The sequence below is a fragment of the Ammospiza nelsoni genome, chromosome 1 (genome assembly GCF_027579445.1).
Source record: "Ammospiza nelsoni isolate bAmmNel1 chromosome 1, bAmmNel1.pri, whole genome shotgun sequence".
NCBI lineage: Eukaryota > Metazoa > Chordata > Aves > Passeriformes > Passerellidae > Ammospiza > Ammospiza nelsoni.
This window is the reverse complement of record NC_080633.1, coordinates 127,132,201-127,204,289: the sequence shown is the minus strand read 5'-3', so window position 1 is coordinate 127,204,289 and position 72,089 is coordinate 127,132,201. Positions and strand designations below refer to the sequence as shown.

General features: G+C 38.2%; 1 protein-coding gene across 1 annotated transcript; it reads left to right on the top strand.

Moving 5' to 3' along the window:
• The first annotated feature begins 26,098 nt into the window (after nt 1–26,098).
• Nucleotides 26,099–61,709, top strand: EMC2 (ER membrane protein complex subunit 2). Its single transcript, XM_059485532.1, has 11 exons — nt 26,099–26,173; nt 32,128–32,241; nt 32,886–32,950; nt 37,172–37,257; nt 40,026–40,083; nt 50,282–50,367; nt 50,540–50,599; nt 53,058–53,139; nt 54,281–54,391; nt 55,279–55,383; nt 61,302–61,709. Exons 1-11 carry the CDS (start codon nt 26,134–26,136, stop codon nt 61,386–61,388), a joined length of 894 nt encoding a protein of 297 aa, XP_059341515.1. The 5' UTR covers nt 26,099–26,133; the 3' UTR covers nt 61,389–61,709.
• Nucleotides 61,710–72,089: the final 10,380 nt, after the last annotated feature.

The following is a 72,089-nucleotide window of genomic DNA, read 5'->3' as shown; positions in this document are numbered from 1 at the left end:
ATCTGTTGCCATTTATGTTCTGGTAAAAGTATAATCCTTTATGAAAGACTTCATGCTCTTCCCAGCCAAAACCTCTTAATTCACACATTTGTGTCACATAATACCAATGTGTTCTTATGGTTACATGAAATCTTCAATTTTTAATGCCATTATAAAACCACAATCAATATTGCTTAATTCCAGAGCAAAGTAGAAATTCACTTTGTACACTCAGATATTTAAAAACACTAAAGGGGCCCAAGTTCTTCTACACATGGAGCATTCAAGGAGTGATGCATTTTGGTAAATTCAGGCCTTCCACCTGCAACACTTAATCCTGGGAGTAGTACTTTCCAAATATTTCTGGCTTCTATTTATTAATCCAGAATGTTCCTCCTAAAATGAAAGTATCCCGGGTATTTTATAATGTATAAGGAGGTGACAGGATTGGCGGGAAGGTCATTGCTCTGGTTATTGGCATTTCCTTGGTTTTTTCCAAAATGTTTTCATCCTTCTGGCTTTTGGAGACACAGCGCTTCCAATTAACTGAATGCCAGCCTTGAATACTGGACATGTTTCTGGAGCAGAAGTGGGCTCAGTTGGGAGCTAAGGATGATTCATGTCCACGCTGCGTCCTTCTGCAAGCCTCTATTGTGCCACACAACAACAGTTTCACCTCACTGCAGCACATCACTCAAGGCCCAGATGGAGTGTTCCCCAGTTCTGCCCAGTTCCACAAGCATTCCTTTGGAGGAGCTGGCAAGGCACTGAGATGGCCCTTTCTTCTCCATCCTGGGTCATCGGTGCCCAGGAGAGTGAAGCTTCACTAGGTCCGGATGGAAGAACAGAACAATTGATAAAGGCAGTTAGGGATGCACTAGGGATGTGCTTAGAACCTTTGCTGATGGTTTTTACAGAAAATCCAGACTCATCTTCCTGACTGTAATTAATGCAGTGATTCCTACTGAATGCTGCATTCTGTGGCTGCGCCAGAGCATATTCTTGTTCAAGCATAGCATCGTGCTCATGCTTCGCTTCCAGTTTCAAGGTTGTATTTTCATTTGAAACCAGGGGGGTTGTATAAGAAATGCTGGAATCCTTGCCAGAATCAGTCAGCTAAGAACAAGGGGTCATCAAATAAGCTTCCACTCATGTTATGTTTTAAAAAATTCAGTAGAACTGAGGACAGCCTGAGAGCACCTCAACTCATGCCCTAGAGCACATAATAGTACAAAATGTAATTGTTCAGATTATGAGAATGAAAGCCTACCGAAATCAATGCAGTACACAGAAATGTGCAACCTTGATAGAAAGACTTTCTCCCTCTGAAATAAAATATTAGTGTTGCTGTTGATATGCTTATTTTCCCCAAGCAAGCTCCATCAGGAGCTGGTATTAACTGAGCTCTACACTCAGTCTAATCAATCTATATTAAGGAAATAAAAAAAGAACTTGACTTTAGTTTTGGAAAAATTACATATTGAAAGGATTTGAATATCAGCCACAGAGTGATTTTAGATGAAGTGAAAGCTATGTTGGGAAAAGCAAATCGAGAAAATATCAAAGCTACTTAGTCAACTCCACTTGTGAAAGAGGACACTTAGTAGCATCTAAAACATTAGACTGATACCAGCAAATCCCTTGATTATTCACTGCAGCTTCCAGGACGCCAGCTGCTACTTCTGCCACTGAGTCATAGGTATGAGACTTCATTACACTTGAGTACACATGATGCCTTGCTTGGCATAGTCACAGCCATGTCATGAAAATTTAAAAAAAAAATATTCTTAGATCATTTATTGATTCACTGATATACCTTATTCATTAAAGCTCATTAACTCATGTCTTTCATGTTCTTTGTCAATTTTCCTAGTTAAAATGAACATACCAGCTTTGCAGAAATATTCAAATGAATCTTTGGTTCTGATTATAAAAGACTGTCTCTGTGGGTAGGTAATTGAAAAGTTGCTTTACTGAATAAAAGACTTAGACATTGTAAACCCTTCCCAGCAGCTCTAAAAGAGGAATTGTGCTTTTCCACCGTATTTTTCCACTCCAACCTAAAAAGATGTAGCATACATCATATTTGTAGTTTCAAAACAGCTGTCAACAATGTGTGCCAAAATCTCATCTGCCCTGGCATTTATATGGTATTTCACAAGACATACAAGTGGCAATACCAAATTAAAGGAACAAACAGTACTGCAGAAACATTTAATGGATTGAAGAGTAAAGATTAAGAGTAAACCAGACTGGTGGCACTCTTTTCTGTTTACCAATTCAACTGAAGTGCTCACATCAAGGACTGTCTTTCCCAAAAATATCTTCCTTCTCTTTTTAGAATTTTGGCATTGTTGAATATTCCTTTTCTCTTTGTTTTGGTATCAGATTATGTTTATTTCTTCAATTCCTATTTCAAAAATTATATCCTAGGTAGGATTATTTCTTCAGTCATCTACTAAATTCAGCTTCTTCCTGCCTTCCCAGAAACCACATTGATCAAAACATGAACATTGTGATGGCCTAGCTTGTTTGTTATGTATCTGAAGGAAGACATTTATCATTAATCATGTCAAGTTCTGAAACAGCCTCTCAGCTGAAGTGGAAGCAAACAAGAGAATCTACTCTAATGTAGCTTTTGCTACCGAGCAGGAGTTACTTCCAAGACAAAGAGTCAGGAGGCTACTTTGAAGGGTGTTTGTTATGTTTCTGTGTTATTCCTACATGTATATGAGCAAAATCAATCTGCATGGAAGAGTTTATTTCTATTTGGCATCTGGGTATGGCCTAGCTCCTCCAGTGCAGAGCAGATTAGCCAGACTTACCAGCCAGAGACTGCTGAAGAGCTGCACTTCTGTCATCTTGAGACAGATATTGCAGGATGAGTCCTGCTGAATACTCTGCAAATGTTGTATCATGTAAATTAAAAATGGCTTGTTAGCTTGAGGTCATGGACATGAACCAAAAATCTGATGGTGATCGTACCAGTGTTTAAAGTCCTCCAGAGAGCAGGCAGTCACACAGCTCTGTCTTGTCCTCCTGCTTCATCCTTCTTGTGTGTTGTGTGTAGTCTGCATTCAGTCTGTGGTCTGTATCCCCCTCATTGCTCCACTGGTGCCAGCCAGAATCCAGCTGGCTGGTCCACCCTTCTCCAACTCAGAGTTACATTGGTGAGTACCAGAATAAGACAGAACTCCCTCCAAGAGGCCCAGTGGCTGCCTTTCTCTAGCCAGGCATATAGGACCTGCCAAAGAATCCAATTCATATCTTGTTTTACAACCACAGAATGAAATACAAATGCCAGAGCTGATCTGTTGATAGTTTTTATTGACAAAGTCTGTAAGACATGGCACAGCTATCTCCCCTTTTCCTTCCCCTGTTGTCTCTTTGCTGTGTGCATACCATGGAGCAGAAAAAATGTGCAATACATCTTAAGGTACTGGAGCTCACCCAAATGCTCCATAAGGCAGAAACTGAGGACAGGAACGAAGATTTGGCAAAGCAAGCTTTGGAATCACCATTTGTGGAGCCAGATGCTATCACAGAGGTGCACAAACTGCCCATGGACCTGAGCAGCTCACCATGTGGGCAGCAGTGGGTCAAGTGAAGGTTTCCTAGTGAAACTCACAGGTACATGGTGCAAGGAAAATGCTGCTCTCAATGGAAAAACCAATCATGGACTTACCAGGCAGCTCATATCAAGTCTAAGAGCAGATGAAAAAGCATATTCATAGAGGAGGAATGAAGATGTCTTATATCATGGATTCCAGCACTTCTGCTAGATGTTCTTTTCTTTTGTCCAGCAATATTCTGATGACTGCCACAGCAGTCAGAATAACTCACTGACCAGTTTCCAATACTGCTTAATATGAACTTTGAAGTGGGCAGGCTGGTTTATGGCTCAGTACAGCCTAATGTGGCCAGGAAGGGCTGGTCCTTTCCCACCAAATACTTGGTTCCAGGATCCAATGCTCAGTTATAGCTGGAAATGGGGGGTGTTACTTTATGATTGCTGGTTGCACTTACTTTGAAAAAGGTGTTGTAACAAGACAAGTGTCTAAGATAGTTGTGCTGCAGTTGACGGTCTTATGGTGAGGTTTTTGAGAAGAGAGAGAGAAGGCTGTTCTCAGCCAAGATCCATGGCCAGAAAATTCCTTATTCCAAAAATTCAGGACAGGGATGAACAACAGCAGCACATGAAATTAGCATACACTTCGAAAAGTGCTTTAAAACATCTTCTTGTAATGAATTGTTTTCTCAGTTAGCCTTACTGTGAAAAATCTAGAGTTCTTTCACCTTTTTCTACCCTGACAAAAGCTTTACATGGGTTTTAAGCAGTGATAAATACTACAGTTGCCATAATCCCTTAGTCTTGACTTATTGCTATGGGGTACATTATATGCTGGCTTTCTGACATTGGTTTCCTGTCATTAGTCAACTGTCATTTCATCTGGAGGAATGGCTGAACTTCCAGATGAAAGGTAGAGACTGATAAAAAGGACGGGCCAATCATATTCTCACACTGGTGAAAACCAGGAGGAAATTCAATTCAATATGATTGCTCTACATTTACATTGGTGCCAGTTAAAGCAGAATGTAAAGCTAAATACAAATGCACTGCTGGACAGTGGTAATTTTGCACACTAATAAGAAAAAATGAAAAAATAAAAAGTCCTGTGTTACACGAGGATTCTCCATAATCAGTATTTCTGGTTTTGTATCAGCTAGTTTTTCTAATTCTTAGAAAATAATTTCTCTTTTACGTTTTACATGGTTTAGCAGAGAAAATGGCAAAAGATGACACCTGGGACATCTCCTACTTTCTTGATGTTAAGAATTTGGAAAACCTTTGGACAGGAAGTCATGAAAGATGGTGTCAGAAAAGTTTAGAATTATGGAAAAAAATGCAGGGTAGAATATTTGTCTGAACACACTCATAAATCTAATACCTTTATCCCTTTAAAATAATGGTAAGAGTCAAGGGTCTAGTTAGAAATACTTGCTTAAATACATTTCTTCCTGCCAGATACAGTGATTGTCAAATACACCGAAATGTGAGTGCTTTCTGGGAGGACACTAGGGTGATCTGAAAGACTCATTTTACTTTCCCATCTGGCACAGGGCTCCAGGGGGTTAAATGCACAGCCCTGCTGAGCCCAGATCAACCCTGTCCGTGACAGTAACAGCTTTGCTCTGATCAGCCTGTCAGTGGTTGTGGTGTCACAGTCACATTCCAACGCTGTCATCCTGCCCTGACGAGCAAACTGTTGACAGAAGTCATAGGAGAAAAGGAGTTTGAGAGGATTACATCTGATTTGACTGCAGGGACTTTTTATTTTGTTGATTTTCATCCCATTTTAAAACTTTGTGTGTTAGAGAAAAGACGTTGAAAGGCAAACAAGTAAATCAGATTTTGTGCATGAACTTTTTAGTGGAGAGACTCAAATCACTCCTGCTGGGGTTCCCTGTTACAACAGATACTGACACTGGTACTACAACAAGCCATTCCAAAGATTTCTCTAGCACAGGCATCCCAGGGAGCATGGCAGTATCTGTGCCCAGGAAGGGTTAAAATAGCCTGGCATAGCTAGGAGGGTAAATGAAAAAGAAAAGAAGATATTGCAGGCTATGGCAATAGCTGGTGAGAAACTCCTTTCCTGGAGTGTGCTGGAAGTCATGAGGCCAAAGGCCAAGTGACTTCATTCTTCTCAGAAGAGGCCATGACACACATCCTGGAATGGGACATGGAAATCTCAAAAACATCTCACATGGACAGAGGCCTCCTACAAACATCATGGTGAGCTCCAGAACATTTTTCACTTATGATTGTCATTTCAATATCCTGACATATCTTTCTGAACAATTAGGGGTTAGATATTCAGCTAATACTTGTAGGTTGCTCCAATACAACCACATAGTTTCATGCCTCTTTATACACCCTATTTAGATCATCCAACCAAGCATTTTTACCCATTTAGTGAATTCTAAATGTCAACCTGTAGAATCTCAAGTCTGCTTATTGATAACCTTGATAAACATGCACATCTTACACAAATGAGGATCCTTTCTTAGAACTGATGTTTAAAGATTAAGTTACAGAGAAACTGCACTCCATATGGGCAACACAAAATAAAACCAAGCACAGCCCAAAGTGCAATAATGTCAGAAGAGAAATAATTTGAATGAGGTGGCTTGTTACAAACTGCAGTCTATTTAGAAGAGAAGTCCAGTCCAACTTCTTTCTCCCAAGTCCTGGAAGGTTTAAAGGCTCAATTAGTTATGGTCTGCACAACACTGTGAGATTCTCTTGTAGGGCTCTGAAACAGCAACTCTTTCATCTTCTACCACAAAATCATGTATTTATGCTTGTCTGGAGCACAGAAATTATGAGCCACTGGAAAAGGTGAGAGGGACAGCTAGGATCTTGGGTATTGGTTAAGGTCAACAAGTAAAGAGTATATTATACAGTTATTTCTTTCATAACATACCTCTACTTTTAATGAAAACAGGGTAGTGTAGCAAATCACTTTCTTCAGTGGAGTTATGCCATGTTGTACTAAGAAAAGTTGATGGACCTACCTTCTTAACAAAAAGGCATATTTTCTTGTGAATTCATAATCTGCTGATTTCTAGGAACAATAAATGCATTTTCTTTTCAAAGTCTGTCAGTATGACAATTGCAGTAAACCAAAACAATTATCTAAATGTTATGGTCTCAGAATGTAATTCATATACATCTACATAAGCATTTAAAAATAAAGAAAAAACAAAACTACAAGACTCCATCATGCCTGTACAGAACTTCCGTATAATAACTTATTAGCTTTGGAAAGCATAGCAGTCTGGGCAAAGGATAAAGTTTCTGCTGGCTAAATTCCTGGGATTTTTTACAAAACTTGATAACAAAGGTATGACCTACATTTTTCTCTGTTTAATAGTCATCTAATGACTAGTCCACAGAAATCCATTTTCTGTTCTGTCAGTGCTAAGTGTGCTCATTGGTTGGTGAGAGCCCTGAAGCTGTAGCCCACAGTGTTTGAGAAGGCTCTTTTTGGAAGACAGACAGATGGGAGACAGCTCAGTAAGGTCCATGGCAAATTCTAGAGCCCCTCTGAGTCTTTTACCTGGGAACAGTTTTGTCTGGAAACTTGGAATCTGGGTGTACCACAGCGGAGAGCCTGGCACTAGCTGTGTGGGACTGGGGACTCGTTTCTCTGGCTCAAGGGCATAAGGAAATCAAACTTCCACTGGGAAAGTATTTCTTAGCTCTCGAGAGCCTGGGGGGTTGGGGATTTTTGGGGTTTTCTGGGTTTTTGGTGGTGGGTTGTTTTGTTTTTTTTGCAGTGGTGGTGGTTGGCTTTGTTTTTTTTTAAATTTATCTGTATATTATGTCACATTTTTCAGAAATGCAATTACATCTAAGGAGAATGAGCACAGTGTCTTCTTGTGTTATACAGATTTTGAAGCTGTGTGAGATTTGTAATAAAGTTGGAAAACAGTGTGAGAAAATTACCTGCAAGTACTTGCTCACCTAGAAGAAAAGTACTGTCAAGTCTGGCATAAAGCAATGTTGCAGTGTTTCCAGAAATACAAAAAGCATTTATTTTGCCTTGGTAGTGGAGCAGCAGCCTAGGAGTGAAAAGCTAAAGGGAACCCTCAGCTACTGGCAGATGTTACACTTTGATGAGTCCAGCAAGAATTTAAGGCAGCTGAGGGTTTCCCACATGGGTCCTTGCTCCCTACTGACTTGCTGTATTGAAGTCTCAATTTACTAATTTGTGAAGAAATGGCTGCAGTAGTATTTTTTCATGATTAATCAGCAGTTCCCAAAATACTTGAATATCATAGTAGAATAAAGCACTAATAGTTTAGATCAGTTTTTGATGTGGTACGAAAATCAGGATGTTAATACTTCTGTTTCAGATAAGTCTTACAGTTAAAATCAAAAGAACATGCACTACCATCCTTCCTCTTAAGACAGTCAAATGTATTCACCTCTACTTGGAGAAAAAAACCCATGAAATAACCATAAATTGCTTCAGCAAATTACAGTCTAGACTTGCTGATTTGTTTTAACAACACAAGATATCAAACCCATATGCAAGCATTATTGTAAACTGCTGTTCCTAAACGCCTGTAAACGCATTGTCCTGTGGACTAAGTATCACTGCAGCCAAATAATTACTTAGATTTAATGGGGAATTTGTAACAGGAAAGGAGTATTCACTGTGTCATTTGTAGTAGTCTGGTTTTTCTCTTCCCCTGACATCTTTAGACAGTGTGGCTGGGTCATCACTGTTGTTTGACAGCAACGCAGCTCGCAGAAGATGAGAAGGCAATTTGTGGTTACATAACACTGACACAGACAGTGAGCTGTGTACCTTCAAAAGGGAAAACGAAACAGGAGTCAGGCTGCCTTTCATTATTAATGCTTTTTGTGGTTGTCCAAGTTTATCTTTGTAACTCGTAGTATCCACAAGATGTACTCATTTCCTGCAGAACCACAGCTGTGGAACGCATGGAGGATTTACCTTTGTGGTTTCCCAGTGATTGAGCTATGCCTCCATCTAGAAGATGGGGAATGTTGCCCCGACTACAGTGGTCTTTTTTCCTTTGATAGGCTGCTGCGTTTAGCTAAGCACATGTACATCAAACACAGGGCAGTCATAAGTTCATAGCAATTTCCAATGAAAATAACATAAAATAGCAGTGAAAATAACATATGAAAACTTTGCATTTCATGGGCCAAAGATTTTTTACAAACTCTTCATTATAAAATAGATTGGTACAGCTCTTCAAGATTTTCAAAGCTCTGGGTAAAGTCTTCCAGCTGTATTGTACCTGAGACACTGTCTTCTTTTGCTGGCTACTGGTTGTATCACTGGCTAGTTAATTTTGGGAACTGAAGCTATTACATGCACAGAGTAATTGGGATACTGAATTTCTGTGGTAAATTAGTGGCCTTTAGAGTTCAAAATGAAATGAAAAAATGTCACACACACGAAATCAAGTAAATTTGTTCCCTACGAGTGAAATATTGCAAAAGTGCATTGCAAATATGGAGCAACTGCACCTGCAGACAAGACATGCCCATTCCCTGCCCTCTGCAGTGTAGAATTTGTGGGATGTGTTTATTTCCCTCTGTTCTGCATACACTGCTTTCCCAGAGTGCACAGGCAGAATGAGGCCAAGGCGATACTCTAACCAGACTGCTTCTTCTGCATACTGACCTTTTAAATGCACACTGAGTAGTCTCACATCTGACTAACTGCACTTAGCTCATACAGGAGTTTCCCCTCCCACCCTCAGGATAAGGCAACACTTTTGGGGAGAACTTTGTTCTGAATATAGCAATAAGGCACTTGCAGTCTTCTTTATACAATCACTTTTTCAAACTCACTTGGCTTTATCAAACTCAGCAGATAAATAATGTATGTCCTTCCCATTTCCTATGTGAGATTGTGAGTGAGGAGCTGCTTCTTGACAGATGTCCAGTGAGTATTTTCAGAAGTGTTTTTTCAGTCAAATGTAACCATTATAGCCGTCTAGTCAATTTAGCACTGGCATCTCAGTTTTCAAACTTCAGCCAAGTTTTCTCATAGCTATGACTAAAGAGGTTCAGTTAGAACTTCCTAACAGAACAAAAGGGCTCTTTTTCTCTGCTTAAAATTACTTCAACACAGTATTTTTTCACCTACAGAAAAGTAAAATGTGATGCCTCTCAACCAGGGAAGGAAAAAAAAAAAGAGGACATTTTAATAGTCTGAAGAGAGGAAAGTAAAATGAAAGTATGTATGGCACAAATCCTAAGAACTTTGCTTAGAATTATTACAGACATTGAGGTACAATTTCTTTTGGCATCCATGGGACATCAGGATTTGGAGCAGATCCTTTCCTGCAGAAACAAAAGGCATTTGTGTTATTGAATAAAGAAGGAAAATGAGAACAGTAAGAAGGCACTGATAGAATATGTATGCATATTAGGTTTGACCCAGATTATGAATTTCAGTTATGTTTGCTAACAACTCATAGCATTAACTATAAGTAAAACTACGAGTAGGAAATCCACACAAATTACAAACCAAGAGTTACAAATCACCTGTAGTACTGTAAGCTGTAATTTCTAAAGTAGTCAAATATTCCTTAATTTTTGCAATTATGAAAATCCCAATTGCCTTGCTTAGTAGCAGGAAGAATTGAGACATTATAACACATATTCTATCTAAACATTGCCCACCTTTAATGTAGGTTTGAACACTTCCTTGAACTTCCTTCAAATGCCTAAATATAACTTTCAATAATTTTATTAGTATATAAACTGTGCTCTATGCATAAGAATCACAACAGAACACGGTGTGACCCACAGGATCACCTAGGAAACTGCTTGTGTTGGTAAAAGACCATGTTCTCTCTTCCTAACAGAAGTATTGAATGCAAATTGTCTGAGACATAAAATGTGCACACTGTATTAATATATATATTCATGAATATATATATATATTCATGTCCACATGAATTAATATAACACTTGGGCAGTATTAGCATATTGACTCTTGCTTCTGATTTACAGGAAAAATATACTGCAGTGTGTTGCAAACTCCATCAATTTATAGAAATACAAATTAAATTGGATTGAGTAGCATCAAGTCCAGTAATTGCAGGACCAAATAAATCCCATACATTACCTTAGGATCTATTCAATACACTGGTGAACATCAACTACTTTGTGAGATCTTACTTACCAGTTTGTCATGAGATCACGAAACATTTTACCTAAATTTTCAGTAAAATGTAAAACTAGGTAAATACTCAATAAAATGAAAGATTATACCAAATCTAATGATAAATTCCCTTTAATTAGGACTTTCTATCTCACTCTGATTTTCAGAAGTAAAATATATTTTGAGCAATAACCTGAACTCCTTGTGTCAAAGTGATCCTGTGACAATACTTAATATATGGTGAGATTCACAGTAGCTACTTTTTGTCAACATTTGCAGATTTTTAATTCAGAAATAGTAGTTCATGTAGGGGAGTAAGTTCTTGTTCCTTTCCACTTAATGTCCCTGGGGTTTCAAGTAGTGATACCTTTGAGAGGAATGCTGTGGCCAAAACTTTTGATTGCTCTACTAATGCATCTCTGGTACTCACTGTAGAACTACTGTGCAGTTGAGGGGAAAACAGTAACAACTATTATTTTTAGCAGACATCTATCTGACAAGAAAAGTGCTGCTGACTAAATAATTTGTTGCACGTGCATTGGTCCAGATTCTGCTTGTCTTTTGCAATCAAAGCTCTCCTTAATGCGTCTAGGAAAACTGAGAGTGCACACACAGCAAATTCACTCCCCTAAATATTGAAGAACACATTTTCCTACTTTTTCTTCCCATTAAGCATGAGCATACTCTGAAAATAGTACTTGTAGGATCAGTCATGTAGTGAAAAAACATTTAATGAAAGTGAAAAATTTTCCTTTAGATTTATAATAGGCTCATGCAGGCAGAAAAAAATAATGAATACTCAAAAAAACCTCAATGCAGTGAAAATCCGCATTATAATCTAAAAGCAAGGATGCCATAAATCCTCTGCCATTCACAGGTCAGTATCTGAGTTCCATTCCTTTTATCTCTGCCAAATCCTTCAATGCATATTTTCTGGCAGTCTTATTGACTCTTTTAAAGGATATTCAGTGACTCCATCTAGGTTAGTAAACCAAATGTTTCCCAGGAAATTAACTGCCTCCACCGTTAAATTGCCAGGAGAGTCCCTGTGATGGCTGTGCCAAGGCTAGGTAGCAGTTTCCCAAGGAATTCCTGGATGTAGTTCAGGAGGAGGCATAGGCCAGAGACCATTGCTCTTTGGATGTGGCCACCACGTCTGACCCCATCAGACCTGACCTAGGGGTAATGCAGCTCTTTCACTCACTAGGAATTTCAGCATATGACAGTCTGAATAGCCACCTACAGCCATGGGCTTTTTTGTACTACTAGAGAAGCACATGAATTTTCAATAACCCTCTTAATTCTCACTACAAGGGATCTTTCACCAGAAATCTCTCACTCTGGCATTTGGGTCCTGAGTTTCATTCACTTGAAGCAGCTCCACTGTAGGAGCATCATGGAGACTCACCCCATAACATCCAGATGGTTGTTACTATAGGTGATCTAGCCATCAGCTCCCACTTCCATTTCTATGATGCTAGTTCTTCAAGAGATGCTGTCAATGTAAATGACACAGTGTGATTTCTTACACAAGAGAGAGGCTGTTAAAATGTATATATTCACAATTTTTTCCCCTCTTGTCTGAAGAACTAGTCTAAAGACATATGCACAGTTTCTTTGGGTTTCCACAGAAAGCAATTTCAGCACATAAGCTGTCCTCCTTCCTAGTCAAAGCTTCCCTCTGTGACTTGCTTTCAGAAGCTCCAAGATAAGCAAGTTACTGCAAGAAAGGGCTGCTGATATCAAGCTGTGTTTGAGGGAGGTCTGGAGTGCATATTGAGATTATAACTTCCCTTATTCTTTGGTCCTTTTTAGAAAAGTTACCATTAAGACAACAGACAGTTGATTACTTAGAGAAGATTTTGGATTCCCTGATAAGTCTGTATGCATAACCACTCACAATCATCTGAAGAGATTAAAATTTAAGACCTAGAAATGACTGTAGCAGAAATTAAAAAAAATTACCATATACATTTCTTTTGGTGGCCTTCAAACGTGTTAATTTTTACAGATCCTACACCAGTGTTCTGCTTACTGACCTTTCAGGGCACATTATGCATTTTTATATTTACTGCTGCCTTTTCCAAAAATAGGGGTTCTACAGAATCACAAATGAGTAATAAAAAAAGAAATGCTGAGGAATTACTAAGTTAAAAATAGATAATACAATTAATCCTTGGCTTTAAAGGAAAAATAATGCATTTTAAACTCATACTTCCAGCACAATCCCATTAAAACCTAGGTAGGTCTTGGTCATATATTTGCTTGATCTTCTCACAATGATATTAATGCAATTAATTTTTATTACTTAGGACACAAAACAAAAGTAGTGGGAGTGTGAAAATATCTGGTTAGACTGTGCCCTTGAATTTCCAAGGAAGTTGGCTGCATGCTTATGTGGTTTTGGAAAGGCATAACATTCACTTTAACAGTGTGCTACTGGCTTTTACCAAAAACTAGTGAGATGTGAAAAAAGACCAAAGAAGTGCTTGCAGATATATTTCAGCATAGAAAGTAGCTTGTTACAGAAGTTAGGAAAAACTTTCTCATGCTTACCAGCCTCTACAGAAAATGTCATAATATACATCCTTTTAAAAGTAGCTTCCAAAGAAGTATACACTAAATACATGAAATCAGCACCTCATACAATTTATTACTATTGAAACTTGGCTGTTATAAAGTGGGGCTACTGAAAGCATAGTGTGAAGAATAAAGAAGGCAGATTTGATTCTGCCTTCTTGATTTGATTCCTGGCTGTGCACACACTGTAAACAATGAAGAAGCTAGTCAGGCCACATTTGGGATGCTCATAGGATCACCTCCATAGGAGTAGAGGGGATTCATTAACTGCCCTCAGGATTTAATTCAGGAAAACTCTGTATTGGAAACTTCAGAGGACATAGAAGAAAGTATTTTCCTTTTAATAACAGGGTCTCATCATAGAACAGGCATGAAATTCAGGTTACCAGTTGTCCAGTTTCATCCTCAATCAATATGATTATCATGTTAATGTTTTTGTGGAAGCAAAGCTCTGCAACTTTTAGATTTGCATTGTCAAATATTTTATTTACATAGTGAAACATTTATTTTGATGCAAGTAGACTTCAAATTTGTCAATACCTGAGTCTTTTAATTAAGGGTAACAACAGGCAGACAACAGAAAAACAGAAAGACGGAAAGGTTGTAGTAGATCTTTTTTTTTGTGGTTGCTGTGGTGGTGAGTTTTTTACTTTTAAGACAGAGAAGACAGTAGCTGCTAGAGAAGTGGAAGAGATCTAAAAATTTGTGGAGAAAAAGGATTATCTGCACAATACAGTTGTGGCTTGATTGTAACTACTGAGCATTCAACAGAAGTTTGTGCCATATTAAGTCATATGATAGGCCCCGAGGAAGAGAATATCCAGAAATATGTCTGGAGTCCATAAGGAAGTCAAGAGAAGCATGCAGTGGAAGAGGAGAGGAAAAATCAGGTTTTTAAATATGAGCTTATGATTGATCTATGACTGTGTAAGCCATCACATGATCAAATGAAAGAAAAGGTGGAAGAAAAAGGAGATTCTGTATCAAGAAGTAGAGAAGAAATATAGTGGGGATAGTGAATGGTCACATCTTGAGTGGAAATCTTCAGGATATTTAGGAGATCATTGGAAAAAACAAAAGACACAGTGATACTCAGAAAAGCTGGAAGAGGAAAAAGTGAAACTTCAGATACAGGCTAAAAGAAGTTAGGTCTGCCCTACAGAGGAGTCCTTGTTAAAGATGAATAAATGTGCAATGGCAGATGGCAGAAAGATAGAACTGAAAGAGGAGTACAGTGTGAGTTTCAAGCCTCAGAAGAGCAGGCAAAATGATCCCTGTGGTACCACAAAATGTCCCCAACCCATTCATCAATTTTGGAGTTCCACGACAATGTTCCTGTATAGGAAATGATTGTATTGACTTAAAGAAAATATTCATAGAAATGCTGTAAATAATAATAAAAAAGCCTAGTCATGCAGCATGAAGCAACCACCACACCGCTTAGAATGTGGACCAAACGTTTGTTGGGCAGACAGACAATCAGAGAGCTGCATGACTCTGGTGAATTTTCCAAGATGTTCAGGTCAGAAGATTTGCAGCACAGTGACAAAATGGGAGACGTTTGGAAAATGCATTGTCCAAGATGATCTCCTATCCCTTAGTCAACCTGAAAAGCCCACCCATCACTCTGTTATTGAAGCACACAAATTAGAGAGCTTATGCCAATAAAAGATCATGATCTAACAGCCAATCAAGACTATCATGTCTTCTTGAAAATCCCTTCCATGTTTTTGTACAGATTTGTGATGCCTGTTTAAAAGTTTTCAGTTTCTCTGTGGTAAGTACTAGAGTCTGGCTTACAGAGAATGGGGCTTACAAACTGCAGTAAAGCAAAAGGTGGCACAAATATACTCATTATTTGTCCTTTCACCAAGGAGGTCAGTGTGTAAGTGAGCCTTAAGAGGTTCCTTAAGAGCCCTGAGGACCAGGGAGAAAGCTTATGAGCATCAGCCTGGGAGGCACTGGCAAAATATGCAACATCTGTGCTTGGAGCAGATGAGACACACAGAACCTTGGACAAGCTGAGATCTTTATTCTCTCCCACTAATAACATTCTCAATAGGGTGCAGGTGCCTCCTGTTATTTTGAGGAATTCCATCTAGCTTCCACTGCCAGGACTAAAGAAGCCAAATATGCACAAAGTGCATCCACCCAGTGCACACTATTACATCTCGTAGCAGTTGCAGAATGGTGGTGGATAATTCACTGGGAAAGCTGGAGGCAAGCAGGCATGGTTTCCAGAGTCACTCAAATGCCGATATTATAAATACTATACATATGATGATGATGATCTGCTTTACCTATTTACAACATATGAGAAACTGGAGGTAATTTTGTTTATTACCACAATAATACTGGAATACTGATGAACTTATTAGCTGATCTGAAAATCTGGAAAGGACTCCCAAAAGCAATGGAAGTCCCTGTTCAAGACACTGGAGAAATTAGGGAAGTCACACTGGAAATTTAGTGTAAAATAATTACAATTATTTTGAGCATTTTATGGTCAATAGCATTTTTATAGCACCTTTTGTTATTGAAATTCTTCACATTTTTTTCCTGCTTACTTTTCCTTCACAGAAAAGCAGGAGAAGGACAAAAAGTGTTCTACAAAAAGAAACAGCACCTGTTTTATTATATGAAATGTAACACTTCTTTCTCCTCTGCATACATACACCAAATAAATATAGCCCATATGGCACTCAGAGTATGCATGTGCTCACATTCATGCCACACATAGTTATCCTTTCAAGAAGTCACCTGCTAACTTGTGCTATTCTGCAAACTGGAAGTGCTCCTACTGCTGCAATGCTACACTGAAGAAGATGCTGATCTGTAGGACAGATGTTATCCCTGAAAAAATTCTAAATCTGGTAGTGTATAAAACATTGATTTTTCTGCTGAATTAAGTATTGATTTAATTGGAGCTTTTTCTGCCTCCAATTTTGAGATCATGGAACACTTTTTCTAAGGCTTGTATATATTGCTTGGTGGTTTGCAATATTTCAGTAATGCCTTGAGGCTTTCTGTTTCATTGCAATTGCATTTACAGCAATAAACTGTTCAACAAACACTGAGTTTTATTAAACTGGCAAAATATGTGATAAAGAAAGCTAAACAAGCCTACAGTCAGCTGTGCCAAAAATAAACAAATGCTTTCTTTTAAATGCTAAAATAACAACAAACAAAGTTCAACAAAACCAAAATGCAGAATAATTCCAAAAGTGAAGTGTATATAAAATTAAATTTCACAAGAAGAATAGTCACACTATCCAGTTGCAGTTCCACTACAGCAGAGATTCATCATTCCATGTGTAAGGAAATCCTTAGCCATTTTCTCCTATCCATGGCCACAGTGTATTGCTCCTTCAACTTAACCGAGAGACTGGAGTGCCATCCCTGAGCTGGAGGAAACAATCTTCCTTTTTGAAAGCTTTTTTAGGGTTAATTTTCACATGTCTGTATTGACTAGTTGAGAACCAGAGATCAGTTGTACCAGCACAACTGAGGATACTTGTGTTCTCAGGATGACAGCTGGACAAGGGAAGCAACTCTTCCCACACGCCTTGCTGCCTAATCTTACCTGTGGCATAAGTATGGCCCCCTAGGAATGATGCACTCTACAAGCTTTTCTCTTTGCTTTCTACTTTCCCTTCCCATCTTATATTCCATGAACAAGTGTGCAAGAAGTAGAGGAAGCCATGACCTTGCAGCTGCTGAGCTTCTTCAGCACCCATGGAATGACCCTCAGGGTTCATCTTCCAACCATCTGGAGCAGCACTGCCATATTCCTGTCGAGCAGCAGCCAACTCACCCCACACGTGCTTTCAGTGTGAAATAAAATAGTTTGTTCAGTGTTTTGTTTTCAATTGACTACATACAGTATCTCCTCATTTCTTCTGTATCCTGTCTTGAGTATAATAAAGCTACAGTTTGCATTTTATGGTTCCATCAAGACTAGAAATATCCAAGATGGGTAATGCAGAGGTGAACAGTGAAAGGCAAGTCAACTGTTGTCATATTAGAAGGCAAGTTATTGTCTTTTCAGTCAAGTAATATAGGCAGTCATAGAAACATAAGATCCATCCTCCTCACTCCTATTTTGCCTGTTCTTAGTACCCTTCACTGACAAAGACACGATAATTTGCCCAAGCAGTCTCTTACAACACCTAATTACCTTCCCCATATTTTTTTAACTAGGTGGGTTGTAATTTTCCTGCAAATGGAACATGGACATGACTGATATAAAAGGTCTCTTTCACTAGTCAGGGCTCCATAGCTTTCTTTTAAGCTGATCGTCTTGTTCAGAACATGCATATTTCAGAGGTTCCTGACATGAAAAGCATGATGGGTCTTCATGCCAGTGAAAAACTTTCTTCAAGGACACTCTTTTTCAAGTCTGGTGACTGCAGAAGATACACATAAACTGAGGAGCATGATAATTTCTTTAACTCACCCCTTAATAAAAACTGGCAAATGCCACTTCTTTACAATAGCTTTAGAAGAGAAGAACATCACCAGTGTGAAGAAAGAAGATGATCAGGAGCTTTGTGTTGAGAACTTTAACAGCCTATTCCCTAAGAGAGAGAGATCTCCTAAAAGCAGTTTCTTCTGTCTCATTTTCAGTGGCTGTAGCAAGGCTTAAGAAAGGACAGGATATACCCCTCTAGAGCTACTTCATCTAACTAAACACAGACATTGTTAATGAAGACATCTGCAGATGCGTTATTCTTTTCAATTCCCTTCACAGTTAATGGAAAAAAAGAGTTGCATTTGGCTGTGATTCAACTTATGCCTTGGACACCTTCTGTAGGATGAGATGTACCCCAAAATGCATAATTTGCTCCTCTGAGTACAAACTGAACCTGAGATAAATAGCTTGAATATAGACATCTAGACTGTATGGATTTAAAGCAAAGTGAGAGGAACCCTTCTGCTTCTGCTGCTGGCTTTTAACAGGAACAGTTTCCATGGATGGAGTAATTTTATTTGCAGGCAAAATCACAGCCTTGTTTTGATTAACTTTTTTCTGGAACTGCAGTCCATTAACACTCACTCATGCAGATTGTAATGATGTATTGTATATTATTTTTAAATCTTATATAACAGCTCTAGTGTGCAACAATGTCACGGTAATTAGAATCACAGTTTTGACTATCATGAAGCATTTTCTGCTTGTGGTTCTAAAATATAATTTCTGTCATTTGGCAGCTACACTGCCAAGAATGTAGCAAGGTGAGGGAGATGTGTAAACAATTTACTCTAGCTTCCATTCCAAATCAAAGCTAATGACACCCCAGAAGAGTCAAAATCATCTGTTTCCACTATCAATCCATGGGAAAACTTCCTCCCCTCCAAAATTTTTCTTCCAAGATCAAGCAAAGAGGGCAAAGTTGAGCCTTCCTAGTAGCAGAGGGTGCAACTTAGGCTGCACTACAAAATGCATCTGTGGAGAAACTCCCCTGGCCATCTCATGGAACAGGCTCAGAGCAGAGGTTTGCACCTGCTGAGGGATACCTCCTATTGCAGTGTCCATGTTCTACTACTGCTCTTCTTCTGTTGCTGCCCCCACAAAGAAGCCCCAAGCTGAAGAACTGAATGAAGCAAAGAGTAGGTTAGCATTGAGAGAACCAGCAAGTGTCCAAATTCAGGATTATGTAGCAGGGTAAATAGTGAAGACATTCTTGGCCCTTTAATGAATTTCATTTGATTCCCAGCTGAGCTGTTTCAATATGTGTGTTGTGCTTGTGGCTCTGGTATAGCAAAAAACCAGCTGAGGCGGCTGCTATTAATATTGATGTGCTTTACTACTGCAATGACTGTGCTCACTGCAGCTCCCCCAGACATGCCCCACTCTTTGGACTCTACTTTTCTAACCTGTGACTTGAGTATGAGAGCAACTGGTTGGACTGGTAAAACAGCAGCTAGCTGGCAGTGCGGAAGCTCGTAAAGGTTGGCCAAGCAGCCTCCAACACAGTTTGTAAGGAAAATGAGGGATTAAATTACAAATAATGAGATATATGTTGCCACTAAGTTTCTAAGAAGTCAAGGCAGGAGAAGGGCTGGAATACCTAGAAAAAGCAATGTTGAAATTTGACACCTCACAAACTTACCCAAACTGCAGCAGGACCTGGCAGTGCATGAATTGAGTAGCATGTCAAAGAAATGTGTGTGAATACTAAATAGCAATATGGTCAAAACCAGGAATAAGAACTTTCAATTTGGACAGTTAGATTATGCATAAATTGGGAGTAAATACTTTGTTTTGCTTTAGGAGTTTAGTTAAGTTACATGAACTCCCCGTATTTTAATTTTCTCATCTCTAATACTGAGTTGAGAAACATGTATACAGAATCCAGTTATTTTTCTCAGTATGAGGCGATACCTTGCTCAAGGAACAGCATGGAAATAATTTCTGCCTCTGCTGAAGCAAGAATTGATTATCTAACAGTGACAAACTGTCACCATCATTTTGCCTTGGCAAGTAGAATAACTGAGTCCTCTTTCTTTTTAGGATAAAAACACAAATCCCTTTATACATGAATAAAACATGCTATCCTACAAAGATATCATTTCCTCTCCAAATCCAGTGGTTGCCCAGACAAAATCATCTCAGAAACACCACAAAAATAATGAGATGTAGCTGAACAGAAGGAGAGAACACGAGAAAGGGAACAAAGTTAATAAATAAGGATGGGGAAAAGCACAGGAGAATTCTTTTCTGTGAGACAGACACAGGGTTCAGAAATGAGAAAAATTTTAAATGGTCAGGAGGGCGTTAAAGAAACATTCAGAGAGCAGACTTCAGTCCAGAGAGAGTACTGTAATTCTCTTAACTTCAGTACAATTTATTTCGAGTCAGTCAAAAAAGATCCCAAATGTATATGACACACTACTGCAGCTATGAGGAGATGAGTGACTGGGCTGGGAGCAGTAGAGGTGAACGCAGGACGGAACATCAGACCCTCCTCGACAGCTGCCTGCTGTGTCCCCGCCATCCCTGAAGGAAATCCATGGGACGTGCTGAGCTGTAGAGCCCCAGATCAGAGCCCCTCCTGTCCCTTCCCGGCGGGCGGCTCGGGAGCTGGCACGGCTGCTGACCCGGGAGCGAGGCGTTCTCAGGTCCCAGCGCTGCTCGTCCTTTTTTCTTGAGCAGGAGACAAGCCCTCGTCCCCGCCGCCACACAGGCATGACATTTCTTCTGCTCTGCCCTCTCTCAGAGGGGCACTGCCGCCTGCAAGCACGGAGTGTGAGCCCTGGGAGGAGCGCGGGGCCTGGCCCGGCCCGGGCGGTGGGAGAGAACTCGGCGGAGGGCGGCGGCAGCGGGGCCTGCAGCGTGCCCGGACTGCTCCGTCCCGCACCCGGCACGGCTGCGGGGATCGCTCCGTGCCAGGCCCCGCTCCGTGCCAGGCCCGGGCCCCGCTCCCTGCCAGGCCAGGGCTCCCTGCCAAGGCCTACAGCGTGCTCGGAGCGCTCCGTCCCGCACCCGGCACGGCTGCGGGGAGCGCTCCGTGCCAGGCTCCGCTCCGTGACCGGCCCCGCTCCGTGCCAAGCCTCGCTCCGTGCCCAGGCCCCGCGCCGGCCACCTCCGGGCGGGGCTGGTCCCATGCCCGGCGCACACCGGCAGGGAACGGGGGCTGCCCTGGCCTGATGTCCCCTCCTCAGCTCCCGCCTGACCCCGGCAAAGGCGTCTCCTAACTACAAATTGTTTTTTCACTTTGATATAAGGAAAAACAGCTTCCAGCACTAAATTTAAGCCTCGGCAACATATTACAATTCGAGAATTCTTACACCTCTTTAATGCCCGCAGGCACAGTTAAGACTCCGCAAAACCTCTTAAGTATGCAGAGAGGTGTCTTTAGGAAAGCTATTTCAAGCTTTTGTATCCTCAGCTAGTAAACACGAACTTACACTACAGTAGTCTGTGGAGTCAGAAACTTGGATCTGCAGTGTTCGTTCGCCTCGCTGCCCTTTTAGAATCAGTCTCAGAAGGCTCTCAGGGTAGGGTTTAGAGTATCAAGCCATAGAGGAAGTGTTGTTTGACTGGCTTAAGAATCACTAACATTGTCAATTCATCAAGTTGATTTATATTTCTTTCCCTAGCTTTCCAAAATTGTGTCCTCTTTGCCTTTTCTCACGGCACACTGAATGATGTGATTCTGACATGTTCTCCATTCGTGATTGTCAATAGCCAGGAAGATTTATAGCCTAAGTTAAAAAAAATTCCTCTGGATATGCTCTCCTCTTGTTCTTTAGCTTAGGAATCCAAAACGGGGAATTAGTTTTAAACTGACTGTAAATACTAATCCTGGATTTAAAATTCAAAATGATACCACTTTGCTATGTATGTTTCAATATATAATATTTTGTGTTGGTCAAAATTATATGAAAAAGCCTCAGATTTTTCAGGATGACTGAAAAAATTTTACTTGCCACTTTTTACTGGGGTAAAGCTGTGATAAAACCTAAAAGTATGTTAACCTGTTCTGTATATATTAATCATCATAGTAATTCTTTTAGAGCAAATGTATTAATTTAATTTTTACCTATTTTTTTCACTTTGTTAAGTTTTAAATTTGATGTAAGAAAATATCTGAAGCTCTAACATTAAGAAATGAATGCTGACTAGGATCAGACTCAAAGTCACCTACATTAAAGCACGAAGCCCTTTAATTGCATTATTCACATTTTTTTAATTCCCTATATTTTTCATCCACTTATTTAACTTCTGGGAGTGATCTTTAGCATCACTAAACAAGACAGTAATATCTTTAAAAGCTTCTCACATCAAATTAAGACTGTCCATATCTTGCATCTGAACAAGCAAATGAATCATTGATTCACACAGAGGAAAAATTCTCACTTTATTCATTCACAACATACATGGATCCTACATGTGTACATTCTTCCTTGTGTCATGGCTGTCCTGGAGTTATTTCTCTTATGTCCTACTTTCTTGGAGGATGCCACCTTTGTTACATTACTACACGAATCCCCCAACATTACTGAACTAAAATGGGTCCTAGATGTTATTTATTAGGTGGTGAGCCCAAATGTCTCTATATGCCCCATATCTCATCCACAGGATGCAGACTTCCATACTTTGCTTCCATTTGTGAGCTGCAAGTTAAACTATTCTGTGTTTCTTCCTTAGCAAGTATCACTTGTCTGAACAGCAATTCTAACTGGATTATTATTGAACTGACAGACTAATTTCACAATAAAGAGAAAGGTTTTTAATAGCGCACTTAAAAAAAAAAAAACCAAAAAATTACCTTTTTTTTTCATTTTCAGTTGTTTAAATGAAGAACTAGCTGTGGTACCTACCAAATGCAGGTGGCAAGTTTTCTGTGCTTTAAAATAATGCCCTCAAACAACCTTTGCATTTACAACTTATTATGTGAAATTGGGATCCCTACCTTCCTACTTGGTTCCCATAGAAGTGGCAGAAAATAACAGATCCAGAAAAGAGATTTCACACACTGTTCCCTTTTTAGAACATTTTAAGCTTTATTAACAAAACACTTTAAACTTTGAATTAAGTGATGAAGCTCCTTAGCATCAGAAAACAGCTTTGAAAACCACTTTTTTAGTTTCCAAGAAGGAAAAGCTTAATACCAAAACCATTTCTGTTTCCAACTATAACAATATCTGGCATAATGTGATATTGTAACAGCAATTCCCGTCTCTTGGTGAGTGTGGATGGCTGTCTGTTCCACAGTAAGAGCAGAGGTATGCAGTGCAAGGGTCAGCTTTGAGCTTGGCAGAACACAGCATTTGTGATTTTAGGCAAGTCGTTCAAGACCACGTCCAAGAAAGGCAGCAGGCAACACTTACAGTGCATAACTTCAGGGCCTGGTCTCCTCTTACAGCTCAGGTGAAGGACTGCACAACTGGGGAATTGTCTAAATCTGGCTAGGACAGAGGTCACTGAGAACAGTAACTGGACTGAGTGCCTGTGGTGTACCATTGCCTGCCTCTTGCCAAGACAAAGTCGTGCGCAGGTGCACGAGCATGGAGCACAAGCACGGAACCAAAAGTCCAAACCTCTCCCAAACGCTTCAAACACAATTTCTGAAATTTCAGCTCCTTCAGTGTTAGATGATAGCTGATGGAGCTTTTAAAAGGATAAAAATATTGGATTTATATGCCTAAAAGTTCTGTGTGTCCCACATTAGGCATTCCAGCAGCACTGAACTCTCCAAGTTAATTTCTCTTTTTACCTCAGGTACTTTAGTGTTACCCATAATGTGCAGAGCCATGTGTGTGCTAAATTCTTTTTGCATCTGGATCATAATCATTCTGTATTCACTCCTTTATACGTGGAACAAGAATATCAGTTCCCTACTCATATACTATGAGAACAAATATATAAATATTTTTGTAAAGTGTTCAGATAATACAGACACTGGCATTTTAAAATTAGATGGAAGTACAGCTATGCTGTATATATGCTTATACTTCCATCTAATTTCAGATCTAAACAATGTAGTCAGTTAGAAGATCAAAAATCACTTTAGAGGGAAGAAAAATCAGGCACTTCCCCTCTTTCTAGGCCACCATTTGAATTCTAGATGAGGCCTTTTAGCTATCCAAGTTGTGATGGGTAATTACACTGTAGATAGTATTAAGAATTACTAGTTTATTCTAGTCAGAAGAGGAACATAAATGCAGAAAGCATTCTTTCTACTAAGGTTCATTTGTTGATGGAGCTAAGGGATTGATTTTGATTTTGACTGAGAGATTTCCCATGAAAGATCTTGTCAGAATTAAATGTCAGACAATTAAGTTTCTGGTGATATTTGCTAAAACCCAGTTTCTTTAGTATACATGAAGTTAAAAATCCATTACCTTTTTTTTCCCAATATGTTCAGCACGGCTACATCTATTTCTTACCAATGATACAGTATTGAAATCAGGAGCCTTATTTACTAAGAAACACTTTATCTCCACAGCAGAAGCTGTGATGCCAGAAGGTAAATAGTGGAGAGGACACAGAGCTGGGCACAGCTGGCCCCACTCCTGTCTGCATATACCTCAGAGCTTCTGACCATGGTTGGAAATTATCCCTGTGGTGGTTCACTGCCCACGGGGTGTCTGGGGCACATGAGTGTACTGGTTTTGCACAGCCTGGTTTTTGGTAGCAGGGGGGCCAGAGGTGGCTCCTGTGGGAAGCTGCTGGAAGCTTGCTGGCCAAAACTGGGCCAGTGAGAGAGGCTGGTAACGGCTCTGTGATGACATATTTGAGAAGGAAATCACAACAAAGTCAGCTTTTTCTCCTAGTCAGAGAAAGAGAGGAGGTGAGAACATGTGAAGGAAAATGGCATGGTGACACCAAAGTCAGTGGAGAAGCAGGGGCAGGAGGTGCTCCAGGCACTGGAGCCGAGACTCCTCTGCAGGCTGTGGTGCAGACCATGGTGAAGCAGCTGTGCCCCTGCAGTATGTGGGGATCCACGGGGGATGCAGAGATCCTCCTGCAGCCCGTGGGGATCCACGGGGGATGCAGAGATCCTCCCGCAGCCCGTGGGGATCCACGGGGGATGCAGAGATCCTCCCGCAGCCCGTGGGGATCCACGGGGGATGCAGAGATTCACCCACAGCCCGTGGGGGAGGTGGCCATGCCGGAGCGGGTGGATGCCTGCAGGAGGAGGTTGTGATCCCATGGGAGACCCGGCGGAGGGAGAGAGCCCTTGCTCCCAGGCTGGAGCAGCCTGTCCTTGGAGGACTGCACCCCAGGGAAGTGACCCACACCACAGCAGTTTTGGGAGGATTGTCTGCCTATGGAAGACACTCACATTTGCAGCAGCTGTGGTGGTGGTGGTGGACCCACGCCGGAGAAGTTCACGGAGAACTGTCTCCCGTGGGAGGGACCCCACGACCTCACAGGAGTAGGATTCCTTTCCTGGGGCAGGATGAAAATCTCGGTGATGAATTGACCAAACCCCCACGCCCTGTCTCCCTGGACTGTCGGCGGGAACGAGGGAGGAGCTGAGTGGAAAAAGTTGTTTTAAGGGCTTATTTTACGTCTCGTTATCTTACTCTGATTCTGTTAGTAATAAATTTCACTTTGCAACCTTAAATTGAGCCTGTTTTCGCCTTGAAGTGTTTCTCTCTGTCCTTACCTCACTCATGAAACTGGTGGTTTTTTTCCCTCTCCGATGCCCAGCTGTGGCCGGGGAGGGTGAGCGAGCGACTCTCGTGGGTGCCTGGAGATGGGCCGGTGTCAAACCACGCACAGAGAAACCGATGGTTCGCCCTTGACGGTTCATGCGCGTCACCAGGATACCGGGGGCAGGACAAACACTGGCAGTTCTCATGCTGAACCCAAACCACACGGGGCACCTCTGCGCTCGGCGTGTGTTTAAGGTGTACAACCTCATCCCGTGCGAACTGGTCCTGGACAGTTTATAAGGACTGTACCACAGGAAATTAACCTGCAGCCCTTAGTGCCACCTGCAGTTTGGGCTCTGAGGTTTTAACGCCGGTGCCCGCGGGCGGGACAGGAACGGCGCGCCGCGGACTGCGGGTCACGCGTGGCCCCGTCACCCCGCTCCCGACGCGAGCACGGACTAACGGAGCCCAAAGAAAGGCCCGGCGAGACGGGCGCTGGCTGAAGCTCCGGCCTTTCGGGGAGTCCCCTCCAGCGGGACAAGGCTCTCTCTGCTCGCCGCGACGGTGCCGGAGGGGATGGAAGGAGGCCCGCGCGGCCCCGGCCGCGCTGCGCGGGCGCTGCGGGCGTGAGGCGGGCGCGCACCACTGCCGGGCTCTGCTCCGCCGGGCCGGCCCCGCTCCCGCCCTCCCGCCAATGACGGCCGGGGCCGTCACCGCGCTGCGTCACGGCGCGGCCGCCAAGATGGCGAAGGTGTCGGAGATGTACGACGTGACTTGGGAAGGTAACGCCGCGCAGCCGGCGGTCCCCGCCCGGGGCAGGGGCTGTGCCCGGCCCGACTGGCCCCCGGCCGTGGGGAGAGGGCGGCGCTCCTGGATCGCGGCGGGCTCGGGCCGGCGCCGGGCGGCCGTACCCAGGCCTGGGGAACAGCAGCGAGGGGCGGCGGTTCTGGCGGCCGCCCGGCTCCTCGGGCTGTGGGCAGCCCGGCCGCAAAAGAGGCGACCTGTGCTCGGCCCTTCGGTGCCCGCGGGTCCCGGACGGTGCCGCGCACCTGGCCCGGAGTGTCCCGCGCTGCCCCGTGCGCGGCGGGCCGGCCTCCCCTCGCCTCCGCTCCGCGGGGACCGGCCCCGCGTCTCCAGGCACGGTGCGGCCGCTGCGTCGCCGCTTGCCGGCCTTCTCCCCCTCGGTACAGCGCTTGCCAGCAAACGTGGTCTCTTGGCAGGGTCAGCAGTTCGCGTCATAGTTCATCTTTTGGTGAACTAAGAATTTCCAGATACTCTCGTAAAGTTCGATTATAAACATTTATGGGGCAGCTTCAAGAAAGTCTGAAGTGACACAAGTTTTTAAGAATCCCACCCTCCGGGTCTTTACAGCTTTCATGTCTGTTCGATCAAAATGGTGATTTATTTTTCATATAGCAATACTGTCTGAGCTTTATTTGACATTCTCAGTGGTTATTTTTCCATAACTGATATTAACATGTGAGCTCAAGACAACACTCAAGCCCTATCAAGAATCCTCAGTCTCCTATCAAGAATAAATGAATGGTTTAGAGTAACAGTTTTGGCCATAAAGGGGGAACCTTTTGCTATGTACTATGCACTGCAAGCATTATAGTGTAGAGAAGACAATGCAGACAGAAGTTGCGTGATCCTGGGTTTTCATTTACGTACTGCCAATCTGTGAAGAAATAATTGAGTAGTAGAACAATTCCCCAATCATTAATTAATGCTTAGTTTGATTTTATAGCTAACAGGAGGAATGTTGGGAAAACCTTGATTAACCATTCTTTTATATCTCTTGAATGAATGTATAGGACTTGTGAAGCTCAGCTTGGGTGGAGATCACATAGATCATTACTGGTATTACTGTTAGGTTTTCACAGAAGTTGCCCTAAATCACCTTGTGTTGAAAAATTTTCCAGTTTTTATTATTCTTTAGCAGATGTTGTTGCAAAATGCAGGACATAGTTGTTTGGGGGTTTTTTTGTGGGTTTTTTTTTTTTTTTTTCTGTTTGTTCTTGGGTATTGATGACAGAAAAGAGCAATGAGGTTTTTCACAGGGTGGGTAACACACATGTGGACATCTCTCTGTACATTTAGCCCTAGATTGTTTTGGCCCACAGTATTGCAGAGTGTATGCTTATACTCTAACTTGGAGGCCGGGTAGAATATTCAAGCATACTGCTTCTGGTCTTGGCTAATTCATTATTTCCTACTCTTAGAAATAATCTTCACATTTTGTTTCCAAGAATTCTGATTGACAGTTGTGGCGCTGTGCTAGGTGTAGAGTTTTGTATATGGGTGGGTTTAAATGAGAAATTTCAGAGGACCAGCTTATGAGTTTTATCATATCAACTTCTCAGTCTCTAAGTATTCATCCAGATGAAAGGCTGGTGTGTGTTGGTACAAGGGACTGACTCCACTTTGGAAGGTCCGCATTTGAAAAAGTTTTTTTTTTTCTCTATTGCAAGAGATGAAAAGTAAAGTGAAAAAGGAATCTTGCAACAGACCATGCAAGGACTCTTCTTAAAAAAGATAGCTTTTCTCTTTTCTGTGTGTGAGCTTTAACAGATCCTGGTGCAAGGTAGCTTTTCATAGGTGAAGTGATCCAGCAGTGTTGTGACCTAGTTCCTAGTACCGCAATTCTAGGAATTTTATGTAGCTCATTTTGAATCTCTTTAAAATGCCTAATTTATGTGAAACTGGGGTATGTCCTTTATATACCAGGCTTTTCTAAACAAGACATTTTATACTTATATATTGCTTAAATATGAATCTGTGATTCAAGGTTAGGAAAGAATAACATGTAACAAATGAAATTGTTTGTACCTTGCTTTGCTTTTCACTCAGGTTCTTTGAGACAGAGGTAAGAATTAAATTTTTTTAGGTACCTGCATGGTACAGGTGGTTAGGAAAGATAACTGAAAATAACTGTGTTTTCCAGTGGAAGCTGTGGTTTTTATTTTTTATTTCTTTACTTTGTTGCTGTATCTCAAGCTTTAAAGTGTGTTTGGAAATCTGTGTAGCAGGAAAACATCTTGTTTAACTTTATGGTCTTGATCGATGGACTTAGATGATTCAATACCACAGAGTGCTGTGGTATTGAAAGAGAAGTTTATATGTTGCTGTGTAACATATATTTTACAGCAAAGCTCATTTACTTGAGACAAAGATGGTATGTTGATCCTTTCTTTTTTTTTAAATACTGGTTGTAATTATTCTAGAGAAAATGGCTTATTTCCTGCTTCCTTCATAAATAAAAGAGTTAGAAACTATGTGGAGTGACAGGAAACCAAAAACTGTGGGTGTAGCCATGGAGTTGATGTAGTAGGTTTGCACATCACTTGGTACCTGGTGATGTGTAGCCTCTTACTAGGACTTTCTTAAGCTGTGTAGAACTTTGTAGAATAAACATTTATCATATTTTCAGTGATACATGAAAGATTAATTTGTCCCATGAATGGAAATATTTAAAAAAGCAAACACCTGTGTAACTTCATTTTAGCAGCAGGTTTTGGAGTACACAAGTGTAAAACTAGCACAATCTGCAAACAGGCAGCCGTTCAAGAACTATTAAAATAACAATTAACTTTCACAGAAGATGCATCTGACATATTGTCAGAATTGGACAGAACGAGCCAGGTTTACTTTTCTTAACCTTGCACAGCAGCATAATGGTGTTAAACACATCACACGCTGCTAAAGGGAAGCGGTGCCTTTCAGCTGTCACTGCTGAGCTTTTTGGGGATCTTTGAGTGCTGTCACAGCAATTCTTGTTTCAGTCAATAATTCTCTTAAGTGGTTATCAAAATGAAAAAGAGAAAGGAATGGCATATTCTTTAAACTAGCTTTCTTTTGATATAAGTTGAAAAAGTGAAGAGGTATTTTTTTTTAGATTTTTATTAGCTCTGAATGCCTCTTGCTTAAGTTCTCTGTAACATTAAATTAGTACTGCTGCTTTCTGTATTAAAAATTGCACTCCTTAAAAATTTTCATTACTATGTTAATGTGAGACTTTTTTCAAGGAACTCTTTGTCATTTTGGAAAATATCATAAAATGCTTTATAAGATGAAGTTTACCAGTGTTTGTATTCCTTGCAAATATGTGTATCTGGGAACATGTTATATACAAAAAAAAAATCCAAATTAATTTAGAAACTGAGAACTTCTGTTTTTAATGTTTGGTGGCAAACTTTCTTTCTGTGACTTAGAAACTGAATTCATATTGAGTTTGTATGGCAAGTCTCTAGGAAATAGGGAACAGCCTAGCATTTCATCTCTGTAATAATCTATGTGCAATTAACTGCTTCTGATGTGGCTTTGTTGTGTTCTGTGCTGTCTTTGCTTTCTTTTAGCTGTTCCTAATTTTCAGTTGTAATCAGAGGGTCAGATCAGTTTCCTCTGGGTTTTTTGTATGGGTTTTTGGGATTACAGCAGGCAAAGGTGAGATGCTGGGTTTTTTTTTAATTGAAGCCCTTTTGACAGCAGAGTTGCCAGGATTTGAGGCAGCATCTGCAGCACCCAGAGTGATGGCTGTGCCTCTGCCTGCACCTGCCACACGAGAGTGCACAGAGGTGGGCTGTGGGTGAAGATTTGGTGGCTGTAACAGAGATGTCAATATACAAATGAGCTCTGGAAATACAATGGCTGTGGGGTCCCCGAGTGGCTGCTGTGGTAGCAGCAATATACCAAGGTGACGTTCTGGAGTTTGCAATTTCTGTCTACCCCAAAGTGATGATTTCCTTCATTTCATCAGGTGCTTTTAGATATCAAGGACTTGAAAACTATGATCCAATTCATCAGTGAAAGTGTAGGTACTTATAGGAGGATTATTTCATATCTGGTTGCTCAGGCCAAAGGAGCTGGCACCTTCCTGGACACAAAAGTGAAATACAGGTTGTGTCCCTTGGCTTGCGTGGTTTTGGGCAAAAGCCAACATTGTCCTGAGTGCCTCCCTTCCCCAGACCTTGTAACATTTTGATTTACACGTGCCATGCGTGCCAATTTAGAAAACCCCAAATCTAAAACAAATGTATCAATTGTTCAGCACCAGCCTATAGGTGACCGGGGAAGTTTTAATTAAAACGTGGACATTTCTTTACCTTACTTGGTTTTTTCTTCCAAAATATGTAATTGTGTCTCACCAGCCTTTTATTATGTCTCCAATATTCAAGTTATTATTGTTCGACTCTTTTGATAGATTTCTTAGTAAAAAATTCATTTTTTGACAACATTGTAAAAAGACTTGTGTAGTTTTACTGCAGTTCTTAGTGTTTTGTTTCTTCTACCTTTTACATAAAATTCAGTATTTTTAAAATCAGTAAATGTTTTGTTCATCAGCTGATGTTCTATTCTTTGTCCTAGAACTTTTTTTTCCATTGCTGTAAATGTTGGACTTGTGTGATGAATGGTAGATGTACCTTCTGTTAATACATAATTCAGACACTATTCCATTTGGAATCACACTGGAATGAAGGCATTGATAATTTCCAAGTAAATGAGTGGGTGGAAATCAGACAGCTTATTTATTTTTAGGCGTTTAGCTTGTCAGCTTTTGTGAATGTTTGTGTTCACTCACATTCTTGCCGTCTAACGTTGAATTTCCAGGGACCATCATATGTCTAGAACCATTCAGCTTTGCCCATGTATATGAAATGTAACCCTGTGGTGGTTTTGGTTGAATTTCAAAACACAAAATGTAGCACAATAACAGTCTTATGAGCAATCTGAGATCACTTCAGGTAGATGGAACAACTTTTAGTGCTTAATTTTTAACTGTCATTTACATTAACTCTGTGTTTTGAAGTGCAAGAAAAACTGGCAGTGTTTAGATCTATCGCTGTATTTGTTTTTCCAGATGTTGTAAAGTTTTAGAAAAATACTAGCAACAGTTATCCTGGTACCCTCTTATTACTAAAACCACTATCTTGTAATGAAAACTATTTTCCTTAAGTTTTCTCAAAATTTGTTCTTGTGTATAGAACAGCTATACTTATATAAATGTATGTGCATATAAAATCACATTCTTAGCAATTTCCTGGTCTAGAGCATAAATAAAGCTCAGGCAAGGTAGTGTTCTCTACCTGACTTAATGAGTCTGTCTGCTCTCTTGGAGATCTTAAATGTACTCTTGAAACAAAAATCTTAATAATAAAATAAGCTGTCATTTCTACCTTGCCTAGGTAACCAGTGATATTTTTTGTACCTTTGGACACTTCCCTCGTGTAGAAAGCCTTCACATCCATGTGTACTTTTATTGAAGCTCCTTTCTCTAGGAATGTGTAGATTCCTTTCAGAGGGGAAGTTCTATTGTTTTTCCTAGAATTTCAAGTGAAAATTTATCCACCTGTAGCAGAAATGCAATTTTAGTGTTGTTTGTAGATGTGTGAAACTAATCAGGAGAAATCTCTTGTAGCCTCTCTTACCTAAAAATGGATAAACTTTATTATTTATTGGATAACTAGGTATACATTTTTTTACTTCATGTGTAACTGTCCCTTCTGAGAGACTGCTAACTTAGAATTTGAATTGATAATGTTAGAGCATGAGCACAGTTTGGGTAATAAGGTTTCAGAGATCTGTTCTCTAGTAATTTTTTAATTTTAGTAGAAGTCACTTTTGTAGCTCTGTTGCTCTTTAACCCCATTCTTCAGATGTGTGTCTTATTGATCATATGCACATTCAAATGCCATTACTATCTGAAAATCTCAGGGGTTTTTTGCCCCTTTACCCACAGATATGCGTGATAAAATGAGGAAATGGAGGGAAGAAAACTACCGAAACAGTGAACAGATAGTGGATGTTGGAGAAGAGTTAATTAATGAATATGCATCTAAACTTGGAGATGACAGTAAGTAAACAATTGCTATTTTAAAAGTTACCTTGTCTGATTCAGTTTTCGTTTTTCAGTCTGTATTTTAGTTAGCAGCCTTTATATGGTCTTCCAGTATGTGCTGATGTTGATGAAGTATATATTGCTTTCTTAGTCTAATAGGCTTCCAGAATTCCAAGTGCTTATTTCTTCCCCAAATGTGGGCTGCAGTGAAAACAGCCCTAAAAATTACATGATAGAACTGTTAGCTTGCTATATTAGTATTTAGACTGCAGTGTGAAAACTTAATTTGAAACTATTACTAAGATATTATTTGCATGATTTTCTATTCTTCAACACTGTGACAGAAATTGAAGCAAGTCCTCACAGGGATCTGTCTAGAACATGGCAGTTAGGATGTTGGGAAAAATAGAGAATTAGACCTTTCTTGCCTTTCAAGATGTCAGAAAGTACTTTGGCACTAAAAGCGCTAAATTGCTTAAGTAAGTTGTTGATTAATTCCAGCAGTTTCTTAATTTGTTCATGTTTCAGCCATGATTTTTGGGAGTAGAAGAGGAAGAATGTACAGACAGAAATTAATCCTGTTTACATTATAGGTGCTTCCTATTATCTTAAACAAACCCCAAACCAATTATCTGCACTTATTGTCTCTTTGTGTCCAGTTTGGATAATTTATGAGCAGGTGATGATTGCTGCCCTGGACTGCAGTCGAGATGATTTGGCATTGGTAAGTTTTCAAATGACTTTTCTTTCACACTGTATGTATTCATCCTGGGTGTCTCTTCCAGATAGTTTTCTGGAAGTTACAGCATATTCTGAACCCCAGAGCTTGGACTGGTAGAAAGAATATCTATCAAGAAATGCACAGCTATGAAGAAACTGCCACCACCTACGTCCTCTAAGGCATAACTTTTGTTTAGACAGATCACATCTCTTCCAATAGCCATGAAAATATTTACAGCTATTCTGGTATGGGCTAAAGGTCAAGAATAATATTGAGGTTGCCATATTTTACAGAGAGTGTTTGTTTATTGAAAACCTCTCAAATTATATTGGTTTTCTGAATGTTTTGAGGTAAAATGACCCATCTTACATATATTATATGTCATGTTGGCTACCCTGAAAGAAAATCACATATTGGAGCAGGTCTTCAAGATTAATATGAGCTGCACTGCATAGTGTGTAAGGAAAGGCTGTGTTAAATCTTAGGAAAGCCAAAAATGATTTCTGAATACTGATGGAAAGTAAGGTATAAAGAAGGTGGGCACATATATTCATAGGTGTGCAACAAAGACAAGTGTAAGACATAACCTGTAACAAAGGCAATTCCACTTACATATTATGAAAAATTTAGTGAATTCTTTATGACAAATGGCACATTGAAGCTATGGAAACTCCTTTGGAAATGCTTAAGAATATTTAGGTGTATGGCTCTGCACTCCCTTGGAAACTGGCTCTGTTTTGAGTGGGGATTTGGAGCAGGTGGCCTCCAAAAGTTCATTGCAATCCATGTTGTTTGGTGGTTGTTGGTGAAAATATTGTTAATGGATATTTGAGTCAATTTTTATGCAAATTTATTTGAATGATATAAATAAGAATTGAGATAGAATTAACTTACTTTGAACTATAACCTGTTTGTTAAATTAAAAACAAAAAAAGCCACTGAAACAAACAAACAGAACAACCCGGTCAGCTTAGCTGATCCTTGAAAGGCAAAATCAGGAAGATGCAAAAGTTTGTGTTACAGGAAAATGTTAATAATCTTTTCACTGCTCTTTCACAAAACAGTCAGAAGAAAACAGAGGCTTACCTCTGATGCCCTGAATGCCATCAAGCTTGAGCTTATTCTAAGTGAAAAGCCATTTTCAGGGCTCCAGGTCTTTCACTGCAACTACTCCTCTAGTGCCTTGTTCTCCATCAGATGACAAAATACCTCATAAAATCTTTGAGGTTTGTGTGATGTCATTTGGGTAAAACTAAATTCAAGGAGGGTGAAGATAGGCAGAGCTAGACAGGATTATCTCAACATATATATATATATATATATATATATATATATATATATATATATATGTTAAAATGGAATATGCTGGAAAATGTAGTACAAGACTTTAAACTTGTGAACCCACTGAACTTCCCTCTCTTTTGTCCCTCAGAAGAAAATACTGTTGTAGTATAGCTGTTTGTTTAAACAAAAACAAATAGACTTACTGTTTAAATAAATACATTTCTGTGTCCTGATTTATATGTAAAACAGATTTGGTCTTTATTTTCAGGGTCTTTTAAAGAAGACTTTCACAAAATTGTTGACGGAGCCAGTGTTGAAAGATCAGTTGTGAAACGTTCTTTGTTTTTACTAACCCTTGCAGGGAGTTTAAATTTCAGTGTCTGCCCTTTAAGGAATATTGCTTGAGATGAGAGAATACAACATTTGGTATGCAGCTTGGAAATGAGATTAAAAGCATAGGTGGAAACTTAGAGGATTTTATTTTTAATTTGATTGATTTATAATAAATAAGTAGTTAATTCGAACAAGTTAACATCATCTGTGGCATTTTACTAGAGCTGTACCTCCAAAGTAGACAAACAGCTTTGGCTCTTCTGTTTTTTTAGCAGTGAGAGTTTGACAGCTGGGATGCATTTTGCTTGGGGGATAGGTATTGTCTACTCCAAATGAGAAGCTGAGGTAGTTTTCAGAGTGATTTCTTTGACTTTAGTCTTTTATTTTCCTTTCCTTAATCATTACTTTGTCCTTTCTGTCCTGCACCAAAACCCCATGTGTACTGCATGCCCCTGCTGTAGCCAGCCAGTTGGTTCACACAGGTGGTTTACTGTAGTCACCTGTTGTTGGCAGCACTTGCATTACTAGTGTTTTACCTGCTGAAGTCCAGATTTATATTTCTCTGCCTTTGTCTGATGTTTAAAAAGTCAGAAAGCAAATGAAGTGCAAGTTGAAATTTCACATGCAAATTGTGTTTGCCATTGTAACTGAGAGAATTCTGAGAGAAAATCACAAGTAGATTACAGACATGGTGCAAAACCAGTCCTCAATAAAATAAATTATTATGGAGAACAAGTCCCAGTTTAAAAAGAGGACATTCAGTGCTGCTGAGTCCAGAACATTTTGAAGATAATAGCTGGTGTAGTTTATTCATATGCTTTTGGCTTTATTAGTGTTACAGTGAGTTGTTCATGACTTTCCTACAACTTTTTCTGTCACTTTATTGTGTCTGATAGCTTAATCTACAGTTTATTTTGGCCACTGGACTGCTGTGTTTAGTTGAGTAATGGTTGTGTAGTGAGATCTAATGTGAACAATTCTCATCTTGCATTACTCCTGCACTTGAGCACTACTTTCATATTGTCAGTGAGGATTTTTTAGGTGTAAAAGTCCATCTACAGATTGTGGACTTAAGTATTGTAATTGTTGGGGTTTTTTTTTTTTTGTACTTTTTTTGAGAAAAATACTACATGTGTTTATAAAAGTCACTGTCTTCCAGGGTTCACTGATCACTAGACCACAGGATGGATTTATTGTATGCAAAAGTTTTTTTTTAAAGTGTACAAGGTTGTCAGGGTTTTAAAAGCTGGAGTGAATCTACTTTTCTGGAGTTTTATGTAATTTCTTCTGTCTCTTAAGAATTTTCAGAGATTAGTTCTGTCATCATGTAACATGCTGCTAAGTACATGTAGTTTTTTATGACTAGAGCAACAGCAGTTCACCTAGATATCACTCAAAGTGCCAGTAAGCAATTTCTGTGCTAAACCTGAGCCTTTCTATGTGAAATTGCATTGTAAGGATCTTGGTTCTTTGCAAATTAAGTTGATTTTGATGCAAGTAGTCTGTTCTTGTTTGAGGCTAAGCATCACAACTTTGGTCACTGTTGCTTTTCTCTCTTCTGTTTCTTAGCATCTGGGAGAGATGAGAATATTCCTCTTGGATGTGCTTTAGCAACCTGGTTTTCTACAAAAACAAAGAGGGATCCTACTGATTGCTGCTGATTTGTACTTTGTCCTTTGACCAGTGGATTTGATGAGATGGAGCAGATTATGTGGATAGGCCTCTGTTCTTCAGAACCTTATGTCTGAAGGACAAGTTTCTAAGTTGTGTTGCATAAATAAGTGCCTGGAAGAGGATTCAGTGTGAAGCTTTTAATGTGATGCACACCACTGGTCTGTTTTGAAAGCCTGTGGACTGTCCTGCTCCCACTGTCATGAGTCAGCTGGGAACTTCACAATGCTATTTAGCCAATCCATGATGTTGTTATGAGTTAGCTTGCTGTGGGGAAGTTGTGACTCAGTCCCTCTACCAAACGTCCTCTGCTAATCCAGAAAAATCTGCCTGGGATGAATTCTTTTTATCCAGCCCAGGTGTCTCATTGATTTCAGGAGTTAAAAATTATGCCTTGTCTGCCAGCAGCCTGTACCCAAGCCAGTGGCAGATATTTTCTTTGGATTTCAAAGTTTCATTTTAAAAATAAACACAGAGCATTGTGTTAGTATAGTTTGTTCCATTGTGAAATATCCATTTATTAAAGAAGTATCACTTAAGCTCTCACTGTCTTTGGTTTTTTTTACTGTCTTGTGTTACTGTGGGGCAACTAAATAGAATTCAAGGTTTAATAGTGTCAGAGCTGTTTTAGTAGGTGATTTAGTGTAATTTTCTGGGCAAATAACTATTTCAAAGGAGGCCTGAGCATCTAATGCCCTGTATGGAAGATACTTCTTAAAATCAGTCATCTAACATACAGAATTTCAGTTTCCAGCCTTCTGTTTGTCAATGCATTTTATTGCTTGTTTCAAAAATTGGTATCTACTTTTACTCACAACTGGCATGGCAGACAGTTGAATTATGAGCGAAGGCCTTTTTTTTCTGATTTTTTTTTTCTTCTTCTAGCTTCTGTGAAGATAATTATATTCACAATAGTATTTCTGGTTCTTTGTGTAGTTTTGTCTTCAGGAACTGAGGCGGCAGTTTCCTGGAAGCCACAGAGTTAAACGATTAACTGGAATGAGATTTGAAGCCATGGAAAGGTAAAACCTGAATTTTAAAAAATGTACTTCCTCTCTGAACACATTTGCTCTTTCTTAAAAAAACATTCAGCCATTGCAGAATGGCAAAATAATGCTGGGCAGTTTCTTTATAGGAAATAACAGTGTCCATGATCATATTAAGATTTTTAGACATCTGTATTGCGGTTTTGCGGGTACTGTGCAGTGTTTCATTTTGCAATCTTCCCATCAGAGATCATAGATTAGAAGGATCTCTTACTTCACAGAGTGAACCATTATACTGCACAGTAGAACACAGCACAGTTTTTTGGCAAATTCTGTGAGGCCTGGGTTTCATCTCAGAGAGCTAGGGCAGCATGTGAAAATCAGTGCCACCGGTTTTTTTGCTTCAACTGTTCTTCTGTACTCCTGATTACTGCAGGGTGTAGCTCTTTACCCTTCTTTCCTAAATGTGGGTAAATGAACTTGAAAAGGATTAAATCTATAGAGTTTGTTACAGAAAGAGATCAAACAACAAACAGAATTGAATGGCTGAACATAAAATTCAGACTGACCTTTTTGAAATATCATTTGGAAGGGTTATAACATACTAAGTTCAACAGAAATTACTAAAATAATGAACAGATCTTGCACCTTTCCATATGAATGACCTCAGGACTTGAGGATTAACTTTATTGTATACATTTCTCCTTGGATACATCTTTGTTGTCAACATTCTGTTCTATAGCACTTGTCTTGGGTGTTAAGAATGACTTCCAGTGCATTTGAATGGTAGGAAATCTGTTCCATGCCACGTTTTGCACAAAGTTGGTGAGTTGGGAGCCTTTGGGCCATCTTGATAAAAAGGAATTGGAAGCACTGCCTAAATGCTTTTTTAAAAGATATTTACTTAGCATGTGTTCTTCATCCATTACATTCTTGCAAAATTAGCTTTGAAAATGATATTTGATATGAAACACTGATAAATGTCCATTGCTTGGATCCAGAGTGAATAAATGGACTCCATTCACAGGAGCTGTCTCAGGGCAGCCCGATGCTCTGTTTCACACTCACTTCATATAAGGTGCATATTTTTGAAGAATTTCCATTAAACTTAGCTCTCTTGTCTTCATTTTACATATGATATGAAGACAGAGCATTACAGCAGTTTTTCCCCCTTCCTGAAACCTGTTCAGAAGTACAATGGATCATAATTCTGTTCAGGCTTATGTGTCTGCATTAAAGATGTTACTGCATGGGACCTGATCTTTGTGGGAGATGAGTGCTGCACAGACATCATGTGTGGTTTCTCCAATAAAGCACTATTGAGATCAGAGTATCAAGGAGCAGAGAAAGTAACAAAACCCGAAGTTTTGTGTCCGTGGGTTTTCTCTAGAAGTCAGAGCCGAAAGAGGCTTCAGCTTGGGGTTGTTTTGAACAGGAACCCATCTGCAGGTGCTCTAAGCCTTGCCCCAGAGGAATATGTCTGTCTTCCCCGACTTAAAAAGAAAGATTTAGGCAGCAGGCATCATGTTTCACTTCAACTGAAGTGAATTTACTAAATTCTAAGTGACTTGTAGGATCTAGGGAGGATCCTGCTTTCCCCGACAGGAAAAGGAAACAGTGAAGACCATTCCTATAGACTGGGACATCCTGTAGGCACTTGTTAATAAAAAGAATAACGTTCTGGAACTTCACCATGTAAAGCTGGGATTATGGCCATCAGATTCAGTCTTCTAAACGCATTTGACAAAGCAGCAACTAAGAGAGAACACAAATACAGCATTTTACAGCACGTCTGCTCAAGTCTGCAGCAGTTGCCTTCTGCTTGTTTCTGCTTTTGTGCTTCCTTTCACAGTAGTTCCTACACCTTAGGGTAGCTGGAGTGGACAGCTGAGCTCTGGTAGCATCAGCAGTGCTTAGGGAACAGGGCAAGTCTGTAAATGAGTGTCTAAGGTGATGTCTAAGGAATGTGGAGCATCAGAAGTCCATCAGTACTATCTTTGACAAACTGCTTGTCAAACTACACATGAAGACACAATGTATGCCCTAGTTCTGTGGCAATAGCACAACAGCTGTGTAGTGAAATATGGTTTGAATTGAATTATTTCATTTATTGGGACCGTGTACATAGCTGACTGAACACACAGAGTTGTTTCCCAGAAAGTTTGAAGGTTTGAAGTGCTCATAGCACCTGAAGTAACCTGTTTCAAGCACACTTCAGATAGCAGAATTAATTTGCTTCAGATAGCAAATAATAAAAGTGGGAAATGGTGGAAAATACTTTCTGTTAAGATTTGTGTTATAATCTGTGGTAGACTCCTATAGGAGTCTTTCCAGTTTCCTGTATGCAGCTACTTACACTTTTTAAAGTCACAACAGAAGGAACTTTACATGAAGTTTCAAGTTACAGCAATGAAGTGGAATGTCATTATTTTGGATGGCTTTTCGAATTTTGGAGTTTCTGTTTCTTGGGAGATGTGAAAGGAGGAGTAGGGATGTGGTGGTTGAACCTATTCAGTAGACATGAAGAGAACAGGCAGAAGAGTGAGATGCTGGGTGTAAAATATCCAAGTTGCTCCTGAAACAGTATTTCATGAAGCAATTTCCATGTGTTTTTCTTAATTGGTGACCAAAAATACTGCTGTTTATACTAAGCACTCTCAAAATAATTTTCTATAAATACAGTTTGCTTAGCATATGTATATTATATTTGAGTACAAAAAAATGCAGGAGGGTTATTAGCTATTGCAGGGAGAGTCAGAAGTTCTGTATTAGCAGAAATAAATGTCAATGATTTCTTTGTACAGGTATGATGATGCTATCCAGTTATACGACAGAATTTTACAGGAAGATTCAACTAATACAGTAAGTTTAAAAGATAATTCTAAACTGCACTGATGCGTTGTTTGAAATTGTGACTATATTTTATGTTTCAATGTGGAAAAATGTATCTGTATTGCTGTATTTGTTTCCTTTAGTTTTATGTTAAAATAACCAATGTCACCATTTCATAATGGGAAGATGTGATCTATTACTTTCTTAAACACTGATTTTAGGAGACAGATTATAATTAGTGATCTTTCCAGAAGTCTTAGTGGTGTTTAGAGCTGGGCCTTTCAACTCTTTCATTTCCCAGAATGTAGAGTATTTAAAATACTAATATAGTCTGTCACGTCTTCTGTGCTTCTGTGCATAATCTTACTTAAGGATTAACTATTAATACACTCAGGTACTGCTTGAATAGCAGTTATTTTGATTCATGTCTGGGACATTTTACTAGCTCTTGAATCAAAATGCATAAAGCATGCCAATTGCATAAAACAAAATGTGAGACAGACTGTACTGTTCTTCTAAGCATTTTTTGAATACTGTTTGTAAAAGCCACTGTGAGCTATTAGGTGCCAAAATAGAAGTCTAGAGAAACTCATAGCAATATATTTTCATTGATCTTATTTCCCTCAAGGATAAAACTTGAAATATGAAGAAACTATGGAGTTTCAGATTTTTTATAACCTAGATATTTATTGGAAAATAAATAAAATATTATTAATCATTGAGTGTATGTTACTTGGTTTTGAGGAGCTGTCTGTTGGGTAAACTTCTGGGTAAATGTAATACTTGGACTATTTCAGGTGTTTTGGCAATCTCATGTTAACCTTCCTAGGTGTCAGTTGACCTTTCCTTGGTCAGCTTATTTTATGTGGTCTGCTATTCAGGAGGGGAAAATCCACAGAAACATTTTGAGCACTTGGACACCAGTGATTGGTTGGAGGCTGTCTGTTAGCAGTGCTAGAACTCACAGATTTTGTGCAGGGGTAAAAGGAACTATTTCAGTTCTTCACTGTTCTTTTTCATTCTCCCTGAAATAGTAGAAGCTTGAGTTCAATGAGTTTTGAACACAAGATGCATAGGTGTCCATAGTAAATGGTGGATTTTATCACTGCATGGCCCAGAAAGTTTGACATGAAATCTTCAGAGTCGTGTTGGACCAATATGGAACCCATTTGCAGTGAAATCACAGAATGGGTCACCTTGGTACATGTTTTATGACCTTTTGCTGACACCAGTGGGAAATGGAGCACCATATTACAGTGGCTTTTATGGACCACAGATCTTTGAAGTATGCATTTTTGGCAGTTTTACTTTTTGCTCATCTCAACATAGCTAACATCACCTGAGGGCTTTGTTGGATGGCATTACAAAACAAAATTATATTTAAATAAGTAAAATGCGTTATTGTTCTTCATTTGAATTTTCTCCATAACCAAATCATAAAGATTCATAAACTTGTAATATTTAGACGCAGATGTTGTAAATATTAGAACAGTTGTGTAGTTGAAGTTCTTAATTCTAATAATAGAATTGGAGAATGTTAAATGCAAAGGAAAGTTCCTTGCTATATAACTAGAATTGGTTGGGAAAGGCTTGCATGTCAAGAGTGAAAGTTAAGTAAAAAGTTTTGGTAAGTTGTCATGTGTAGATTTCTTTGTGTCATTTACCTGTTAATTATTTCCATGAACATATGTGGCTGCTGTAGGAAAATAAATATTTCAAGATTTTAGAAAAGCAACTGTTGCTGAGTTTGTCTTGGCATTCACCTAACTTTATAGAAATTTCTTCTGGTCTGCTGACACATGGAGTTGCTTATATGCATTAAATGTTTTGGCAAGTGCTTTAAGTGAAACATAGACATTTGTTCACACAAATCATGTAAAAATCATAGCTTGCATTGACTGATCAAAAGGTAGCATGGAAAAAGATTTTTCCAAAAAATTCCTTCTTTTAGACACATAGCAGAATTTTCCATTATAAAAAGTAAAGTTTGAACTCAAATTATGTAATGGACATTTACACTTTCATGTGAAGTTTTGTTGCTGAAATTACATTAACAGTAATTACTTAATTTCTTAGGATATAATTCAAAATGGTCTTTATTTTTTAAAATCGGATCATCTCTTAAGTTTTCTCTCACTCTGCACTTACTTTCTGAAAAAGATGAGTCATTTGACAATGGAACAGTGTTAATGTCACCTCAGAGATTTTGTTTCATTTTTCAAAGCATGTAGATGTTGAGTCATAGCCTCTTTTCTAAAGACTTTAATGAGTGAAATGTGACTCTTGTGAAATGCATAGCTTGCATACATTTCAATAGGGTGAGAATTAGAATCTTTTCCATTCTTGTCTGTTTTGGTTGAAAGATGGTCAAACTGACAAATTCCTCTTATTAAGGCTGCATATTATTTTCTATCATAAGGCTCTTTTATTAATTAAAATTTCATGTAGTGTCCAATTGAAAATGTTTATAGTGATGCAGAACATTGACTGATTTGTTTGTAGATCTTCAGATAAAATGCTTATTCTGTTTCTCAGAACAAAATAAAAGAGAGTTATTGATTTTTTTAGTAGCATTGGTAGAAAGGGTTTTTCTGTTTGCTTTTGCTCTTTATGTATTTCATTGAGAAGTCCTTATCCTGCTCTGCTTTGGAGGAAAGTCTTTTAGTTAGACAGCTAAATATTTTTAATTAGTTGGGCTCTTTTTGAGGTGATCTGTTCAGCAGAGCAGAAAAGCTTGTTGATGAGAAAGGAAATTGATTTAATGTATTCCAGACTCAGATTGGAGTCTAACCTGCTTCTGTCATCCTAGTGCACCTGCAGTGTTTCTCTTGATTATTCAGCTCAACCATCAATAAAATTGCAGAGCACTTGGTCAACACCAGGGGAAAATGAGATAAGGCACAAAGTTCTGCCTTAATTCTAATCCATAGAATCTGAAGTCTTTATTAGGATAATTCTTCAGCTGTTTTTCTTGACGTTTTTCAACCAAGCTTTTCATGCAAGACACTGTCTGCTTCCTTAGCTTAGAACATAGTGGATAGTCTCATTACCATCATGGGTTTAGTAATATAATTGTGTGAATATAATTGTGTGAATTTAAAATTTTTATAGTAAGGCAGTGTTCTCATCAACTCTGTTGTTTATAGGAGTGGACAGGAACAAGTGTATGCCTATGGTCACATGCAGTTACCCTTTTTCTTATTATTTTGAGATTCTTTTTGTAGATGAGCTGGACATATTTCAGAAGAGGCAGAGGAGGTGGTTGAAGACCTCTGGAAATCCAGAATACTGGAAGGATTCAGAGTAGTATCTTACTACTTAGTGTCATGCAAATAGACAGCAGTTATATACAATGAGTATCTGAGTGCATCTCTTTCTGTGACTGTGCATTACTGCCTTCTAGACTGTATGGGTAACCTTTCTTTCCCTACCTCCTTGTCTCCACTGATAAGATGAGAATAATGAGCACTAAATTTGAGCACTGGATACCTGTTTATCATCTGAACTGTGATATTCCTTAAAACTGCTGCAGTAGCTGTGAATTAATTTTTAACAGGGACCTCCTGTGGAGATCTTGCAGCTTTGTACATTTATCTATACGTTGCTCTGAGCTGCAAAAGGGAAAACTGCTCACCAAATGAAACATCTACTAAAGTGCTGAATTTTCTGAGGTGATGTGTGTTTCCTTAAATATATTTGCCACACTTCCAGGAAAGACAGAACTAGACCTGCACATAGGTGTGTACAGTGATAGTTTTAAAGGGAGTTGAAAAAGATAGCTTGGCACTGACTAACACAGGATGGAGTTGGTGAGAGTTGTGAAGAATGGCTGCTACTACTTCAGTTAGTTCCAGCTGAGGGCTCATGGGGACGTTGGGAATGCACTATGTGGTCCTAAAAAAATGGAGATTTTGGTTTTGACGCAGCATCATTCACCATTGCAGGGTAAATCTTTTTTTGCCTTACGTTCAGTCATGATCGGTGAAGTGAGAGAGCAGAGTGCATTCCACCATTTGTCCCATGTTTTGTGTGCATAGCACTTTTAAATGTTGATGGAGATTTTGTCTCTTGAAATTAAGTATTTGAGAACAGAAGAGCAGCTGTACTGTAGTTGTGGCAAAAGTCCATTTTACTTGTTCTGGGTCTGGCAGATACCAGAAGTGTATAAGAGCAGAGCAATGACAGTATGCTGTGGTCTGTTCTGCCAGTTTCTATTCATCTTCATGTTGCAGTTTTCCTGTGCTAGAAGTGTTAACTCTCTTTTTAATAGCTTTTCATGAAATTTCTGCATAGATGTATTTTTAAACTTGCTTAAGTTTGCCATGCCTACATCTACAATATAATTGAGAAATCAAATGTTATTTTTAATAGATAAAAATCTATTAATCTATAAATCTCCCATTTGTGGTTTTTATTCCATTCCCACACCTTCAATCTAACAATTTTATTTAATGCCTCTGAATTTGCCTGTTACTGTCAGCAGTTGTTTTCACTTTATTAATACTCATGACTTTAGGGATTTTTTATGCTTTTCTTCCCTCTAAGCTAAGAAGTCCTAATGTGCAGCTGTTCTTGTTGCCGTTCTGTGCCTCAAAACTCTGCTACTGTTCTCTGTGTAATTTCTGTGGTTTTTCCTATATTTGGGTGAGAAATGAGAGGGCTGAATGGCAGTCAGTGTTAGAAATGCAGGAGCATTATGGACTTACAAATAACAAAGTGATGCCATGGATGTGTCTCTTCTGTATTCTTTTCTGATCACTCCAATATCACAGTATTTTCAGTTTGGGGTTTTGGGGCAGAGTTTTTTGATTTTTTAAGATGGTTTCTGGGCACTGAATTGATGTTTTATATAACTGTTTATTGCAAGTCCAGTGTTTCCCTCCTAACCAGACAAACTCAGGGTTTTTGTGTACATTAAATTAGTGTTGTTTGACCCTATATGCAGCCATTTATGTAGATTAAATTTCACGGGTCGTTTTATTGTGCTGGTAAAAGTACTCATTATGATTAATTATTGTGAATGCTATTCTTTGGAGTTGTCTTTTGTTCTTTACACTTAAATAAGTCCTTATCAACATTTAACTTTACATCACTATTAATTCCCTTGTTAGATCTCTTATCAAGAGTGTTGAGCAGTAGTTTTTAATACAGGTGATTTTGGGATTCTCAGTGCAGAGAACCCTTTTCTTTCTTTTATATCTTTTGACTTATTTATCCATGTGAAGACCTTCCCTTGTTAGGCTGTGGTAACTCTAGATTCCTTCAGAGCTTGCAGCTTCGAGGTGAGACATCTTGGTGAAATTATATTTTAAGTCAAAGATGACTTTTACATGGATCTTTATTCATCTACACTTAAGGACTCCTTGAAGAACTCCACTAGATAAGGGAAGCCTTACTTTTCTCTGTGTAAACTGTTCTTACTTTTTGTTGGTATGTAACATTTTTCATGTTTGCTAATTCCAGGAAAATATTTCAGTGGATCAAATTCTTAGACCAAATACACATTTGCTAAAATGTTAAAAGAAAAGAAAAAAATTCTTTTTAAGGTGAAAAGTATCATGTGTTAAATCATATATTAGTTATACAGATAAGAAATTCTTTCTTTCCTAGGGGTCTCAATCACTGACAATTCTCCTCCTAATACTTTCTTTAGAGCCATGAAATTTAGAACAATGTTAGACTCTCTGTTGGTATGTTTTATTAATGAAATGCAGAAGTTGATAAATGTTCAAGTCCTCACGTCATTTTGAATCTACTTAATGCTAATTAAAAAGAATCATGACAAATGGAGGATTAGTTCTTATGCCAGATTGGGGATTACTAGTCTTCAAAAGAAATACCTTAGAAAGGTTCACTCCTTAATAAATTTGTGCATACTGAAGCAGCTTACTCCATATGATACTGATTCTTTAAGTATTTCTTTAAGATGCATATATCTTTTCATAAAGAATTATGGATTTACAGAATTAGCCAATAACCATTCTAGTGTTTTGCTTTAAACTCTGGAAAATTGAGGGGGAAATCTGTGTCACAGTATCTGTGTGTTCAAATTCTGCAGATCGTGTTACAGCACTGGAGGTTTTGCCTTTTCCTTTTTACTTAAGGTGGAAGGAGAAAGAAGATTGAGTTAATTTAGTTGAGGCTTGTTCTAGGAAGTCTTACTGTTGTGATGTGAAGAACTGAAATGGACCCCTTCAATGCTATTTTTAAAATTTTTGTCAATGTAAGTGTTTGTGACTATTTTAGTAGGCTTCCTAGACATCAAAATAATTTCAGATCCCTGTATTTAAAAAATAATTTCTCAAGAATATTCTTGGTGGACTTGAAATTAATAATTGAACAAATTTGAACTCTCCATTTTGCAGTTTTTTAATATCTTGCAATAGGTCCCTTAAAAATAAGTTTGTGTTTTGAGATGTGAGGTTTTTGGTGAAGAGGGCCTTTAACATAGTTGAATATGAAATTGCCTGCTTTTCTTTTATCAGCTGGTTGTAAGGCAGTTAATATATAGGAAATGTGGTATAAATGCTAGGTAAAGCTTCTGAAGAATTGGTGTGAGTTCTGGCTTTACTTAACAAATAACTATTTTTGTATGCTAAAGTGGTTATTAGTGTTGGCAGCGGTTCTGTGCAGTAAAGCATTTTGTTTAGTTTTTATGGGAATAAATAAAAATTGATGCTATGAGTGTAAATTGCCATTAGTTATGCAATTGTCCTCAGGATTCTCAGGAAACTGTGTGAGCTCCAGCTCACAGAGCAGCACTTAAGCTGACTCACACAGTGAGCTCAGGAGCAATATAAGTGAGAACAAGAATTAGAAGTTTACAGCACACAAACTGTGGTCCATGTTTTGTTTGTAATGCAGGCCTTTTTGTATATATTTTTCTAAATGTACTGACTGCTGAAATTATTGAATTTTTTTAAAATTTAAAAACTGATAGACTTCATGTTTGAAAGAAAGTAGGAATAGGAACTCAGATAGAAGAGTAGTTTGTAAATACCATTAAAAGCAACAGTAGTTTGTTTTCATGTCTTCATTTTTTCAGCTGTCATATCAATCCTGTGAATTACTGAAAACCTCTTTGCATATCTCTTGGCTTTATGACTTTATTCATGTAATGGAAAACGTTGGAATCTGGGTTAAAAAAAACTCTGCATTCTCACTGAATTCTTTCCAGTGCTTTTAAAAAGACTTTCAGAAATTCTGTGCTACTAGACAATATTATGTTCTTCCTCAGGATGTTAGCACTGTTTTGAGTGGCTGAGCCTCTCTTTTGTAAACTTGGAGTTCTGTGTAAATAAACTTATCTCCCAGCATTTTGAGGGTGAAGAGAGTGCAGATTTAAAGCCCAGATGTTGCTATATTTTTGGTGATGAGGAAGGTCGACAAAAAAGTTGTAAAAGTGTAATTTTGAATAAATTTCTTGGGATTTGGTGCAGCAGGGAGAATCTGTCAGATGTGAACGTAACTCATTTAATTCCTAAGTGCTACCGCCAGAATATGTTAATTGTGTCTAATGCTTTTGTCCTTGTTATTTGATTGCATTAGATTACATGCTTGCTATAGGTAAACATCAGTTTATATTTGTGACAAGAAATAGTTGTAGCTTTTCATAAATTAATGTCTTGAGGCTCCTGTGATTTATGTTACTTGTGAGTGCTGTGGTTAAGAAATAAAGCAGCTATGGAAAAAAATCTGTTTCCAGACTCTTTTGGAGGAGTGACTTGGATGCAATTGAAGAAGTTGCATTAGAAACAGAGAGTGACTTATGCAGACTGTTCCTGTTTGCCATTGCAAATTAAGTTTTTATATGCATTGATTGATTTTATATATTTAATAGATTATTTTAGTTCTCAAGGGTTTACTTTAATCAGCCCCTTGATTTCTTTAAATTTTGAGAATAACTGTGTTGTTAATCCAAGAGCTACATTTATAAAGTCAATAGTCTGTTACCTGCAAAAACCCTTCTGTCTTCCTAGGCTGTAATTACTTGATTCATTCCTTTGGCTGAGTACATTGTTATCCCCACTTTTCCTCTTTTCATGTTTCAGGCTCAGTGGGCTGTGCATAATGTCAGCTTTGGGTAGTGGGTTAACACTGCCCTGGTGTTCCCACCATAGAAGGGGTGACCTGCTTTACAATTGCTTTGAGAACTCCAAAAAACGTGACAGCAAACATTGGTTTGGTTGAGGTTTTTTTGTTTGTTATTTTGTGATGTTATTTTGTTTTGCTTGTTACAGCAGCATGATAAACATGTGGGATTATTCTTTTTGAATTTAAAGAAAATAAATTTAGTTATGCTGTTATTTTTAGAAAAGCAAGAATAAAATAGAGAGTGTGTTATTGTTACAGTAATAAATGTGTCAGCAGTTAAAATTTCCTGTTATGGCTTTTAGCCAGATGTCTCCCAGTAAAAGTAGAATGATGTATGTACCTTCACAGGTTGCAGTTGGAGAAAGAAGCAGTGGAAACCACACTTGTTGTGTTCTCATTTGGCCTCTGATTATTCTTCTCTCTGTCTGTGTCGTACATTTAGTCAGAAGGGTGAAATATTTTTTTTCCTCACTTGAGTTGTTTTCTCTGAATTTCCATTGAATACTTATTTGTGAGGGAGATAAAGGGAATGAATTAAAAGGAAATTAATTAAATGTCAAAAGCATTTTTAGCTTTTCTGTTTTAGTGCTTGAAGTAATTTACCACTCTCTTGGAAGTAATTGATTTGCTCACAATGGATTAAAGGGTAAAAAATTATTTAGGAGAGTAGTTATGTTTAAAATGCTGTAAATATACAAGAACTTTTGTAGGGTATATGTGACTGTGAACTTAGGGTACATCATGAAGAAGGTTATTTCAGAGCTATCTGAAATTCAAAGATTAAAATTGTTCAATGTTTTGTTGAAGAGTTGTCCTATCAAGGCTTCTGAAAGATGATACCCAACTATATAAACTCTTTAGAAGATATGAAATAGAATGAGAGCTATGAAGGGGATAAACAGTGGGATTTAATTACTAGAGAAGTGTGCTTTGTATTTTTTGTCACTAATATTATCTCATGGAGAAGTGGCAAACGAGGGTGTGTGTGCGTGTTGACATCATGAACACCAGACTGTTGTCTCATGTCTGACCACAGTAGTTTTGTCACCCAAGAGCATGGGGATTAGAGGCAAGGAAGGAGGCTGATGGCATTCCTTTTTTGTGTTATGTTCTACTGGAATTGTGTTTTCCTTCCATTTGGTCAGATTTCTGATCTGATGACTTTCAGGCTGGCTGAGGTGTACTGTTTGCTCCCAGCTGGGGAGATTCCTTTGTTTTGAAACACACCTCAGGTGTATGTTGATATTCAGTTGGTTTGAGCATGGTCCTGGTAACATCAAGGTCACAGGTTCAGTCTCTGTGAGGACCATTCTCTTAAGAGCTGGACTCAATAAAATCCTCGTGAGTCCTGAAAACTGTAACCAGCATCATTTAGAAGCTGAATATTGGATTAAAGTATGGAATAATCAGCTATTACAATCCTCTATATCTTTCCTCCTTCTGGTCTCTGACGACTTTTATGGACTTCAAAATTTAAATATAAAAATTCTTATAACTCATTTTTATGTTGTTTAAGTTGAATTACATTTTCTATCCACATGTCAAAGTACTGCTCAGTTTTTGGCATTGAAATAGAGATTTTGTATTCCCTTTACATTGCAGAGCCTACTTTGTGCTCCAAGAATGATGAGAGACTTGTTTAGGGAATTGGTGTGTATTTAGCATTAGTTAAAGGTGCCATTCAGCCCTTCAACAAGAATATTTTATAGTGGCTGAAAGCCATACTTACACAGGGACAACCAAGATGCATCTGTGGCATTCTCTAGGACTCAGTCACCATTTCTTCTCTACAGTCATAGATCTTGTGAATGACAAGGTGGGGGTAGTTGGAATGGCTGAAGATTAGCATCCCCTGCTGTTTTGTAATTATCAGAATCTGGACAGTCATTTATTTGAATGAAATAATGCATACAGTTTGTGCCTCCAAAGAAAAGCATACATAATGTGATTGTAAGAAGAGATTTTCAGTCTCTCAGTGGGATGTGATAGGGTATGTTTATAAACCTCAACCTAGCAGTGTCTCTGCAGTGGAATTCCACTGGTATTGAGATAATAATTTGCACAGTCAAATTGCTTTCCTTACAAAAACCCAGGGAATTATGAGGCCTAATCCTTTATTAATGTCAACCCATAGGCAGCAAGAAAGCGTAAGATTGCCATTCGAAAAGCCCAGGGGAAAAATCTCGAGGCCATCCGAGAGCTGAATGAGTATCTGGAACAGTGAGTGTCTCTTACAAGAATACGGATTGTGTTTTGCTATTCTGATAAATCTTTTTAATTAAAGTGGAATTTGCATTTAATTTACGCTTTTGCTTCAGTGCTAGTCATTTACAGAATCCCTTGCACATTCTTTCTTTTTTTCCTTTTTCCCTCTCTTGTATCCTCTATACAGATTTGTTGGTGACCAAGAAGCTTGGCATGAACTTGCAGAACTTTACATCAATGAACACGAGTAAGTTGTTTGCTAAGTCTGCATAAAAAATATTAATTTGAAACCCACTCTGTCTAAGTCAAAAACCACAGTGATTTTTTTTAAGAACTAATGTTACAAAAGTATGCTGTCTCATTTCCAATATACTAGGCCTCAACTGGAAATAATTACCAGACTTATTTGGCTACCAAATACTTTAAAAAGGCATTTGTTTGTCAAACAAAAAGAGTTTACTTAATTACCTGTATGTTTCAGTAGTTCTTAAAAATCTGATATTTAAAAGAATTGGTTTGAGGGCAGCAGTGAACAGCACATACTTCCCATCATTTTTTGTTCATGTTATGTATTTTACTTCTTAGAGATATTAAATTCTCTACCTCTTAAATCAGTTGATCCCAGCAACCGATATTCCAGTTTTCTTTTAGCCTACCTCTCCCAGAACTTTTAGTAACCTCTTAAAAAAAGCCCACAAAGCAAAACATGGATCCAGAGTTGGAGGCATCTGGTCACCTGGGTACAAAACCCAGTGCGATCAAGAATGCTGAATGTTGTAGTAACTTGCTTATTGGATATTTAATGTTTTTGTTAGCTTTTTTTATTGCTGTAGTGACAGGAGGAAATCCCAGTGTGAGAGGATTAGCTCCAAAGCCTTAGTGCAAGTTTTCTAATATCACAGCATTAATTCAGACCTCCACCAAAAGGCGTATCTTTTTTTTTTCCCTGTTTTCTTTGGTTCTTCAGGCCAGCCTGAATTATATCACAATTGTTTCCTTCTTTCCTTTTAAGAAGGTAGTAAAAGAATCAAATTGTCAAGGAAGAAATAGCCATTCTCACCCTGAGGAAAAAATTATTCCCCAATCACCTCTCCTTGCACCCCATTCTCAAAGAAAATAGTTATTAAACTCTTTTAAATGATGACTTCAGGAATAAACTAGAATTTTGATATCCACACTTCCATTTGTTTGGGGAAATCTACCAGCCACTTTTCCAAGAAAATAGCTATTAAAAAAAAAAAATTGGCTGGAAAGATATTTAAGTTTGTCAAATCTGTCAGTACGAAAGTGAATGATAGAGTGGTTCAAACATACGTATTCCATTATTGGGTTGGGTTTTTTTGCTATAATCTTTATTATGAAATTGTGCAATAAAACCCGAGAAAGAAATTGCTTTTGCTTGTATTTGTTTTGGTCTGTAATTCCAATAAAAAGCAATATGTTGAACTTCAGTTGATGGAAAGAATTCATTGTCCTCACTATACTTCCATAAGCATCATTATTATCATTTTGATATTAAGGAAAAATCAGGCTCTTGGCTAAAAGCAATTAAAAATTAAGTTTTAAAAGAGAATGCAGTTCGTCAGTTTATATGTTTTATCAGGGTCACAATCACAGGCTTGTGAAATCACCATGCTCTCACTTTTGTTCATAAATACACATAGATGTACAAGGTTTACACAGTCCTCAGTTCTACCCTGTTCTGCAGTGAGGACTCTGGCTCCTGCTTTTGGAGAATGAGGTTGCTGCCCTTTTATCTCCAGATTAATAAATTATACAGATACATGACAATCATAACATGCACTAGAGAAAACCACAACATATTTATTTTAGGATACAAGATTTTACAGATAATATGGCTTAATATGGTCTCATAATTGCTAAATTGCTTTTACTGCAATATTAAATATCTGCCCACACAGTCATTATAAACCTTGTATCTCTGAATTTTGGAATCCTATGGCATAAACTGAGCAATAGTGCTATCACATATCACTAAATGATGCAAATTCTGCAGACAGTTCTATTTGAAAGATTACAAAACTAAGGTTCTTCACAATAAACCTGCATTTTGAGCTTGATTTCCTAGTTCTTTCTGAAAATTTACACTAAGAAACTCAAGGACTAGCCTTCTCAAATGATAAGGATTTGCCCATTTGGAGAGGTCTGATGCTATTTTCATGCATAGATTTGGAGTGTTTGAATTTTAGAACTGTTCTTAGTATGTTGGTTTTTTTGTCTCAATTCTATGGTTCACTGTTGGTAGGTAAGGTTAATTGACAGTGTAAATGCTGTGATCAGTAGCTGCATTTATTAATCCTCAGGTAGTCGAATTTTCTTAGGAAAAAAAGGAATTATTTTGCAGTTTCAGTTCAGTGTCTTAAAATACCTAATACCTATTTCTACTCATCACTAATGCTGATGAGAAACGGCACTTATTAATAAGAGATTTATATATTAAATGTTTTTTTGTGAGCTATTCCAGTTGTACCTAGACCATCAGATTTTGTGTATTTTCCCCCTGTCCGTGATATAAAAAAAGCAACTTGGTTCTAAACTTTATTTTTAAATGAAGCATTTTAATTAATTGTGAATCATGTGATTTTATGAGGGGAAAAGTAAGGCTTGTGTTGTGCTGGAAAAAAACTGAAGCAAAGAGCTGTGTACTCATGTCTCATTTTATCACTGTTTTTTGTATTTTGCAGCTATGCAAAGGCAGCCTTCTGCTTAGAGGAGCTTATGATGACTAATCCACACAACCACTTATATTGTCAGCAATATGCTGAAGTAGGTATTTCAGAAAAATCAATTACTTCTGATTACATTTTCTGGTTTTATGTTAGAGAAGTGGTGAAAATGGTTTCTTTAATTTTTTCCCTAGGAGATTTTAAGAGTTCACAGAGAATGCTAACATCTCATAGAACTGAACATGTTCTGAAAACTGTGTTTTCATACTCAGTGACTCAGTCACAGTGTGACTAAGCTAAATATAACAGTTAGGGGAAGAATTATTCAAGATAAAAGCTAATTTTAAATGAACTCTTCCTATTGAAGTTTTTATGCACTTTTCAAAAAAGTGCTTGAGAAGCTAAACTTTTCTACAACAATGCTGTCTAGGAGGTTATGATACATTGCCTGTTACTGTGGACTCAGATCTTGGAATCCACATATGAAATTCTGCCTGAAGGAGCTCTGGTGGAAGAGAGGTAAAAGCTAGAGGTAAAGTTAGAAGTTTTAGCTCAAGGTTTTAGCCATTTGAATTTGTCTTTTCTCTCCAGATTATTTTTTCCCCTAAATTATACTGTTAACTGCTTAGAATAGGTTTAATTTGTTTAGTTAACATGGGTAAAATTCGGTTGACATTAAAACTTGAAAGCCTAAGTAGCTTTCTCATAGAAAGACTTTGAAGCATATCTTCTAGTATTTATCTCTCTTTTTGTTGATCTAATATCTGAAAAAATGAATAGAAAAACAATGGACTAATCCTCTAAACTTTGTGTGCTATTTTGAATACATAAAGAAAGGCATTATGTTGTTTTGTTTTCATGCTGAACTGTTTTCATGCATGCTGTGGGAAAATAGTGTCAGTATGAATTTCTGGTAGTCAGAATTAGGATTTAAAGTTTGTGCTGCTTTTCATAAGAGACAGTCCCAAGCTTTCAGGTATTTATAGATGAAAAATCTTGTAACAATGTACTAATGAAATTAATGCTGGGGTTTTTTCTCTTATAGTTAAATTTTTTAAAATGTATACATTGTGAAGAGCTTGGATTTCTCCCAGGCCAGTATTTGGCCTTTGATAGGACTCACCTGATTTGAAATGCCATGTGAAACAAACTTGGAGTGAATTTTTGTAATATCATTGCTTCAAAGTGATTGCCTGAGGTATGAATGGCATGCAAGTTTCAGGCGTTTACCATTTTTGCAGGTTAAATACACTCAGGGGGGGCTTGAAAACCTTGAGCTGTCAAGAAAGTATTTTGCACAAGCACTGAAGCTTAACAACAGAAATATGAGAGCTCTATTTGGACTTTACATGGTAAGCATAATTATATATTTTCCATGTTATCATTCTGAATATGTTTATGCGTGTATATTATCCTTTCCCATTTGCTGTTTTCCCCCTGATTTGTAACTTAATAGCTCAGATTATTAGCACTGTTTTAAAATATGGGGTATTTTTCATACCTTTGGAGTATGGATAATTTTGTGCTAGTAACTACTCCTTACTGAAGTGCTCTTCACCTTTAAGTCTTGCCTGTATTTTCAAAAGAATTATTGTTATTGGCACGGGAAGGTAACTTCTTGAAAAAGGATTTAAAGTCATGCATCCTCTCTAGAAGATGATGAATTGCTGAAAAACACCAGCACGGTAGCAGTGATTCCTTGCACAGTGGATTTATTTATATAAGTAAAAAACTTTGTTTAGTTCTTAAGTAATACTTTTTATTCTTTCAGGTGAGGGTGAGCATATTTTATCTAGAGTCTTATCTGCTTTTAAAATGTGTTTTCTGATGCTACAGGGGAAAATGTCATGTTTTTAATGGCAGCTTGGACAGACAAGTGATGTATTTTATATTGTCTCTGGTAAAAAAATGGATGTGGAAAACTAATTCATAACTTTCACTTTAGGAGAAGCAAATTGGGTTAGCTGATCATGTCCAGGTTTGGTTCTTAACTCAGTACAGAACTGAACTGAAATCTAATGTAGCTTTAAATAGAGCAAACAATAGTTTAAAAAGTCTAGCTGAATCTTATCTGGATGCTGCTTGCTGGTAATAACTTTTACATTTTTTTTTTTGTTATTTTCCATTATCACTGTGCATGGGTTTGGACTGTAAGGATGCTCAGTGTTCTCAGCTTATTTCATGCGCATAAATTTTATAATTACACTGGGTTTTGTTTTTTATTTTATTGTATTCCTAGTCTGCCAGTCATATCGCTTCCAATCCAAAAGCAAGTGCGAAAATGAAAAAAGATAATATGAAATATGCCAGCTGGGCAGCAAACCAAATAAACAGAGCATATCAGGTTAGTACTTCATTGCTTTATGATACTCTTAACTTGATCTATAGTTCTTTTCTGCACTTCTATCAGCTGCTTTTCAAGAGGTTAAATATTGCATGTAAATCAGCATAGTCTGCTTGGTTTTTTTTTACATTCTGCTTCTGTTTGATTTCCTGGAAACCTTCATTAATAAAAGGTTAATGTTTCCTGGAAACTTTAATTAATAATTTAAAAGTTACTAATTGCTATCATTTACTTAATAGCTTTAAACATATTTTTCCTACTAGCATTAACTGAATGTACATTACTGTAATATTGACCTTCAAGACTTGATTCTACAGCTATTTTGGTAAAACTTGGTATATCTTAATTCTTAGAGTGACTTTGTTATCCACTTCTGCTTTACTAAAAAACAAATGAAAATTCTAGGGTTTTTGTTTTCCTTGAATTTACTCTAACCTTTCATAATCATATTTAATTGCCTTAATATTTGTGGCTGAAGTTGGTGTTATGTAGTTATGTAAAAAAGTGCTCACTGAGTTGTGAAAACCTAGATTTTTTAAGCCATAATCAAAGCTTGCTGAAGTCATTGGGAGTGTTTCCAACTTTTTAAAAAGTTATGTGTAAATTTTTATATTTCCTGTTGTATTATGAGCCTGTATTTCTTTCTATAACTATGAGTGAAAACATGTTTTAGCTCATAGGCTCTTCTGTCTGTGTATCCCAAATATATTATGTGTATTTGATTCCCTTACGGCTATTCTTAATGATCTGCCAATCAAAGTTTATATAAAAGTAATCCTGGATATCAACATCATACTGTCCAATTCTTCCCACAACTTTTTTGTTGAGCAAATGTATTGATATTAAATGCAATGACTCAATGACTTTGTATATATGTAGCTCTTTTTAATCCCTGCAATATTTCAGTATTGGAACCCAATATTTAATTTTTTTCTTCTTGCTACTATTTCACAGTTAATACTACCAAATGGCCTTTTTACAAGCAGCATCTATTAGGGAATTAAATTAGATTTTCCTTTTACAGACAGTGCAGTTTTCTTAATATTTAATTGCATTTCAGTTCCTTGCCAAGCGTGCAGCTTCTTGTGGCTGATGTGTTTTTGATATATTCCAAGTTAGAGATATTTTCCATTTCTCCTACTTGGCCCTGTAGCTTCTGACTGCACAGTGAAGAGCATTTATCCCTGGGGACATAATGAAGCATTTTTTAATATGTGCCCAAAGTTTATTTCTCTTCTGCTCTCTAAATCGCTCTGCTTTTCAGTAATAAACCATTTACCTGCTCATGATGGTAAGGTGTTTATGAATTAACTACTTTGTCTGACGTTCCATAAATAACCAAGGCTTCTTTTGACTTGAAGTAAACCTGACATTCCTGTAAGCACAGTGCAGATGGAAAATTCAAGTATTGCAGGACTAAAACCAAACAAAACCCAAAACCCCCCAAAAAACAGCAACAAAATGCCCCACAAAAACAACAAAAAAATCCAAAGAAAAAAAAAAACCAAACACAAATCCAACCAAAACAACCAACCACTTACAAAAAACCGTTCAAGAATGGAATACGCCATGGATTCATAATTGACAGAACAAAACAGGTTTTAAAAGATGTGTGAATTTTTAGTGACAACCAGTATTCCATGTTTTATATCTTAGTAAAATCAACTGCTTAGATTATGGGTTTGCATATGTTTTAAGTAAATATTGTGACTAGAGTTCAAAGTACTGGTAGAGACTTGTTAGCACTTCTGGGAAGCAGTCTCTTTCAGGGTGCAGCAGGGTGGAAATTTAAAACCAGTGAGGGCCATGGAATGGCCTAGAAGACCTGGAAATAGGCATCTCCTGGTTCTAAATATAATGGATGTTGAATTGTGACAGTTTCTAGTTAACTGATTCCCATCCAGATAAGCACACCTGTTTGGTTTTTGGGGTTTTTTCCCTTCTTTTCTGTCCTTGTTGTGGCTTTCTGTTATCATCATAATGTCTCAGATAAAACACGAATTTATCGGGAGAGATGTGGTGCTGGGGGCATTTTTAAGTGCAGGGGCTTAGGGATTTTGGGGGGGATTGTTGGTTTGTTTGTTTTCTTTTAGTTTGAAATTTCTATTACTATTTTTGTGGAGTGCTTTGGATCCTACATTAAGCATTTTTGGTTGTAGCTTACCAGAACAGGCCATGGCCATGTTAACACAACTAACGTACGTACATACATACATACATACATACATATATACACACACACATATATGTATATATGTACACATATACATACATACATACATAGCCTCCTTTGCTGCTCTTGTTAGCTGTTTGGGATATAAAGTGAAGAACATTGTGAATGATGAGAATATTAGGGGAAATTCAGCTCTCAAGAAAATGGAAGTGCTGAAGCTCAAGCCAGGATTTGGCAAATAAATGGGGTGAATACCCCCATTCCCCTTCCCAGAAGAGCCACAAGAAGCTCCAGTGAGCACAGCTGGGCAGGATATCCCCAGGCCAACCCCCCTGGGTTGTTACAGCGCTGCAGAAGCCTTTGGCTACTCCAGTCCCTGTGCCAGAGACTCAGAGCATCCAGCAGCTACAGCCAGGGGTGTTAGGTGATGCAGTAGGTGGCAGTCACCCTGTGAGTCAGTGCTGATTTGTTGCTCCCTTGGTGAGCTGAGCAGTTGGAAATTGTCACCATTTGGACCTGAGGATGAAACGTTGGTCACTTAGTGCCAAGGGAAACTCTCACAGTGTTCCTGCCTTAGACAGGTTTTATGCTGGATATTTATATGATCTCTATAAATCCCCCCACTTTCCATGCATTATTCACCTGTGAAGTGCAGTAAGAGCCTTAACAGCTTGTTGGGTTTGACATTGACTTGTTTTATTGGCTGGACATTCTCATACTGCTAAATGACATTTTTCTGGTGGCCATGTTCTAGAGAGCAAGGTGAATTTAGAATCCTGATTTGGATATCTATACAAATTATTTGAATTTGTGACTTTAAATTCCAAATTATTAATGCAAAAAATTAGTTTTGAGCAATTGTCTTGCAGTGAGGTCTTTCCCCATTTCCAGTTTGGATTTGAACTTGAATTACCAGCAGTTTGCTCAGTAATTTTGGAGAACTGCCTTTATTTTTTCAAATGACTGGCTATAGTTGCTTTTTAATTATTTAAAATTTTTTTTTATATACAATTTACTTGAAATATTTTTACTGGTCCCCTTCTTTCAATTTATTCTGTCATTCAAGCAGTATGCTTTAGGACTTGATTTTTGTTTTTCATGTGCATTCCTCTAGGAAATCAGAGGAACTTCTTAGTTTGTTGCCATTTAAAGAAAGCAGTATTTGAGTATAGAAAGAAAACCTTACTTCCCCAGTGTTGGTTAGACTGTGCAGCACCGTCTTTACAGGAAAACATGGTGATAAAAAAATATTTAAAAAATTGTCTGAAATGCACAGATATTTGACCTTCCAGCTAGTTAATATGCTTAATTTGATGTTAAATATGTAGCCATCCATGCTGATTAGTACTTCTCATCTGTGTCTAATCTAGGAGAAATGTAAACTTCTTCAGGAAGACATAAAGGTTTTGTAACTAGGGCTGCTGTATGGAGTTGGAATTCCTGGCTGCTAACACATCCTTTGAAAAAAAAAAAAAGTCATTATGCTCCAGGCGTCTTAAATGTAATTGACTGGGTGGAAAAAAGACCCAAATAAAATTTAATTTTAATCTTTTATTTCAGAAGCTAGTGAAGTACTCCTTATTCAAAGAATTTGTTTTAAGTTTATTATTATTATAAGCTTACTTTTGCCTTACGACTGGGAAACTGGATCATTCCATGTGTGCAGACCCTGAGAAGAATTTCTGTCTGTTCTAACTGAGGACCTGAGTCACAGTTACTTTAACACCAAAACAAAATAAGGCTACCTGATGCTCTTCAATTAGGTAATTGGTTTAGCATGTCCTCTGGTAGAAGCATTTCAGCAGAGGCAGGCAAGTTTGATTAATGCTCACAAAAATCTTTAATGTGATCCTACTCACAGTAATTTTCCAGATACATGCTTCTTGGGTACATTGCTAAACTCTTCTGTGTTAGCAATCTACATGTTATTTATGGCTGGAGAGAGGTGATTTTGTTACTAACCATTTGGGAAACAGAAAATTAAGTCATGATTTAAGAAATGGATTCCAGCTCAATCAGTCAAATTGCTGTCTAATGGCTGAATAGACAAAATAATTGTTCGTCAGGGCAAATTTGAAGTGATTACATTTCCAAGTGTGCTTCTGGTTGTTATGACGTAGAGTTTGGTTTTATTTGTTCAGTTTAAACTACATGTCAGTATCATGAAGGCAACTGCTCTTGAAATTACCAAGTAGCATTTTTTTAAACCAATGTCATATGTCAATTTTGCTTCCAGTGTCCATGTCAAGAATAAGTAAAATATTTCTTTATTTTGAAGCTTTTCTCTGCATGCTTTCTGCATGTCTTGCCAAGTGCTTTTTAGCTGCAGTATATTTAGGCTTCTGTGCTTTTTATTGAAATTTCTGAATGCTTTGAGTTTGAAACAATTTTTCACTTTAAACTTTTGACTTTTTTTTTTAAACTTACTTATTGTTGTGAAAGGATTTGGAATTTTCAAGTGTCTCTTTAATGTGGACAAAGAAAGGGTATTTTATTCAATCAGATAAAAGCATAAGTTGCTGCTTTCACCTTGGAGTATCTTGGATTTTCCTCTGAAGTTGACTATTGCATGTCACTTTGGAAACTGCACACCCTGAAGAATGGGTTTATATATGCTACTAGAATCAAAACCTGGTACACCAGTTAATGACCTGGAAATATAAAACATGAAAATAGAGTGTTTTCAGTACATCTTTAAGCTGTAAAGTGTTGTTACAGTAACAAAATTTCTCCTAACTTTGTTTTGAGATAGCTTATTATTTACTGTGCCAAAACTGTTTTTAAAAAAAACTCAATGCTGATTGGGAGTTGCAATGCTAGATTGTAGCCTAGGGGTCAAAAGCAGGTTAACAGGTCCTGCAGCTTGTTGCTGGTGTGATATTACCTGAGTTTGATGACTTAATCTTTCTTAACAGGTCATGAAGAGTTTGCTAAATTAAGTTAATTATAAGGGAGAAGGGACACATTATAAATCAAGGACTAGCTATGCAAGACACCAGTGGTATTTAAAATAAAAAACTTCAAATTGAAAATTTATTGAGTGTTTAGATGTTACCATTTAAGTAGAGGATCGGTTGTTTTACTAAAAGCAAGTTTTAGTTACTGTTTCTGAAATTTCTTTACTACCCCTCCCAATCTGAAATACAAAACTTTTTAGTGGAGGTGTATTAAAAATGGTTAGGAGTTTCATTTGACTAAAGACCAACCTGGTCAATGAATCTCCTTTGTTAGATATGGCTTATGAGTGATGGCAATTGTCAGTAGAAAAACCCTTTTGAGTTCAACATGGGGTGGTCAGCATTTCCTCTCCTTCTAGCCCTTCCTTTTTAAAGCCACTAGTAGTATTTGTTAAGCTGTATCTTTCTTCCTTATCAAGACAGACTTAATTTCAAACATTCTCTGAAACTGGTGTTTTGATAGTAGTCAAGTACAATGTCATCCACCATGGTTACTCTGAACCATAAAATATGATTATATGTTGTTTGGATTATTTTATAGTAAATTTTGATAAGTAGATTTTTTTTTTCTGTCTTACTTTAACAGAAAGTATTTTTTCTTTACTTCATAGAAGAAGGTAATATAGCTTGTATTCTGGTAAAAATTCTGAGGTTTAGTTTTGTGCTTTTAAGTTTTTAGTAAATAGAGTTAATTATTGGTATTTGGTGTGTAGAACTGTTACTTTCATAGGATTTAGACATAGAATTTCATATATATGACAAATAACAATCCTTTCTTTTCTGTTTAGTTTGCAGGTCGTAGTAAGAAAGAAACTAAATACTCTTTGAAGGCAGTGGAAGATATGTTGGAGACTCTGCAAATCACTCAGTCTTAGCTTGGCACAGAGATCTAATATGAAATTTTCCAATACCACACTAACCTGTAATGACCTGTGGGTTATGTTACTCTAGTGCTGTTAAAAGTTAATTTTGTATTGATTACGTGCTATATAAAATAAGATTTTATGAAAAGTAAAATGCCTATTTATTGCTGCTATAAGAAATGTGATGAATACCCACTGAAATGAATAACTTATCCACATAAACAACACGAAGAAATGACGTGCTGCACATCAGTATCCTCAGATTTTTGTATGTACAGTACCTGCTTCTAAGCCATAATTTGTAGAAATAAACTTGTTAAATGATTAAGAAAATACAGTGACTTAAATTTATATATGTAGATTAATAACATATGGTAAATATTTTTCTTATTTGCACATTTAAGAGTAAAAACATGCTTCCAGGGTACTTTCTGAAAAATACATCAAGGAGTGATTATGAGTACACATTATTAGAGAAGAAAGTTTGTTAAGGGTTTTCTTAATGAGTTCATATCTAGTACTGTAGAAATGGTGAAAATGTACTCGTGGACTTTGCTTCAGAAGTGCTGTTGTACTGGCTTAAGGGCGCAGACATTTTTCTCTGTGGCTTTGTGGGTAAATGCTTCCATGTCCACATAATTCTCTAATTGATGTATGCATATTCCCTTTGTTTCTTCCTTCTCTGTGTCCTTTCTTGTACATGTGTTCCACATGGTGAATTTCACGTGGGGCTCTGTGCTGGTCTCTGCTGTTCTGTCTCCCTGGTATGGGCACCCCTGCTGTGGTGCTGTGGCCTCTCCACATGGAGCAGGGGGTACTGCACTGAAGGGGTGACAGGAGAGCTTGCTCAGCTGCCTTGCACTTACTGAGAGATAGTGCTTGTTACACCATCAGCATGAAGCATCTAGCACACTGTAAAACTCTGTTCTGTTTGTCTTCAGGCACTTCTTTATTTGCTCAGACAATGAGTCAAACACCCTCATTCTAGCATTTTGCACCTCTGATCGTTCTGGATGTTGTTCAGATGTGCACTGTGGCAATTCAGTTGTGCAGCCATCATTTCATTTCCTGCAGCTTCAGTAGGATTGCATAACAGCATCAGCGTACCCTTGGCAAATTCTAGTACCAGTACTGCAATGTTGTTTTCATGGCTGCTACAACCGTCCAAGATGATTGAACTTTCAGATTTTATACTGCCTAATCTATATAGATGGATAAGTTAAAGTCTGTGTATTAAACCCTATGATCCTTGGACCTGATGTAAGAAAACACAGCTGAGATCCTTCTTAAAAACAAACCAGCAACAAAAAATTCCTTCAGAGCTTCTAAGTTTGTATAACTGAGCTAGTTTTTGCTTGAGACTGGGCCTTCAAGAAGCATGTAGGATCTGACTCTAATCCATGAAGTAGGTTGGAGTGTGACAGAATGGATGCCATGCCATGAGAATTAATTGTATGTGGAATCATAAAATAGCTTAATTCACTGCTGTTTAAATACAAAACTGCAGATACTGCATAGTGTTATATTAAATCATCCAGTTCCAACTTGGGGAAATAGTGCACATCCTTTTATAATAATAATTCACAAACTGGCCTTGGAACAGTATGTGTGCCTAGATTGTATATGCTTTGGGTGGATCATAGTGAAAACATATCATACTTGGTCCTGTGTATTTCTGTCATAGTCTTTGATTGTATGAGTGTGCCATCTAGAGTTTTAAGCCTTCATTAGTATTTTTTCTGTTGTGCCTACACCTCATGTAACTTCGTTGCATTTTGAAATTAAAAATAGTGGGAAGTTGTACTGAAGATTAAAACTACTTAGTGTATAACATTTTACCTCCAATACTTAGTGTATAACATTTTACCTCCAATCTATTAAAATTGAGCAGTGCAGTATTTTTGTGTAGCAGGCACCTCCTGCTGAAATATGCTGTATATAAAGCTTTGTTCAGAGGCAGCTTTTAATATAGCAATGTCAGACTTGGGTATTTAGTATATCAGTTTCTCTGTAAGGAAATTTGTTCTGTTTCTTGTTTTCAGTTATTTGATGACAATTTTCATGTCATTTGGCTGCTTAGCACCTTCTCATTTTCATTACTGTTTAGCATCTCTTTGAAATTGCTATTTAGCACTCTGATTTGTGCCTGTGTTTTGGCAAGATTTCCACATAGTAGAGCTTACAAGTCAGCCTTGCAAATATTTCTGACAAATTTGTGTTTTCTTCAAAGGTTAAATAAATTACTCCAATGAAAATGCATGAGCAGTCTCAAACAGAACTATTCAATTGCAGCAATGGAAATTGAGATTATTTTTCATATTGAAATTTAAAAATAAGGTTTAAAAATCCTCTGCAGGGGAAGTAACTCCTTGAAATGCCCTGCACTCTCAGCAAGAAAGTGCTTGCTGAGAAGAGAAGCTGTCATATAATATGATCTTTGAAAAAGTAATTTTCCAGTTCTAGTAAATGATTTTGAAATGTTACGGATGCTGTGTTGCATTAAAGAATAGGTTTTCAGAGAATGGGTTACTTAATTAACAAATGAACTTCATTAAGTTCTGTATTGTGCTCTGACAGTGACAAATGCTACACAAAAATATTATCAAGCATTCAGCCTCTTTCCAAAATAAAAGGCCATGTTTTCATATTGTTTCAGTTGACAGTGAAAGCTTGGGACCTTTGCAGTGCCAGGCTGAGTAACAATGGCTGTGTCTTTATTTTCTCAACCATGCTTTGGTAATAGGCTTCAGAGGGAGAGCTCAGTGTTACCTGATGAGGTAGAAGTCATTGAAGAGCCACCAAAACCTCCAGTTCTGCCTTTGTGATACAAATTATTGGTAACTTCTTCAAAACCGTTTGTCCAATGTTATACAATTCATATTATGTAGTTGCAAAAAGCACATCTTGTTTAGAACATATCCCTGAATCTCTTCAGTTCAGTGCCCAGAATGTCTTGCAGTTGCTATTGGAAACTGTTATTAGTCAACGGAGCACTTCCTCTTGGCAGGGCTGTATTTGTAATGGCATCCATGTTTGCTAGTCACTGCATTTACAGTGGAACTTGTATTTCAGCCAGCTTTAGAAGGGAGGGGAAAAGGAAAGCAAATTAAACTTGACTTACTGGCATGAATTTGTTAGCTTCTTGTTACTTGCACTCTCATCTTCCAAGAACACTAACTGTAGCTGCAGTCAGGTTTGCAATAATAATTCTTGTAATTTAAGAGCTTCTATATATTCAGCTCTAAACTAAAAACTCTGTTATAATCTAAACCATAGAGATTCCAGTGCAGCAGTGCTATGTGATGTGCACATATCTCTGTGCAGGAAAGGAATACACTCACCCGCCTTCAAGTTGGTGTCAGAGTAGAGTGGCATTAATACAGGTTTTGACTGTGGTTTTGTCTATAAAATTAATGCAGCTTAGTATTTCTCAAAATATTGCTTAGTACTTGTTCAGTGTATGAACAGAATGTCAGGAGTATTGCTTAACTACAGCAAGTAGTCCACTGTACTACTGTCTGCAGTAGTACAACAGACTACTTGAGTCTACCCAGAGAGTAGTTATCAGGAATAAATGGGTCTGCCTCTTAAACTGAAAATAAACTGAAAATAAACCCCCATCAACAAAACCCAATCCCTGCCCCCAAAAAAACAGAAAAAAAATCAGCCCCACACCAAAACAACAAAACCCCAACCAGCCATAAAAGAAAAACCAAAAAGCTGAACCAAACAAACAGAATAAAGCCACCACACAAAAAACCCAGAAAAAAACCCCAAAGACAAATAGAAATCAACCCCACCAATATCACCTGGTAAAGTTGTTTTTCAGCTGCTGGATGTGAAATGAAAAACTTTCATCAGTGCATTTCATAGGTGAATTTATTTTGCCTTGTGATGAGGAAGTCCCCTGTACTAAGCAGTACAGTCCTTTCAGTGCTTATCAGGAAGGAAGGCTGGAGAAGCACACGGCCTGTTCAACCCAATGCCATAGTAGTTTCCACTGGCACGTTGCTAAGAACATGCCATTCACCTGCACTCAGGATCCCAGAGCTGAGCAGTCATGGTGAAAAGGACTAAATGAGCCTGGCCTGGCCCAGCCCAGGGCCATGTGCTCACAGACCCAGCACAGCTCACCAGGGCTGCATTTGCCATGAGTCCCCGAGTCTCCCCACAGGATCTTGCTTCTACTAAGGACTGTTCTGTCCTCTGCTTTGCTTTTCTCCCCTTGGCATCTCCACAGCTGGAGAATCTTGCAGAAGATCTGTTTTTGATTTGGGACTGGCATGGAGGCGAGGGATCAGTTGCTGGAGTGATCCTGGCTCTGTGAAGGTTTTGTGCACTGTTGGCTTCAGTGCACTGAGTGACCAGTGCACCCCTAAAGGTCAGTGTGTAGGGTTTTGCTTTGGACTGAGTCTGCTCAAACCCTTTGTGGGTGCCTGACAAAAAAGTGCCGGAGGCTGGATGTGAGCTGTGCTGAATGACCTGGAAGTGGGGAGATCTGTTACAGTGACATGGTGACTGCAGTTTGGGTCTCAGTCACTGGGCCTTTGTGTGTGTGGGTGTGAAACAGCATGGGGTGAATCACTTCAGGAAAACCATTCCAGCTGGGAGGCTCTTTCTTTATCCAAGTCAAAGGGATGGCTGGAGGGAGGACGAGCTGCCTTTTCAGCTTGAGTGAGTGAGCAGAGGCCCACTAGCTCTCTGCCCCGTAGAAGGTGACAACATCTGCTGCACTTTTGTATTGCCAAAATAATGATAGGTGCTAGGTTGTGTTTAAAATTTTAAAAAAAATTGTGATGCAAAAATGTTTCCCTCATCATCCCTGTGTATTTTAACTGCTTTCAATGTAAACTTGATGTTATGATTCCTCATGACATGTGGGTGGCATGTAGGCATCTCCCTCAAGGCGGTGGAGAAAGACACATTTACAGTGACTGCTCACATGGGGAGTTTCTGGTGGGCTTCTATTATGGCAGGCCACAACCTGTTTGCACTTCTTGTCTCATAGATGGAGCTTACTTAAATAACATTCCTCTTAGGATCCAGGCTAATTTTCCCCAGAGAAGAAAGGCTCTTTTCCCAAATTTATACTTTTTTTCTGTAGCAAGCTTTTAGGTTTTGGACATGATGTTTGGAAGTGAAACTTTAAACCAGGCAGATGTAATCCTCCCAGGAAGAGACTGCAAAAATCAACAGTGAAGCAGTTTCAAAAAAGTGAACAGCAAGTAAAATTAACCATTGCCTCTGTTTATTTAGCTAATTGAGCTTGACACCATGGTGTGTCTGACAAGTTGGTTTGTGTTTTTTATTCCATTAAATACAGATACGACACTCATAGCTGTCACTGCCCATCTGAGAATGTTTGTTTCAGTTTAAACATGGAAAACTATGTAAATGTGGATAGATCACGAGGTGGGCAGCAGTAAAAAAACTACCCAGTAGAACTGTATCTCTTTCCCTGGACAGCTGTTGCAGTTTTACTCTAAGTTAGAATCAAGAATGAAAACCATAAAAATTTATTATAAATCTATTAAAAGTCAATAGCTGCTGTCTGTTCAATTCTGAAATCAGTGTTGTTACTCCTTTTTTTAATTAAATGATTATTCTTTGGGCTGCTTGGCCATTATTAGGCTTTATTATAAGCTTGAATGTTTGAAAGATTCAAGGAGAGGATGCAAACTCTGATAAATCTGTAAATACCCTGGTATTTATGCAATTGAGATAAATTGTATATAAAATGAACACAGAATTTCTGTTTTAAACATATCAATACCATTTAGTGCCTTGTAACAATATTGTAATTGTAGTCATGCCAAGCTTTTTGATCAAAACTTCCCAGAAATGTGATATCTATATAGAGCCAAAAGCTCTAATAAGCTTTTAAGTAAAATTTGATTTAGTTAAGTGTAGGCACCACCCAGACTTAGAAAGGAGCCTTTGCTAATACAGATAATTTGCTCCTCTTGGGAAGCTCCCATATTCAGGTAATTCTGAGCCTGATAGCCATAGGAAAGAAACAGCTACAACTATTAGAGTAGTTTAAAAGAAAATCAAGGCCTTTCCACATACAAACCATCTTCTCAGTGGAGATGTAGATGTGGTTATTTGAGAGCAAATCAATACATGATACCATCATTGGAACTGGATGGAGAAGCCTAACAAGAGACATCTGATTTTTCTTTAGAACTTTTTTTTGTGTGAAGTTTGCTGAAGAAAGAGGAAGTTTGGTGCTTCAGCTGAATACATAACAGTGAATTTTGGGTCTGTGAGCCAGACAGGCTGGTGGGTGGCTGGAGTCAGTGCAAGGAGCAGTGTCTTACACTGGTTCTGGGTTGTTAACACCTGAGCCTTCTATGCCAAGGCAGTAGGGCCTGGTACCCTGCTCCAGCATTTGTGTTGGGGATGAGAACAGACCTTCCTGTGTCTTTTCAATGCCCAACCATCATATTCAATCTTCTGAATGCCCAATAACATGAGCAGTGCTTAAAAAAAAAATTCTAGTGATTTCCCAGTGCAGAGGAGATCAGTGATCCAATTTATTCCTTCCAGCTCTAGGCAGCATTCATACAAATATTTTGTTCAAAATGGGATCCTGGGCCCTATTCCTGGATTCTTATTTAGACAACAAAATTAGGGATGGAATTCTCCAAGTCATCACCTCCCAGCTGGCCTTGCTGGCGTTTTCTTGATTCCAATTTTTTAAATTTTTTTTTTAAATCAGACCACATATTTAAGTGCTTAAGTGCTTAGACATGGATTTTATTCTTAAATTTAGGCACCATTTTTAAAAAATATTTTATTTTGTGTCCTTCATTTGCCAGACTCCTAAGTGGAAGCAGAACAGATATTGTCTGAATCACCCAGGCTCTGTGTTTGTAAGCGTATGAAGAGTAACTTTTCATAGACAGCCATCTGCACCTAAAGTGGAGAAAGAAAGCAATGAAAGTGATTGCTGACTAAAGCAGTAGGATCAATATTTTAAACAAAAATATTGCAAAAATGGCTACAGGTACAGGAAATTGTAGGAGTTAGTGAGGTTAGAGGTCTGCTTGAAGTATGGAAGGTATAACAAAATCTGTGCACTGCTGGGTTCTGGAGATGCCCTAGTCCTTTGCCTTTGTGTCTCCACGTCTATTCCCACAGTCTCTCTCTCCCCTGTTGCCTCCCACCAGTTACATCCTTTGTGGTGGTTCTTTGGGTCAGGTTCTGCCCATGTGCTGTGGCCACCTGTGACACATATGAGGATGGAGGGATAAGGTCTGGATGGTTTGTCTGTTGTTTTGCCCTGTTTCTTTTTCAGTGGTGGGTGAGACTTGAGAGTGTGTTCTCTGGCAGTGAACAAGAAGCACCAGAAGACTGCCATATATTGGCTGTTTTCACTTACCTCTAGTCATTTCAGGTACATGATCCAGAGAAATCAAAAGTGTCAGAAGGAAATCAAAAGTGATCAGAAGAAATCTGTGGGACCAGCGGTTCAGTGCCACCATGGGAGTAGGAGGAAGATGAGCACAAACACCCTGAATAAAGAAGACTAAATAGATGGGAAATTATACTACTGAGGAATGACTAGCATGCAAGAATTCCATTTTACAAAAAAATTGAGGTTTGACTGCTGCTTTTGTTCCATAACAGAAAAAAAGAGAAAGCCAAAAGAAACCTTTTCACCACTGAAAAAGCCATACCCACAAGGTTTAGTCCGCACTGGATTACCAGTAACCCAACAACTGAGTCATTTCCTTGTGTGGTAGGAGGTGAGGGTTTATATTATCTACCTGATTGCAAGAGACTTTGAACTTGTGTTTCTTGTATTCCCAGCAAGTGACCTATCCATCATGTGTGGAGTCAAGTCTCTGGCCAGGGAGGGTTGGAAAAAAGGGAGAACTCAGTATGAGACAGCTTCTCTTGGCAGCTTGAAAAGACAAACTTTGCCTTGCTTTCATGGTGAACTTCATGTATCAGCAAACTACTGAAAGGTTAACTGAGCTTGAAAAAAGTAAATTATCTTTCAGACATACAGATGCATCTTCAAATCTTTAAGTTTAACTTAGCACATTTCTTGGCTCAGACCTCAAGTGACATAAATGGTGCTGGCAAGGAAGGTGCATACCATTGCAAAGACATCTTAAAACATAACTTCATTTTTCTTACCTGCTTAAGTATGGTGGGTTTTCATTTTTTATATGATTTTAATAGGGTTATGTAGATAAATTTCCTTATAATACTGATCTTCTATAAAAGACACGTGTAAATGCTGTTCTTTGTTACATTAGTAATGTCTTTTTTCTCCAGTCATTCAGTCTGTGGGGTTATTCCTTTTACCTCTCTCTCGGTAGTTTAAAATATCTCTGATGAAATCTGTACGCAGAAAATAGGTAACTTCACTGGAAATTATCTTTGATTAGGTATTTTTCCCTTGTGCAGTGGAGTTACTCAATCTTTTTTAATGACAAAAATCTTGTGGGTAACAGTAGAGTTCTGTAACCAGCTTGAAGCAAGCTGCCACTTCCTTTGTTTTGTTACTGGCTGGGCTCTGCAACAAGGTTCAATTCAGTAATTCAGCGTTTTTCTCCTTCAGATTTCTCAAATGGAAAATATAATCAATGAAATCTTTTGCTCTCCCAAAAAATCACTGCTCATAGGTGTTGCTTTGAAATTAATGCAGTGCTTATCAGTTTTATCCTGCTTTACTTCATTAATGTTCTATTACTAGTTGGCTGATCAAGAAGCTAGATCTGTCTGTGGAAAGAAGTAATTTCTCACAGGTAACAAGAAATTTATGTCATATGGGTCATTCCAGGCAGTGCTTCAAGTGACAGGAGAGTGTAGGGTAAATTTGGCAGAATTCATGTACATTTTATACCGACTCCAGATGTTTTAAACATTCTATGCATTCATTTTAAAAAATGGTCTTTTAATAGTTGAGGTGGTTATTAGTTTTTCTGCTCAAACTGAACTTTAATGTGAGTAGTTGAGGGATATAAATTAGCATGTCTTGCTAACCTAAAAGTTTTTTTATTTATCCATGGTTTATTTTCTATAGTTGTCAAGAGCTTTTGATCCTGTAGTCTTCCTTGACTGTATAAAAGATAATCTGCCATTTAGATTAACAAGAGAAATATATTTGAAATATTTTTTATGCAGAATTTTTATATGATCAAGTGCAAAATGATACATCACAGAGTAAAGAGATGTGGAATAAAGTATGAAAAGTCTTGAAGAAAAAAAAGAGAAGTGGTTCTGAATGTTAGTGGGGTCACAACTAATCCTGAAATTAATTATTCTGCATACTGAGAGTTAATCAGCTCAGATTTAACTAAGGAGGAGTTTTAATTTTGATCTGAATGTGAACTTGATGTTCTGAGTTTTAGGTCAAATATTATATTCCATTAAAAAACTAATTTATATTTTGTAAATAATTTTCATTTATAATCATAGGTTTCTCTATATTGAAGGTGCTGCATTGCCAAATACCTTGTAATGAGTGGGACACATGACAAGTCAAGTGTTTAAAGTACATGATAAAATAAGAAACTGATCAAAAATTTTCTCTTATTTTTAAACTATTTTTTCATCACAAGTCTGAAAATTAGGTAACTGATTTTTTTTTTTATTGTCATTAGGCAGGTCTGCTAAAATTTATGTTAAGAAGTTTTGGCCTGTTTATGTGTGCTGAAATTTGCCAAAATTGGTAATGTGATATTCCATCTTTAGCAGGACTATAGAGCAATAAATAATGACACATGACTGTATGTGAGTGTTGTTAGTTAATTTTTTTGTGGCGTTCATGAAATGCAACAATCTTACAACCCAAATTCTGCAGCATTAGGCAGCAAGTTGTAGTCTGAACTAAACCAGATGCTGATCAGCTCTGTTCCTATTATCGACTTGGGGCAGAGATGGTAACCAGACCTTATTTGCAATGTTAACATTTGGAACAGATTAACAGCATTTAGGCTGAAATGAGAAACCTCCACTCCACTGAAAAGGTTCAAAACATGTAATGCTGTAAAAATCAGGATGTCTGTAGTATGTTAGATAGGAATAAATAAGTTAACTGTAAGCCGCACTTTCTCCTTCACAGGATGTGTTGTTTCCAGTTTATGAGTGACTCTTTAAAGGAAATATTTATAAGGTATAGTCAGGCTTAAGTCCTGATAAACCATCTACCTGATGAGGTAAAGTATATCCAAACTTGCAGTGCCTGTTCATTGTGAGAGAGCCCTCCCCAGAGCCAGGCTGTACAGAAGATTTTTGTCTGGGGGACAAATCCCACATGCATTTGTGAAGTGCAGAGACTCAGGATACTTTTGACTGCTGGCCTTCTGCTACATTCAAACCCAGTGGGGAACGTGCCCCAGAAGTCCTGTCAGAGGGCATGGAACACATGGTGGCCTGGAATGCCACTCTGGGCCAGGGATGTGTCTCTGTGCCTGCTTGTGCTATCTCAGAGGATCCACTGTTTGAACTGGAAGGGTTCAACAGGAGTGGAGCACAGGCCGAATGCTTTTTAGGCTGAAATTGGGCTAAGCCTCATCACTTCTTTGTGAATATTGTATAGATATTGGTGCAACCATAAGCTTCTACAATGCATTATTTCTGGTGGTGTATTACCTTCACCCTCCTGTCCTGTGCTTTTTTATTGGGAATATTGCTTTAGCAGGAACTGAATAGCAAGCTTCAATTATAATGAGAGTATTTCTGCAAAAGTCAGTT

Excerpts from the sequence above, each read along its gene's own strand:
- EMC2 (XM_059485532.1), top strand. The coding sequence starts at position 26,134 with ATGGCGAAGGTGTCGGAGATGTACGACGTGACTTGGGAAG. Across the intron at positions 26,174-32,127 it reads GTACGACGTGACTTGGGAAG|ATATGCGTGATAAAATGAGG; the intron begins GTAACGCCGCGC and ends CTTTACCCACAG. Across the intron at positions 32,242-32,885 it reads ATCTAAACTTGGAGATGACA|TTTGGATAATTTATGAGCAG; the intron begins GTAAGTAAACAA and ends CTTTGTGTCCAG.